Raw genomic sequence first — 72,089 nt, forward strand, 5'->3', positions numbered from 1 at the left:
ATATATATAGAGTGCTCATACAACTCAACAAAAGGAAGACAAAGAACCCAATTAAAAAATGGGCAGAGGAGCTCAATAGACACCTCTCCAAATAGGACATACAAATGGCCAAGAGACATATGAAGAAATGCTCATCATCACTACTCATCAGAGAGATGCGAATTAAAACAACAATGAGGTATCACCTCACACCTGTCAGAATGACCACCATCAACAAATCATCAAACAACAAGTGTTGGCGAGGGTGTGGAGAAAAGGGGACTCTAGTACACTGCTGGTGGGAATACAGATTGCTGCAGCCACTATGGAAAACAATATGGTGTTACCTCAAAAAATTAAAAATTGAACTTCCATTTGACCCAGTGATCCCGCTTCTAGGAATATACCCTAAGAAGCCTGAAACACCAATCAGCAAGAATATATGTACCCCCATGTTCATAGCAGCACTACTTACAATAGCTAAGATCTGGAAACAGCCCAAGTGTCCATCAGTAGACGAATGGATAAAAAAACAGTGGTACATATACACAATGGAGTACTACGCAGCTGTAAGAAAGAAAGATCTCTTATCCTTTGAGATGATATGGAGGGACCTGGAAAGTATTATCCTAAGTGAAACAAGCCAAACAGAAAAAGAAATATCACATGATCTCACTTATATATGGAATATAATGAACATAACAGTCTGAGGAATAGGGTAGACCCAGAAACATGGAATTAGGGTACAGACTGACAACCCTCAGAAGAGGGGGTGGTGGGGGTGGGAAGAGATAAACCACAGAATATATATATATATATATGTATGCATAACCAATGGACATGGACAACAAAGCCGGGGACAGGGCGGGGGTGATGGGGAGGAAGGTGCCAATGGGTTAAAAAAGGAGAAACATCTGTAACAAAAATAAAATTAAAAAAAATAATTAAAAAAAAAAGAAATGAAAAAAGGAAAGGAACGAAAAAGAAAGAGTTAGCCTCAGCAGGGTTATTGCCTACTGCAATGTCCCATTGGATATAATGTTTGTGAAGTTTATTGGATCTTTCTGTGATGTTTTCTGAAGATGGCCACTTGGTATGTTTGTTCTGGGCTTCTTTGGAGGGACCCTGATACAGGCCAATGTCAGATGCTGTCAGGGCCTGGCCTTTGGCGACCTGTTTGAAGCTACAAGTGATCCACAGTTTGTGGCTGCTTCTGCTGGGCTCAGGTGTGCACGGAAAGGACCAAGCTGCAACCCAAGGCGGGCGTTTACCAGCTCCAGGCCTGGGGGCAGGTCATCATAAGACCCAAGGCACCTGGAGATCTGCCTCTGCCTGTTAGACTGAAAGAGCCTCTGCCAGATTTAGAAGGATGGGGCTAGTGGAATTCCTGTGAGGGTGAGGTGCCATTTAGACTTTAAGGGAGGTGGTGGCTGTGGTTCCTATCCTGAGCCACAGGACTGAGTTTGTCCTGGAGTTTGCCCTGACCTCAGCAGTGTGGAACCTGAGTATTCAGGTGGGTGGGGCCTCTGGAGCCCAGAGGTTAGGTTTTCTAGAAGCTGGGCAGGTGGTTCTATCAGATATACTGTGAGGGAGAAGTGCCAGTCAGATTTATGGGGAAATGGGGGGGATTGACTCCACCCCAAAGCCAGTCACTGACACCCCCTGGGTCTGCCTAGACTTGTACACCCTGGCCAATGCAACTGACTCCTCAGCTGTTTCTAAGCTCTGCAGGGTGGGGTGAGAAGGAGTCCAGAAGGTGGGGTAATTTATTTCCCCCAGGCTGATGCTGCTCAGAGCGGAGTTCTTTGCCCAGGAAAGGTAGTGGTTCTAGTATTGGAGAATGGCTAGGTACAGGGATCCTGGCGGCTGTCTCCCCAGTCTCCTCCCCAAAGCCTTAAACCTCAGACTCTCCTCAGGCAACTGCAGTCTGCACCACTCTTCCCCACCGGAGCCCCGGGAGAGAGGCTGCAAACAAAATTTTGTGCATTGGTCCTTTAAGAGGGTGCCTGTGTCTCCAGCAGATACTGTCTCTTTTTGGTAGACAGAAATCCCACTGCTTTTCACAGCCAGGTATTATGTGGGCACCCCTTTCCAGCTCTGGTGTGCTGGGCTGGGCAGCCTAGCCTGGGGTTTAGGCCCCGTGCTTCTCAGTGGGAACCCCTGCAGCTGCAATATCCCTCCAGAACCTTAGCTACCACCAGTGGGAGCGGGGCCAGCACTTTTCATGTTTCTGCCCTTCCTGCTAATCTTGATGTGGCTTCTTCTGTAAAACCTTGTCCTTTGTTATAAGACTCCTCTTCGGCTATTCGGTTGGTTGTTGGGGATAATTGTTCTTTCATTTAGTTGTATTTTCAGTTGCGCCTGTGAGGAGGTGATTGCAGTTTTCACCCACTCAGCTGCCATCTTGAAAAGCCAACTTCGTGAATTGTAGAAATTAAAGAGTTAAAAGATGAAGTTCAGCTTTAAGCTATCAGGAGAAGCATAGAATATTTTCTTTAATCATTATTTTATCTAGGGAAACGTACTGGCATACAGATTTATTTCTGATTTCTCGAAGGAGAAATATATTTTTTCTCTTCAAAAATATGTCTGATATATGTTACTTTGCTTACATTTGCGTAGATCAGATTTTCAATGTGTCTCATCAGAAGAAACATACTCTTCTTCTAGCTTATCCCCTCCACTCTCTCTGTTGATATAGAATATACAGCTGTATGTTGATATAATTCATATATCATACAATTAATACATTTAAAGTAAATAAGTCAATGGTTTTTAGTATATTCACATGGTTGTGCAACCATCACTACAATCAATCTTAGAATATTGTCATCATTCCCAAAAGAAACATTGTACTTATTAGTAGCCACTCCCTATTTTCCTACCTCACCCCTTGGCAACCACAAGTCTATGTACTTTTTGTCCACAGACTTGCCTATTCTGAACATTTTATATAAGTGTAATAATAGATAATGTAGTCCTTTCTGGCTGGTTTATTTCACTTTGCATAATATTTTTAAGGCTCATCCATGCTGTATTGTGTATCAGTACTTCATTTGTTTTTATTGCCAAATGGTACTCCACTGCAAACATATACAATATTTTTTCTACTATGAATACTGTTATTATAAATATTTGTATGTAATTTATTGTATGGCATACATTTTCTTTTCATTTATGTATATACCTAGGAAAGAAATTTCTGGGTCAAGTAGTAACTATATTTAACATTTAGAAGAACTGTGAGACTGTTTCAAAGTATCTGTACAATTTTACATTTCCAGTAGCAGTGTTTGAAGGTTCTAATTTCTCCACATCCTCAACAAATCTTGTTATCCATCTTTTGGATAATAGCTATCCCAGTGTGTATAAAGCGATATTTCATTGTGATTTGAACTTGCATTTCCTGGATGGTTAGTGACAGTAAGCATTTTTCATATGCCATTTGTACATATTCTTGAAAGAAATGTTTATTCAGATATTTTGCCCATTTTAACTGAGTGGTTTGTATATTTATTATTGATCTGTAAGAGTTCTTTTATATGTTCTAGATACAAGCCCTTTATACACAGGAGTGGGCAAAAGTAGGTTTATAATTGTTATCCAAATAAATAATACAATAGTTAATAAATAATAATACAAGAATAAACTCTGTTTCACATATTCACAAATGTAAACCTACTTTTGCCCACCCCTGTATATGATTTGCAAACATTTTCTCCCATTCTGTGGGTTGTCTTTTCATTTTCTTGAAGGTGTCCTTTGAAGCACAAAAGTGGGGTTTTTTTGTTTTGTTTTTTATTTTGATGGAGTCCAATTTATTTTTTTTCTTTTGTTGCTTGTACTTTGATTTTGGTGTGATAGTTAAGAAACCACTGCCCAATCCAAGGTCATGAGAATTTACTCCATGTTTTCTTCCAAGAGTTTAATAGCTGTAGCACTTACATTACCATTTTTAGTTATTTTTTATTTGTGATGTGAGAGAGGCGTCCATCTTCATTCTTTTGAATGTGGATATTCAGCCATCTTAGCTCCATTTGTTGAAAAGACTATTCTTTTCCCATTTAATTGTCTTGGCAGCCATTTTGAAAATAAATTAAATGTAAATACATTCCTGATCTTAGGGGTAAAACATTGCTTTCTCTATTAGGTATAATGTGATACTTTCATGGTTACTTTATCTGGGAAATTTCCTTCTATTTCTAGTTTTTGAATTTTTTTTTTTTTTATCATGAAGGGGTGTCAAATATTGCCAATGCTTTCCTTGTATTTATTGAGATGATCATGTGGTTTTTGTCTTTTATTCTTCTGATAAGCTATATTACATTAGTTGTATTTTGGATGTTAAACTAACCTTGCATTCCTGAGGTATATCCCACATGGACATGGTGTATGTTCCTTTTTATATGTTGCAGAATGTGGTTTGCTAGTATTTTGTTAAGGACTTCCTTTTAGACAATAGTCAATTCAATTCGAGAGCCTTTACATTGGTTTTTTTTTTTTTTTTTATCCTTATCCAAGGATTTTTATTGATTTTAGAGAGAGAGGAAGGGGGCGGAGAGATAGAGAGAGAGAGAGAGAGAGAGAGAGAGAGAGAGAGAGGGAGAAACCTCTGTGTGAGAGAGAAACATTGATTGGTTGCCTCCTGTATGCACTGGTTCCCTCCTATACATACCCGAACTGGGGATTGAACACACAACCTAGGTATGTGCTCTGACCGGGAATCGAACCCGTGACCTTTCGGTGTATGGGACGATGCTCCAACCAACTGAGCCACACTGGCCAGGGCTGCAGGGGTAGTTTTTGAAGCCAGTCTTTGAGGTTTTTTTCTGACTTTTCTTGAGTGTCCCTTTTCCTGGTTCTTCTTTTAGCCTTAGGACTCTAGTTATACTTTTTCTCCCGCTTGGCAGGGTAGCCACACTTGCCACAGGTTGACTTCTAAAGGTGATAGGCCTTTGAGCCACAGTGGCAACAAAATGTCTGCATCTTATTGTGATGCTTTCCAAAGAATGACATTCCCTTTGTCATCTCACTTCTGTGGCCGAGATCCTAGCTTGAAGTTCTCATAGAGTGACCAGATTCTTCTTTATGCATACCACCAGAACCTCCATTGTTGTTGAGGGCAATGTTAGGCTTGAGCTTGCTCAGTCTGTTTCAAATAAAGTCAGTTCCTTTGGGAAGGACTTTGAAAAACTGTTCTTATAGAATACCTCTTTCCACTGGGAAAAATCTCTGTGCCACTACTCTGGTGTTGGGGACTGGCATGATAGCCCTGCCTTATAAGCAGGACACTGGGTAGGGCAGTAGCCTTTGATCTTCCCCATTTGTTTATCCTGTTGTGGAATTTCCACCCAATAAGTGAGCTGGGGCAAGGACTGTTGGGACCCCAGATCCTCAGAATTCTTAACCTGCTATACTTACGATAGAACTTCTGCTCTACAAGTAAGGGATTTAAATGTTTGGTTTTTTTCTTTTTAATAATCTTTACCAGTTATGATTGTTTTGTTGAGGATCAGGTCCATTTTCCATATTGCCATTCCATAAGTACTAGTATAAGAAAAATCTTGGAGTTGATTCTGACTGTATCACTTTCTTCTTTGAGTAATATTGCTTTCTCATTACTCTGTGAACAATTAATTGTCATTCTCTAAATATGAGGATGTGCTATCTGCCTTTCAAGCCTTGTTTTCTATGTACCCCCCCCCCCATGATAATCTAGGCACAGAGAATGATACACCATATCCTGAAAACACTTGTACATTTTAGTATTTATACCTTTAAAATTAATCTTTCTACATTGGTTTTTCTTCCAGCTCTATTAAGAGTTGTCAGTGTTTGAAGGATCCCTTAAATACCACCTTCTCCTTCACGAATCCTTTTGCACTCTCAGGAGGCAAAAGAAGCATTTCCATTATCACCTATGTTAGCAATTTGAAATTCTCCCATATCCTTCATCTCTTTTTAAAAAATTTTTTCCCTTTACTGATTTTAGAGAGAGAGAGAAAGTAAGAGGGAGAGAGAGATAGAAACATTGATGACAGAGAACATTGATTGGCCGCCTCCTGTATGTCCCCCACTGGGGATCAGGCCCACAACCTGGGCATGTGTCCTGACTGGGAATCTAACCAGCAACCTATTGGTCGCTTGGTTGCATGGGTCAATGCTCACCCACTGAGCCACACTGGCCAGACCATAGCCTTTATGTCATTAAACTGTGCTTTAGAGTCATTTTATATATACTTTTAAAATATTTTATTCCATGGGCTTTTTGTAAGCAAGATTTCTACTGTTTATTGCTACACATTTACACAATGCTTGGATACAATTCCTTGAATAGGATCTGAAATTTCCATTGAATCTAAGTGAATAAGTGTTTTGTCTCAAACTACTATGCAGCTTTTGTGTCCCTTAAAGAATTCTAAAACATAAAATATGCAGAATTGATCATGGGGCAATTAAAATTTGCTCTCCATTAATTATTTTACTGGACCATTAAAACACTATATTTAATCTTCTAATTAGGGGATCTAGCAAAATGAACAAAGCTGGCCTTTCAGTCTTCACTATGACTGCAGCAATAGCATGATTTACAGTGTAGATTACATTGATTTACTGCTAAGTTAATGGAGATTTGTGGACTAGTCAACACTGTATGCTCTGCTCACTAGTCATATTAGGTCACAATGTTTCTTCTATTTGCAATGGATTTTACTGAGTTAAGGGAAAAATAAAATCTTGGCCTCCTAGGAACTCTACCAGACCTTATTTACTTTCAGTTTGGTTAAAATTAATATTTATGAAAATGTAAAAATTTCCAAGGAGTGGCTAGCATTAATAAGCACTGATTTGCCTTGATTTGATAATTTAGGATTATGAAATGTGGTTTGAGAAATGTTATGAACATTCATAGTCATTTAGAGATTTTTTACCAGAACTATTTGGGAATGTGAAATTGAAAACAGATGAGATTTGGACCTGATGGTAAGCAGCCTTTATATTTGCCATGAGACAAAATAGGATCAGTTTTCTTCTTCATTACAAAAGATAATGGACACTTTGAATATCATTTTTGCACAATCTTATGAACTTGTTTTCTGATCTGTACCCATTTTGTTTCTGTGGTAAGGCATTATTCATTTCAAATTTATGTTGTACTTTGTGATGGTTCTTTTATAATTTTTTTATATTGTTTGTTTTTATTTTTTCCATCTACTAGAATATATTGACAAAGAATTATGACAGAGAGTGTAAGTATATGTAAGTATATACACACACATACACAGAAACACAAATAAGAGAAAACAAACTAGGAAAACCCCCTAAGGTCTTTCTAATTTTCTTCTAAAATAATTTTTCCTATGTCAACCTAAATGTGTATTTGATAAAATTCATCAAATAAGGTAGAATACTTCTTTAAGATGATATCATATTATGTTTTAAATTTAATGTCTTATGAAAAAATTTTGCACTTATTCCCAGGATTGCCTTTCTAAAATTGGTAATTTTTATTAGTGACATATGAATTTTAAAATGATTAAAACTGTGACTTTATAAATCAGGTGACATTGCTAATAATAACATACTATATAGGGGCAGGCAAAAGTAGGTTTAGAGTACATGACATGCAGAGTTTATTCTTGCATTATTATTATTAATTAATTATTGTATTATTTATTTGTATTACAACTGTTAACCTACTTTTGCCCACCCCTGTATAACTATATGGCAAAAAAAAAAAACAAACATTTGTGGGCTCTGATAAAGCTCTGATTTTAATTTAAAACAATAGTTTATTTAAAAGGATTTCTAAATGTTTTTAGAATAATTGACTGTACTAATGAATTCTGTTGTTTATCTTTGTGTTTGTATTTGTGTGTGTATGATTTTTTTTAAAATAATTGATACAACATTGGTAGAGGTGTTCCTCCTTGAACCCCTAGCATCTAATGTGAGGGAAATTTTGCTTGTTGCCTCTATCACCTCTTCATGTCCTAGATTTATTTGACTGAATTTCCTGGATAGAGCTGCTGTTCTTTTTCTTTTTCACTGTTCCACTTGAAATGTTTAACAGTATAAACTTTGTACTAGTTCAAATAGTCATTAATTCAACTAAAATAAAATTATCATATTGCAAGTCCTCACCACAAGGACAATTTCTTTTGCAATTATGTGTGGTGATGGATGTTAACTAGACTTACTGGGGTGATCATTTTGAAATATATACAAATCATTATGGTGGACATCTGAAACTAATATGTTATATGTCAATTGTAATTCAATTTCAAAAGTATTAACAAACAAACTAACCAAAAACAACTTGAACCCCAGTATTCTCTGTCACCAAGTAAATGTTCTTCTTTTTAAAATGCTTTTTGTATCCCTGGAACTGCTTTTCAAAGCACTGATGTTCCTTACCCTGCACAGGCTTGGGAAACTGCTGGAGACGCTCAGGATGCTGTGAATAGAGGTCGACGAAGTCCAAACATGCTGTTTTATAGTGGTCATGGAGCAGCCAACTGCTGAAGAGGTGCCGGAAGAAAAGATTCCAAATAAACCAACACCTTTCCTGAACTTCCACAGCAAGCTTTCCTCCTTCCTCAGTGCTGAGCATGGACCTAGAGCAGACTGATGTGCACTCAGGTGCCTGCTTACCAAAAGAAGAGGTCAGTGTGCATGTTCATGTGCGGGGATATGGGTATCAAGCATTTAAAGAGGAGTTTCAACAATTTCTTTATTGATCTTTTGCTTAGCAATAAATGGCATTTACAAAAATCTGTGGGTGTACACACACACACACACACACACACACACACAAACACACACATGAGGATGGGGAGAAGAGACAGAGAGAGAAAGAAAAGCATCTGTTTTATTGCCTCTCAAGCCTTTCCAGGAGACCCAAAGAAGACCATGTTTTTCTCAGCCCCATACTCTGTCAGAAGAACGCGGTTTCAGGTTATCTCCTGAGGAATTTAGTTCTTGATCACAAATAATCAACTGATCAATTAATCAAATATTTATTGAATGGCCACTAAATGCAAGGGGTTTATGATATAATTTCTGGGTTGAATAGGAAATTCCCATATTTAAGCTTTCTTTTTCTTATATCTTGCATTCATTATTCAAAACTTAATTATCTTATTATTGCTTATACTTTGAGTTATCTCTATTGGAAATTTTTTAGACTTTTCTTTCCTACCTCTAACCTATCTGCTTCTAATTTTCTTCTTTTTCATTTTCTTTCCAATAATCCGTTCTGCAAAAGCGTTGTCAGGAAGTAAAATAGAATTAAGAATCCTAGAGGTCTATTTCAAAGTTATTATAATTACCATATTACTATTATTTTGAGAGCTCATGCTATGTGTCAAACACTAAAGCATGCTTTAAATATGTTAGTCATATAATCTCAATAAGAAAAAATTATCAAAGCAGAGTTATTGGTATTTTACTATCAGTCACATAAATATTATTTCTCTGGATCTTTATTCATCAATGTAGTAAACAAATAGTTTGTTGTGTTCATTTTGTACCATGCAATGTATAAATTATTGCTAAATTGATTAGCCTCGTGAACGTTTTCTTAATAAGGACAATAAATAAGCAAAAAAATATATAATAGTAGGTAATAAGTGCAGTGGTAGAGATATATATCCTTGGTATCTCATAAGATAAAGACAGGGTTGTCAGGAGAATGTTTTGAAAAAGTTAATATACATTTCTTTTTGAAAGAATAGTTAACAAGGTTGATGTGGACATGGCCATGGGGGGAATATCCCAGGTGAATGGAAAAAATATGAAAAATATCAAAGACATAAAATGTATGATATTTTCAGGATATTCAAAGAAAGTCAATGAAAGGAAGGTTAGAAAGAACAGTAAGTACCAGATATTGAAAGCTGGTTAATAGCAGATTTTCTTTGTCTCCTTCCCCAGCTTTATTGAGTTATAATAGAGAAAAAACATTGTATAAATCTAAGATGTACAATGTGATGATTTTATATACATATATATTGTGAAGTGATCACCACAAAGTTAGTAATGAGTTTCTGAACTCCTAATGCCTTAGTTCAAATCCATTGTTACCTGTTACTTAATCTTTTTGTGACTCAGATTTATACCTGTATAATGGAGATAATTTTAAAACTTTCATTATAAAGTTTTGTTAAGGACTAAATCAATTAATAGCTTCAAAGATTTTACAATATCCTCTATGATGTAACAAATGCTGTATGAGTATTGGTTGCTGTTATGCTCTGCAGAATAAACTGAAGGGACAGGGATATGTTTAGATTTTTATTTTAATAGGATCCCTGTGGAATAATGGACAGTGGGATGCATTACTACCCACAGAGAAACCAGACCAGTGTAGTACATGGCTTAGAAATGTTGAACAGACCAACTAAGATGGTAGATGTGTGTATGGGGAAGAGGGCATGGGTATAGTTTGTGCCTAACTCAGGATTTTTACCATATGGAGAAGGCAAATCTGTTCTGGAAATCTGGCTGTATTATGGTTCTGCTTATAGAAATAGGAAAAAGAGTAGGAACAGGGTTCTCATTTCAACACTGACTTCGGTTGCTTATGGTACATAGTCATAGAAATATCTGGTAAGTAGTTGAAAATGTATGTCTGGAGCTTGAGCTAAATCTAATTCGGACATTTAGATTTGGAAGAGACTCATCATGAAAAAAAATTTGGAAGACATTTTTTGAACTGTAGTTTACAGAAAAATGTAAGAATTGTAAGTTCAATGAATTTTCACAAAATGAAACACCCACCTCATCACTGTATTTTAATATAGCTCAATTGAATACATGAAACATATATTCTAATCTGAGAGTAGTGTTTTAGTATAAGAAACACAGATCATAAACTAAATGAACTTCAAAATAATTAGAGTTATTTACTTGTGTTTATAAAACATTGGCAAAGATATTTGGAGTTTAGAGAAACCCTTACTAAAATGCCATTTTCTTTCCCTTACACTTCCTTTCACCCATAAAATTCCTCAGCTTATCTCTTCTAGACTCTTCATTTGAACCCCAACCCTCTCTGCAATCCTTTACATACTCCGCCAAAATATCTATTTCTTAAGCAATAATATATTTCTCTTAATTGTTTACTTCTCCTAATTTAGTGTTTCACAAAACCGAAAGAATTAGGCTGTGAATGTCCAAACCCTTTCAGAGAATGGATATCAGCAAAACAGTAATAGAGTCACAACCTTTTTTATACAGAGAAAGAAAAGTTTGGGAATACTCACAGAACAATATTTGTTTTCCAATTATATATATATTTAAAAAGCATTGAAAAGGAAGTTCTGGAAAACACCAGAAGAAGATATTACAACAGGATAAAGACAAGCAAGGGAAGGAGTTATAGAAATCAAGGGAAAAGAAATTTCAGAGAAATGGAGGTAGCCATGAGTATAGGAGATTTCTGAGGTAATGTAAGATGATCTCCAAAATGTTTCAGTTGGATTTCATAAACTGGAAGCTTTTGGTGATTTTAGTGATTGCTTCTAGTGGAGAGACTAGAGAAGAAGCTAAATTCCAGTGAGCTGGGAAATGCATGGGGATTAAGAAGTAGAGGTAGAGAATTGAGATAACTTTTCAAAAGAAACTTAGATATGAGGGTTATGAAGGAATTGTAAGATATCTGGTGATGTTAGTGGCAGGGTCAGGAAGGCGCGGGAGAGATGGAGAGTTGCTTGTAAAGGTTTGAGTGGCTTAAATTAATATTGTCTTAAATGCTGAGGGTGAAAGAGCCAAGGGCGGGGGAGATAATGATAGATAAATCAGAAGAAACATGGTGCTTGAAGGAATGAAAACATATCCAAAACACAGATGGAAGGATTGTCACAGTCATGAGGAAGAATACTTCCTTCAGTGGAACAGGAAGAAGTGGGTGTGGCTGCAGACACATCAGGGGAGAGATCAGGAAGGTGAGCCCTGCCTCCAGAGGTTCCTTGCTGAAAAACCATCTGCTTGAAGTCAGGTGTGCTACTTCCATGAGAAGTAACGTAAGGCCACTCACTCTCTGACCCCTTCCCAATCCCTCATCTACCACCTCCAAAGGGAGGAGGATAGCTCATGAATTGGTTAGAATGAATAAGCCTTGCTTACTTTTGGAACTGGATGATGTATTAAATTTTATTTTATCAGAGTGGTTCTTTCTTTTTTACCCAAATGGCAAGAACATTGAGCAAACCAATGACCTACTCTGTTAGATAGGCCCATTTTCTTTTTGTTTTGTTTTCCTTCTGCTTCCTCTTGCCACTCAGCTAGAAAGTAGAAAGTAAAGAGGCTTGAGTTTTGAACACGTGCCGTATCTATCTTCCTGCTTACCCATGCTCCCCTGGTAGCTTCCTCTGGCTAACACCTGTTGTCAGGACCTGGTGAAATTGTCCATTCGTGATAGAGATCTTCTCCAACCTTACATCTGAATCAAGACCAGTGTTATATTTATGTGTCTCATAATAGCCCATTAAAAAAAAATCAAACAATTGTCAATATATGTGATTGTATGTTTGTAGTATCATTGTTGCTTCAGTGTTGCTTTCCCACCAGACTGTAAGCTTTAGAAAGGTAGGTACAACGGATATTTTATTTAAGACAATATTTAGATTTCGGTCACATTTTATGCTTTCAGTAAAAATTGTGTTGAATAAGTTAGAGAAGGATTAAAACAAAGTATGGTCTGCTTTAACATGAAGGTGTTTAAGCCTAACTACTTTAGAAAAAAAGGAAGTATTTTTTATGCGTTCCATTTTAAGTTGACCAGAGCTCACTGCATTGGGAAATGGGACCAGAGATTCAAGTTGATAAAAATTCTTATTTTAACTTTAACTTCCCATTGCTCCTTTTACATCCAGCCATTTAGAGCACCACCTCCACCCCACCGCACCCCCAAGGAAAGATATGGCTGTGGTTCACAGCAGAATTAAGATCATTTTGATTCTTCTTTTTGTAATGTTTCCAACAAGCACTACAGTAACACTGTAGCTTCAAAACCAATTGGGGGAGGGGACAGTTGATCATTAATGATCTGGCTGACATAATGGAAAACACATTCATTAAACTGTAAGAGGACACTGGCAATGTCTGAATGGGGATTTTAAATGACTTTGATAAGTTCCTAGGGTATTTTTTTCCCCTGTTTAATTGGATACTCTCATCATTACCCAATGCCATTTGTTTCCTTTTTGTGCTCACTTGATTTACTGTTTCTTAGTTTAAAAGAATGCAAGCATCTGATTACAGATAGCCTAACCAGCTGAACACCAGACCAAACAGGAAAAGAAATGAGAAACAGATTAAAATTAATTTTTGATGCCTAGCACATCATTAGTCAGCAGGCACATGAGCAAGTGATTACTTTCTTAGTTAACTCAGAAGTGCTAGTCCAAAGAGTTAAGAAAAAAAACCTCTTTCATTTGTTTATTTTCATATTTAAAACTTTCACAGCATGCAAGTGTACCTCAAAAGTGACAAGCAACTTGGTTCAGAGGCATAAACCCTTCTAGAATGAAGCCTAAAGTTACTGTGAATCTTTTAATAGCATTATGTTGTGTTTTTAAAGCCCTTGCCATTTATGAATAGAATAACTCAGAAGGCAAAACAAGTTTTATTTAAATAGAACATAAAAATAAATTCAAACATTCAGAGATTGTTTCTGACCTCCGAGTTTCTGTAGCATAATAGCAGCTTCTTAAATCGTAATATTTTCACACATGCTCTAAAACACATAGACATCAACAAGGAAAAAAGATAAAACCACACAAAACTCATGCCAATAGCATAACTAAGTCAAAGGCTATTACAGATTGAGTTTACATTTACAGTCATGCGTCGCTTAACAGAGGGGATATATTTTGAGAAATGTATTGTTAGGTATATTTGTGGTGCGAACATCATAGAGTGCACTTCTACAAACTAGGTGGTGTAGCCTACTACACACCTAGGTTATATGGTATAGGCCATTGCTCCATGGCTCCCAGCCTTTACAGAATGTGACTATACAAAATCACACAAGATTGCCCTGGCTGGTTTGACTCAGTAGTTAGAGCGTCAGCCCGTGGACCAATGAGACCCAGGTTTGATTCTGTCCAAGGCCATGTACCTTGATTGCAGTTCCTCCCCAGCCCTAGTCAGGTCGTGTGGGAGGCAACCAGTCAATGTGTCTCTCTTGCATTGATGTTTCTCTCTCTCTCTCCCCCTCTCTTTCCCCCTCTCCCCGTCTCCCTCTCTCGCACCCCTCCCTCCTAATATGTCTAAAGATAAATGGAAAAATGTCCTCGGGTGAGGATAAAAAAACAAACAAAATCACACAAGATTAAATCAAACACAAAAGAAAATGATACAATCAAGAGACGCAGTAAGTATGAGACATATGAGGCTGCTGTTGGCGTAACACAGCACAGTGTTTTAGAGCAAACTTTATTTTATAAGTAGAAAGAGTACATTATAAAATAACAATAAAAAGTATAGTATAGTTAATATATAAACCAGTAACATAGTCATTTATTATCATTATCAAATGTTATGTATTAAATACATAATTGTATGTGCTATACTTTTATATGACTGTCAGAGCAGTAGGTTGGTTTATATCAGCATCAACACAAACATGTGAGGAATGCATTGCACTATGATGTTACAATAGTTATGAAGTCACTAGGTGATAGGAATTTTTCAGCTTCATTATAATCTTATGGAACCACCAGTGTATGTATAGTCCACTAAAACACTGTTATGTGGCACATGGCCTGTACTAGGAAAACATCTGAAACCAACTCCTGCTTTGGAGTCCAGGCTGAATGTGAGATTCAGATGAGACTGCTTGAAAATTAAGAGCATACAGCAGGAAAATACTGGTGCCAGAACACAGATAAATTTCTTTTAGAAAAATGAGGTCTTGCTTTGAGTGTGGAAAATATGAATAACAGGTATGAGACAAGATGAGTCTGAACACTGGCTACTGAGTCAAAGGAAGGGACCAAAAAGTGTGGGACCAGAGGTAACAATCATAAGAAGGCACTGGTTCTGGGCAACAGGAAGCAACTTAGAATGGTGTGAGCATCCCCTGTACTTTTGAAAATGAAGAGAGGTAGAAAAAGATGGTGGCAAGCAGGACCGGAGGGAGGGTGAGTGCATGAGAGAGTGAGCTAGTGTGTGAGAGAGTGTGAGTGGACGTGAAGGTGGACGACCAAACTCGTGCAGTGCAGAGACATGGAGCAGAAGGTTCCTGTGCTGTGGATGGGAGCAGCCGGCTGTCACAGTAAGCAGCTCTCCAGGGTGCTTCTCCCTGCACTGCGGGGAGGTCCCACCATTTTGGAAGATCCCGGGTCTTCCCTGGGAGGAGGAAGTGGGAGCGGCTAGGGCCCAGCAACCTGAGCCCACCAGCGCACCTGGCACCATCAGACCAGTGGACACCCTGTGTCAACAGACCAGTGTACAGTAGTGGAGCTATCAAGGTGCCAGTTGTGGAAACCGCAAACAGCCAGGAACCCAGCACCATCCCCCGCAGTAGCAGCCCAATCAGAGTAGAGATATACCCCCAGCAACAGAGGCTGCGGAGCAGAGATCCATCCCAGGCAACAGAAGCACAGATCAGCAGCAGAGAACCATCCCCAAAACTACAACAAAAACTGAGCAGGAGCTGAGCCCCACTGGACAGCAGCACTCCCCAGCCACCAGCAGTGGGACCTGGGGATCCATTGGGGCCTGTGCAACCCAGAAGCCCAAAAGAGTGGTGCGGAACCAGGGATCCAGAGGGACCTGTGTGACCCAGCCGCTCAAGGGGACCCAGCGAAAGTAGTCCTGAGAAGGAAGTTCATAGCACTACAGGCCTACCTCAACCAAGAAAAATTCCTAATTGACTTTCTAACCCTACAACTTAAAGAACTAGAAAGCAAACAAAACGAAAAACCCACAGCTAGTAGGAGGAAGGAAATAGTAAAGGTCAGAGCAGAAATAAATGACATAGAGACCAAAAAAACAATTTAAAAGATCAATGAAACAAAAAGCTGGTTCTTTGAAAAAATAAACAAGATATATGGACCTTTAGCCAGACTCACCAAGAAACAAAAAGAGAGAAACCAAATAAACAAAATCAGAAATGAAAGATGAGAAGTAACAACTGACACCGCAGAAGTACAAAGAAACATTTAAACATACTATGAACAATTATATGCCAACAAATTGGACAATCTAGGAGAAATTACTCATGTCTAGAAACACACAGCCTCCCAAAACTGAACCAGGAAGAGATAGAAAACTTGAACAAACCAATAACAACAAAGGAAATTGAAGATGTAATTAAGAAACTCCCAGCAAACAAAAGCCCAGGCCCAGATGGCTTCATGGGGAAATTTTACTGAACATTCAAAGAAGATCTGATACCCATTCTCCTCAAACTATTCCAAAAAATCCAAGAAGACGAAACATTTCCAAACTCATTTTATGAGGCCAGTATAATCCTAATTCCAAAATCGGATAAAGACACTACAAAGAAAGAAAACTACAAGCCAATATTTCTGATGAACACAGATGCCAAAATCCTTAACAAAATATTAGCAAATCGGATCCAGCAATACATCAAAAAAAATTATTCATCATGACCAAGTGGGTTTCATCCCAGGCGTGCAAGGATGGTACAATATTCACACATTAATGAATGGGATACACCACATAAACAAAAGGAAATATAATAACCATATGATCATATCAATAGATGCTGAAAAAGCATTTGACAAAATCCAGCCCCCATTTCTGATAAAAATGCTCAGCAAGGTGGGAATAGAGGGATCATATCTCAACATAATAAAAGACATATATGAAAAACTTATAGCCAACATCATACTCAATGGGCAAAAACTAAAAGCATTCCCCTTAAGAATGGGAACAAGACACAGATGCCCACTTTCGCTACTTTTATTCAACATAGTACTGGAAGTCTTAGCCACAGCAATTAGACATGAAGAAAAAATAAAGGGAATCCAAATTGGAAAGGAGGAAGTGAAACTGTCATTATTTGCAGATGACATGATATTGTACATAGAAAACCCCAAAGACTTCATTAAAAATCTAGAGTTAATGAATTTGACAAAGTAGCAGGATAAAAAATTAATGTCAAGAAATCGATGGCATTCTTATACACCAATGATGAACTCAGAGAAAGAGAAACTAAAAAAAATTTTCCATTGCAGCAAGAAAAATTAAGATAACTAGGAATAAACTTAACCAAAGAAGTAAAGGATCGCTTCACAGAAAACTACAGGTAGTTGAAAAAAGAAATAGAGGAAGATATAAAAAAGTGGAAGCATATACCTTGTTCATGGATTGGAAGAATTAACATCATTAAAATGTCCATACTACCCAAAGCAATCTATAGATTCAATGCACTGCCCATCAAAATACCAACGACATACTTCACAGGACTAGAATACTTCAAAAGTTCATATGGAACCAAAAAAAAAACCTCAAATAGCCACAGCAATCTTGAAAAAGAAGAACAAAGTTGGAGGAATCACATTACCAGATTTCAGGTTATACTACAAAGCCACTGTAATCAAAACAGCCTGGTACTGGCACAAGAACAGGCATATAAACCAGTGGAACAGAACAGAGAACCCAGAAATGGACCCAAAGCAATATGCTCAATTAATATTTGACAAAGATGGCAAGAGCATACAGTGGAGTAAGACAGCCTCTTTAATAAATGGTGTTGGGAAAATTGGACAGCTACATGCAAAAAATGAAACTAGGCCATCAACTTACACCATACCCAAGAATAAACTAATCATCACTAATCATCAGAGAGATGCAAATTAAAACAACTATGAGGTATCACTTCACACCTGTCAGAATAGCTGCCATCAACAAATCATCAAACAAGTGTTGGCGAGGGTGTGGACAAAAGAGGACTCTAGTACACTGCCGGTGGTAATGCCACTACAGACTGGTGTAGACACTATGGAAAATACTATGGTGTTACTTCAAAAAGTTAAAAATTGAACTGCCATTTGATCCAGTGATCCCACTTCTAGGAATATATCCTAAGAGGCCTGAAACACCAATCAGAGAGAATATATGTGCCCCTATGTTCATAGCAGCACTATTTACAATAGCTAAGATCTGGAAACAACCCAAGTGTCCATCAGTAGATGAGTGGATTAAAAAGCTGTGGTACATCTACACAATGGAATACTATGCAACTGTAAGAAAGAAAAATCTCTTATCATTTGAGATGACAAGGAGGGACCTGGAGAGTATTATGCTAAGTGAAACAAGCCAAGCAGAGAAAGACAAATATCCCATGATCTCACTTATTTGTGGAATATAGTGAAGTAAACAAACTGATGAACAAAATTGACCCAGAGACATAGAGGTAGGGTACAGACTGACAAACCCTAGAAAAGAGGGGTGGTTGGTGGGGGGGAGGGGGAGATAAACCAAAGAACTCATATGCATGTATGCATGACCAATGGACATAGACAACAAAGCTGGGGAATGGGCATGTGGGATGGGGAGGAGGTTGTCAATGGGGGGAAAAGGAGAAACACCTGTAACAACAACAAAATTAATAAAAATAATTAATTAAACAACCAGATAAACATAAAAAAATGAAAGTGAAGAGAAAGAATAACGTAAATGGAAGAGACTAGAGGTCCTACAAAAACAGAATAATGATGCAGAATCAGAATGTACAGCCCTCCCTTAATTCTTTCAATCATTAACGAAAATGGACTTCACTAAAGCAATTATATTCTGACTAGAAAAGCATTAGTAAAAAAAGAAAGAAGAGTTAGACATAATTGTAGGCTTTTGACATGTTGACCTGTCAGTACTGAAGAGTATAAATAGCACTGAGATCTTGTTTTCTAAAAATTATTTCTTGCTAAAAGGAGCCAAGGTTTCTTTGAGATATGATCTAATATTTGAAAGATCAGAGAAAGTATAAAGTTAATCAGAGAGCAAAGAAGTGCTCTAACACAAATGAGGCCTTTTCAGAAGGATTTAAGAGCTTGCTTGAAGGTGGGTCCAATGGATATATTTGGTGCAATACGAGCATTAAAGGGAAGAACAACAATAGTGAATTATAATACATTAAAAATAATAAATATCCATGAGTAAGAAATATTCATAATAATTTTTAAAAGAGAAGATACAAAAATAAGAAAGTATCTTTTAAAAATAGGAATTGAGATAACAAATGATCTTAGTAAATAACTCAAAAAAGAATTTCAGTTAGAAACTCACTGTTTTGTAATGCCTGATATAATATATTCAGGTAAAGATGAATGGCTGAATCCATATGGTAAAAAACTGAACAGATATTCACAGTCCTTCAGATTACTTTTTATTTAGAAATGGAAAATATGCCTTTACAGCAACAATATTAGTGGTCACGCCATAAATCACTAATAATGTTATGACCTGACATTATGAGCCTATTGATGAAATGCAGAGGAAATTGCACATCATCTATGTGCTATTCTTGCCAGAAATATTTTATCTGAATCTAAACATGGGAACACATTTATATGAATCCTGAATATGAAACATACTGAAGAACAACTAGCCTTGACTCTGTAATGGATCCACTGCTTTAAAAGTAGAGGACAGTGATGAACAGAATAGAAGCAGAGGCATGGACACAGGTAACAGACTGACAGCTATCAGAGGGGAGGGGGTTGGGGGACTGGAAGAAAGAAGGTAAAGGGATTAAGCAAACACACACACACACACACACACACACATACACACACACGCCACAAAGACAACAGTGTGGTGACTGTGATAGCCAGAGAGAAAGGGGCTGGGGGTAGATGGAGATGGGCAAAGGGGGGGGGGGGGATGGGGACCAACAGAGACTTTGTTTGGGACGATGAATGCACAATTCAGTGTACAGATTATGTTTTATTGAGTTGTATACATAAAACCTGTATGCTTTTGTGAACCAATGTCACCTCAATAAATTCAGTAAAGAAAGTAGAGGACAGTAGATCAAATCTTCCAGATTATGGGGAAATTAAGCATTTCAGAAGCCAAACTTAATAACATGTATACTTCCTGTATATATGGCAGAGACCCATGAAAACAACAACTATCGGAAATGGTCCAAGCCATCACCTTAAATACTACCTCCAAGCAAAGACAAAAGAAGATGCTGGGTGTGCGAAGTCACTTATGGGAAGTTATCAGGAAGAGTACAGTAAACAGGGCTATGTTTGGCCCTGGCAGGGTAGCTCAGTTCATTAGAATGTTGTCCTGATATGCCAAGGTTGCGGGTTTGATCCCTGCTTAGGGCATATCCGAAGCAACCAATGAAGACATAAATAAATGGAACAAATCTCTCTCTCAGTCTCTCTCTTTCTCTCTCTCCATCTCCATCTCTTTATACCCCCTCTCTCCTCTTTCTCTTGCTCTCTAAAAACAAACAAACAAACAAACAAACATAAAACAAGGCTAAGGTGGTTATACAGATTTAAGTCCCTGTCTTCTCTATTGATAAGAGTTCCTAGAGATTTAGAGTTGTTCTCTTCCTGGTACAGGGTGGGAAACACCCTTACAAAGGGAGACTTACCTTATAAATGTAAATTTATACACCTTTTTGCTCCTAAGCCAAATGACTGGCAGAAAGGCATTTAGCCACCATTTACCAATTATTCTTTTAAAACTGGAATGTTTTCTTTAAAGAAATGAAAATACTGTCTCCAGGGTGAACTACAGTGGCCAGTATGACTATTACTGTTCCAGATCAAAGCCTCATTTCAACATTTTTAGGTCTTTGGAATAGTGGCAGGTCTCCTCCATCTGTTCATGGGGGAAATTAAGCCTTTCAGAAGCCAAACCCTAACCATGTAGAGCTCAGTCCTTCTTCTTTTTTTTCTTAATGTCTTTATTGAATTTTTTTCTTTTAGAGAGAGAGGAAGGGAGAGAGAGAAACACTGATGTGAGAGAGAAACATCAATTGGCTGCCTCCTGCACATCCCCTACTGGGGATTGAGCCTGCAACCCAGCCATGTGCCCTGACCAGGTATCAAACCAGGACGATGACACTCAGTCCATGGAATGACGCTCAATAGACCAAGTCACATGTGCCAGGCAGTCCTTATTTTTGAAAAAGGATAGAAAACAAAATATCACTAGATGTTAACTAGAATGTAAATTAGAAAGCAAGGGTTTTGTAATTGTCACAGCACCCAGAATGCTGCTTTGCCTGGAGTAGGTAGTATATAGATTATTTGTTGAGATATTTCAGAATGTTGTGACACAGGGGTGATGCCAGAGCTGTGAAAAAAGAATTTCAGGGACACGTGGGAGAAATTTAAAAGTGGTTGTAAGATTTATTGGGGTGAGAAGAAATAATACACCCTAGGGGATGTAGAGAGTGGGCAGGCTCTGGTAGCAGCTGCCCCGATGTCCTTGCTAATCCTCCATATATTTTCTTGGTTTCAGGTACAGGCTGCCTTTTATTTTTTTTAAATCCTCACCTGAGGATATTTTTCCATTTATTTTCAGACAGAGTGGGAGGGAGAGATAGAGAAATACCAATGTGAGAGAGACACATCGACTGATTGCCTCCCGCACGACCCTGACCAGCGCCAGGGACCGAACTGCAACTGAGGTACGTGCCCTTGACCAGAATTGAACCCGAGACTCTTTGATCCACGGGCTGAAGCTCTAACTTCTGAGCCAAACTGGCCAAGGCCAGGCTGTCTTTTAAACTATCCAGTCTCCTTCCTGATTCTTCCTGGGGCTGTGTGTGGCATTCTCCCTATCCAGTCCTTTACCTGTATTTTCCAGGGTTTAATGCCCTTATCCTATAAGATCCTTTTCCCAGATTTTCCCAGGCTAGATTCCTCCCCTTTATAGTCACCATTTTGGCTTCTACTGCGCATGCCTCAAAGTTCTGCTTCTTCATCATATTGCACAGCAGAGGAATTTCCCCGTTGCTGATCCTTCCACCCCCGCCCTGTAATCCAGGTAACTGGGCCAGTTGTTCCCCAAGGAGACTGGAAAGCCAATATTTTATTTTCTGCCTTCTTGGGGATTAATGTCCCTTTGGCATAGGATGCTTCTGGCCTCTGGGGGTGTCTGTGAACCTATAGCTTCCAGACTTAATCAGGCTTAGCCAGTTTAGCTCTTTTCTCTTTTTTAAATGTTTAGCTACCTCTGATAAAAAGAGAGGATAAGATAAATATTAAAAACAGAAAAATAAATTCTAGGAGAAATAGGAATAATTCATTGAATAGTAAAGTACTTGAAAAAATGCACATCAGGTAAATATGAGTAAATATTACATCCATAACAAGTGGAATTGATGATATAAAATGAATAAAGAAAAAGATAATGGAAATTACATATATGAATTCATATTTTAAAAGCATTGTAAGAGCAACATATCCATGAAAAATATCCACTAATAATGGAATAGATGAATAGCACATGATACACCTATAATATGGAATTCTGTACTACAATTAAAAAGCAAAATGTAGTGCCGTGTCCTGTTTGACTCAGTGGTTAGAGCATGGGCCTAAAGACCAAAGAGTCACAGGTTTGATTCTGGTCAAGGGCACATACCTCTGTTGCAGTTCGGTCCAGGCCCTGGTCAGGGTCGTGTGGGAGGCAACCAATCAGTGTGTGTCTCTTACATTGATGTTTCTCTCCCCCCTCCCCCTCTCCCTCCTCCTCCCCCTCTCCCTTCCCCTCTCCCTCCCCCCCTCTCTCCCTCCCCCTCCCCCCTCCTACTCTGTCTGAAGATAAATGAAAAAATATCCTTGGGTGAAGATTAAAAAAAATAAATCTATTTGTATTCTGAGAAAAAAGCTGTCGTTATTTAGAGCTTATTAATTGAATAAACAAGTTGCAGAAAAGTACACTGAAAAAATTCCCATGGATGAAAGAGTTTGAGATGGACATGTGTCACAGTGGTAACAATGATTAATTTTGCTAGTGAAAGGGAAAAGTAGGAGAAATGAAAGTAGAATTAGAGATTAAGCTAATCACAGGAAAGACTAATTTATTTTTGTATTTTTTTAATGACCAAAATGTATTCATTCATTTTATTTGTTTAAACCTACATTTTAAACACAAACTTCTTTAAACACAAAGTTTTAAAATTTCATGTATACATTGATTATTAATAATTTGAAAATATTTTTTAAATGTTTCTTTTTCTGGGAAAAATATGGAATAAATTTAGCTCCTAGAGTAGAAAACCTCAGTGGTTAAATTACCATGAAATAAACTGAAAAATGATTCAGTAAATCCATAAAATTACACTGAATATGGTATTTTCTTTAGTGAGCAAGAAATTCATAATGTTCAAAGAACAGAGCACTCTCAATTAATATAAATTATTCCTGGGATTTTGGGGAAAGCTTTAAACTCATTTTACAGAAGGAATATAATTCTCACATCAGCATTTAACTTTCTTAATACAAGAATTAAAATTGGAAACCAAGCTCAAAGTCTAGAAAAATAAGTCCAAACAGGATTTATTCTATTAATTCAGGTAAAAACACAACTAATAAGTTAATCAGCCTTAGTCCATTCTTAAAAGTCAATTTTCAAAATTCATCATGAATTCCAAGTTTTAAGTTGACAATTATTAACACTTTTTTTTAATGATAGAGAATATCTTCTTTAAACATACAAGCAATTTCTCACTTAATGTTATGACATTGGTAGAATTCCTATTTAATTAGAAGCATTAAGAGGGCACTAAATATGAATTTCAATATTATACAATGCTAACTAGGGCAATTTTATTTATTTATTTATTTTTTTATCCTCACCCGAGGACATTTTTCCATTTTTTGATCAGATAGAGGTGGGGGGGAGAGAGAGGAAGAGAGAGAGAGAGAGAGACATCGACGTGAAGGGACACATCGAGTGGCTGCCACCCGCACGACCAACCAGGGCCGGGAACAAACTGCAGCCGAGGTACGTGCCCTTAGCGGGAACCGAACCCGGGTCTCTCTGTACCACAGGCCGACGCTCCAACCGCTGAGCCAAACCGGCCAGGGCTAACTAGGGCAATTTTATATGAAAATCAATATGTATACATTTCAGAAGGACTAAAGACTTAAATGAATACATATTAAAAAATTAAAAATAATATCTGATTATATGAGGAATTACCTTTTATGTATATGAAAAATGTACTATGTAATGAAAAAATGACAGATTTACCATTGTACTGTATTACTTGTAATCATCAACAAAATCATGAACTTAGAAAGGCGGGTAACAAACAATGCAACATATGACTAAGCTCTATGACAAGGTACACATATATTTTGAGTACATATATAATATGTAAAACATATATATTTAAAATTGATATGATCTCATACAAAACAAGAAAAAAAATCTATCACACTAAAGATGGCAAGTATAACCAGACAATTAATGAATTCCAGTGGTGATATAACAAATTAATTTTAATTTATTTGATTACTAGTGAATCCAAATGAAAGCATTGAACATTTTACCTGTCATTTGACAAAGGGCTGTTTCATTTCCCTCCCTCTCTCCTTCGTTTCCTCCCTTCCTTCCTTCCTTCCTTCCTTCCTTCCTTCCTTCCTTTTGTTTTGACAAAAATAATTTCCCCCTTTGCTTGATAGTTGTTTATAATGATGGAAAACAATGTTAGTAATGATATATTCTTGATAACTCTGGCAAATTATTGGAGAGAATATAAATTACAACTTTTTGATGTTTTGGCATTATGTATCAATAGCCTTAAAATGGTTTATAGCTTTTGATCTAGTAAGTCTCACATCTATAAATTTCTTTTAAGTAAACATAGATATTGTCACAAAGATTTTTTTTAGAGTTACCAAAGATGATAAAAATATATTAACATTTTTTCCTGTTAAATGGTTTTCTAATTTCTAATGTATTACATTCATTAACCATATACTAAAGTACTGAGCTTTTATTCAAAATCATGTTTTTAAATGGAATATTTTATTTACTTTTTTAACATTTGGAAAATTGACCCATTTTAATTTTTTAAAAACAAAAACCACAACACACTATTTTTGCCATCTACAATTCAGTTATAGCCAAACAGTCTAAGACCAAACAGAGTTCCCTGCCCAGAAGCAGGGAATTAAAATGAGCCACACAAAGGTGAATGCTGAAGATCCAGGTTCCAGCTGAAGGTCACCAGTCTTCCATTCAAACACATTCCAGCGCTGTTCGTGTCAGTCTGTTAAAGTGTTTTATAGGAAGTTCTTTAAAATTTCACCCCAGACACCAGGTGTCTTCAATGAGACACAGCTTCATGACATTTTTTTCCCCCATCCAACTGAAAGGAATACAAAGTAATTTTTATTTGTCTTTTTTTTTTTTTTTTTTGGTAGTGTAGAGATGTAAAACTATCAGCCAGATTGATTCCTTTAGTAATCAATGAAGGAGGGAGAGGTGAGAAGAGACCTGGGCTGTGCTGGCTGCTGGATTCCACTTGTCTTTCTGAGGGTGTGACTTCAGAAGTGTTAAGTCACACTCATGCCACTACAATGATTAGTACTAGTAATCTTTTTTTAGATGATAGAAAGGAAAATACCCAATGGACCTGAAAATGGTCAAAAGATTTTTACTGCAGGTTAACTTTCCGTCCTCCCAAAAAGTAGTACAAAATGAACATAAATTGGGATGGTAACTCCGTTGGACATTCCAAATCACCCCGTGGCTTGCTCCCCCTAGAAGTAAGAGAAAAAGGCATTAAGTTTTATTAGTAATGTTATAGTAGTAACCAGCGTTAATGGCAGCTTATTTGAGGTCCATCAATCAAAGCATGGCTGTCATTCTCTGCCCACATCTGAACACTTTCAGTTACCATGGAAACTACAAAGGAAGGAAAAATATATTCATTCTGAGATTTGTTTACTGGGATTTTTAAGCACGCTGTCTTCTGTAGAGCCCCCAAATAGTGATAATGTGCTAGGGGCTACTGTGTTTCCCAGCATGAGCTCCCATTCTCTGAGGGTCCTGAGAAGGATAGTGGATTGGTCCTGGAGCCTTCATGAAAGGAGGAGGTGGTCCCATTGGGTGGAACATATGTGGCCCAAAACCTGGGGCTGGGGTGGGGGGATGTTCACCACAGCTGGAGGGCCACTGTGGAGTAGGCTGAAGTAGTTGGTAGAGGCTCCTGCTGCTGCTACAGGAGGAGGAAGAGCTCCTGGCAGGTCTGGAACGAGCTCTAGCTTGATGCTAGAGTCTGTGGCTCCGTCCTTCTCTTTTTCCTTTCCTCGAGCTGCTTGGGACTGTCCCCATTTCATGTTGAGTCTACGGCCATTGACAGTCAGCTTATTAAAGGACTTCTCCACTGCCACTTTTGCAGCCTGCTTCGTGGCAAACTGGATGAAAGCACACTGCTGTCCCTGTACAATGGTGATCGTCTGGATCTCTCCAAACTGGTAGAAATGATTTTTTAGGTCTGTCTCAGCAATGGTATCGCCCAAACCACCAACAGACAGTGTGGTGATAGTCTTGACTTTTGGCGGGTCCAAATGAGGCATTGTTGAAGCCTGCTTTAGAAGCTTGTCTGCCACAGGGTCACTGATTCCATATCGATCTTTAATGTTCTGATCAGCAAGGGGGTCATCTGGATCTGTAGGCTTCTCATGCCTTTATGGACACTCCTCTCCTCTCTTACATTTTCCTTTCACCCAGAAGGAGCAGATGTGGAATGATTTCTTTTGTGGTAGGGTGTGGTCCAGACTGGTTTGAGCAGCATGTCACTGGCGGATGTGGCTTTCCCCAGCATGCCAACTGGCCGTGTTCCATCGGAGCTGGAAATCTCCCTCTCCATATTCTGTGTGTAGTATTCTTTGTTGACATCTGACTTTGGCATATCATCCTTAAAAGACAGCCCTGCATCATGAACCTGGATGGACAGGCCATACTCTAGATCCAAGAGGCAGATCTGACAGACATTCTTTAATTTACTACAGGTTTGGCACACTTCAGTCTTCTTGAAATGCGTGCGGACCCCCGGGTACCAGTGCTACACTGTAAATGGCCTGGCATAGATTTTGCATTCCTTCCCGTAGTTTTCTTTGGTCATTTGGATGTATGGGTTTTCTCCAAGACATGTCTGGCACTGAATGGGGAAGTCCACTTCCTCCCAGTTCTGCCTGTTGTAGGTGTTGGAACCCAGAGAAGTCGTCATCTTGAGAGCATCCAGAGGCAGTGGCAGCTTCTGAGTTCTTAAATAGAATATTTTAATTTTAAAAAATGTATTTAATTCTTTTTGAGTTAGACACACTTTTTCAAGTGGGCTCTTGGCACTCTCTTCTTCTAGAACTGTTCTATTTTCCTGGATTGTGTCACATCATACATTCATGATTATATTTTTACCTGTCTTTTAAAAGTCTTCATTATTTTTGCTATCATTTTTTATAGGCAGTACCTTGTACTTCTTTGACTGCAATTAGCATCTTTGTTCTAATTTTAGAAGCTTACCTGGTATTCCATGATAGCTAAACATTGCCACGTGTGTGTGTGTGTGTGTATACACTCTGACATCTCAGATCTCAGAGATCCCAGCTGAATTGTCATCTGTACCTCTACCATGACAAACCTGTTATATTATTTTCTCTTATCAGTGAACCCTCCCATCAGCCATTCAGCCACCTAAAGCAGAAATTTGAATTATTCAGATTTAAATATGAATAATTCTTTAAATTATTCAAGTAACCACCAACTTTGTGCTTTTTTGATTTTTTTCTTTAGTGATTTTTTTTTTTTTTTAGAGAGAGAGGAATAGAGAGAGAGAGAGATAGAAACATCGATGAGAGAAAACATCAATTGGCCACCTCCTGCATGACCCTCACTGGGAATCAGGCCACAACCTGGGCATGTGCCCTGACAGGAAATCGAACTGGCGACCTATTGATGCATGGGTCAGTTCTCAACCACTGAGCCATACCGGCCAGGCAACTTTGTGCTTTTTTTTTTATCCTCACCTGAGGACATTTTCCCATTTTTTGTTCAGATAGAGCGGGAGAGAGAGAGCGGAAGAGAGAGAGAGAGAAACATGGACATGCAAGGGACACATCGAGTGGCTGCCACCTGCACAACCCAACCAGGGCCAGGGACAAACTGCAACAGAGGTACATGCCCTTAGTGGGAACCGAACCCAGGTCTCTCTGGACCGCAGGCCGATGCTCTAACCGCTGAGCCAAACCGGCCAGGGCAACTTTGTGTTTTTTTAATACTGTACTACATCCACATCTCAGCAATATTTCAGTACCTTATACATTTTTCATGCTATTAATACTATAACTCCATAAGTGAGAAAGTCTAACTTTTGTACAATCTATTCTGTACACACCTGCCAGTATGACCATTCTAAAAAGTGAATAATTTTATTCCTGTCTCTAAAATTACATTGTGTATCACTTTAGAAGATCTAGTTCAACTCTTCACTGTGACGCGCAGGGCCTCTTATTACCTCTTCGGCCTCATCTTTTTATGTTTTGCTAATGTAATCAGACCTCTTCCTGTTCTCCACAGTGTGATGATTATTTCCAGTGTACTGCCTATTGTTCCTTGAATTTTCATTGCATCTCTACTATTGCATTCACTGTTCATTTTACTTAGGATAAAATGAATAATCACATTTCATTGGTTAATTACTACTAGTTGTACAATATACAGCTCTCAGATATTACTTAACTTTGGGGAGGTTTGACTTAGTGTAGATTGCTCCTCCTAGATCATTCCATTATACCTGTATCTGAATCTCTATCAGAGCATCTATTACATAGAGAGTCACCATGTGTTTATTCAACTACTTTCTTTAAAATTCAATATATTTCATAGTGATAAGAGCTGAACTTCACCCTGGCCGGTTTGGCTCAGCAGTAGAACGTCGGCCCACAGACCAATGAGTCGCAGGTTCGATTCAGGCCAAGGGCATGTACCTCAGTTGCAGTTCAGTCCCCGGCCCTGGTCGGGGTCATGTGGGAGGCAACCAGTTGATGTATCTCTCTCACATCAATGTTTCTTTCTCTTTCCCTCTCTCTGCCTCCCACTGTATCTGAAGATAAATAGAAAAAATGTCCTCAGGTGAGGATTAACAAAAAAAAAAGGAGCTGAACTTCTTAGCTATAACCCTAGAACCCAGCATTAGGCCTGGCACGTTCTGGGTAAATATGCAGATGTTCCTCGATTTCCAGATTTGACATACGGTTTCTATGGAATGCATATCGCTTTTGCACCATTCATTGTAAAGCCAAAAACATTGTAAGTTGAACTGTTGTAAGTCAGGGACAGTCTGTATATGTGTTCAATGCATGGAATAATGAATTGGAAAAGACTTGGCAGATGTTATAACTTCACAGGCAAGAAATACTACACAAATATGTTAACTAAGGAGAGAGGTCTAGGCAGAAATAGATCAAATCCAAGATGCTAGGTAACAATATCGTAATACATTTTCTTTGGAGAGTAAAGGGTGAAAAATAAGTCTGGGATGCTGACATTGGCCAAAAAATCTAAAACAGAGCCAAGAACTTTCTCTGAGGGTGAGGGAGTATAATATATATGCCAGTGACTGTTCTGCTCTTTAGAAATGTTGTAGTAATTAAAAAAAAAAAAAGATAATTTAGAGTTTCTTTTTTGAGGTAGGAGTGGGGAAGAAAACAAGCACAAGCTAAATAAGAAATGTTTTAGATAGCCACAAGTGCTATGAAAGAAAAAAAAACAACACACTGCCAGAATAGAGATATGTTGAGGCACAGTGGAAAGCTGTGTTGTGACTAGTGATGTCAGAATGGATAACCCAGAGCCCAGAGTTGGCTGATAATTAATGTCTATACTATGTGGATGGTGGGTGAGAGAAAAAGGAATTTATACATTTTTGCAGTGATGTGAGAGATGCTGGTTTGATGACTGAAAATGGAGAGTTTCAAATATAACACAAAGGGGAGTCTCTTATTATTTCATACTGAAAAAGCCTGAGTTTGGATGGGAAAGAATGTTCAATTCTCGAGTGAAGTCACAGAAGAGAATTATAGCTCAGATTTCCATTTCAATTTCTCACACCAGGAAACTTCTCATAAAAGGGGCTACACATTCACCTTTCATATAATGAAAAGGTGTAAAATGTTCAGTTAATTATTGTAAAGGAGATACTAAAGGTGACGATACCGAATATCTCAAAATATGTTGATAACAGGTAACATTGCTCAACAGAAATATCACATTTCTTTGTGAAATTTCTTGTACATACCATGTTTTAATGTTTATGTTGTTAGGGGCTCAAGTTTATTTGTGCTTACAGAAGAATCTTTACATTGGATTCTTCATGGAAGATTGAGGGTGCAACTTATTTTAGTGGTTAGCCAAAAAGGATACCATTTATATTGCTATCACGACATAACTGCTTTTGAAAATAATTTATTAGATAAGGTTTATTTTTTTGGAAATAGGCCATAATAAATATTTTTTAAAAACTATAAAGGAGTGGGAGGGAAGATGGTGGCAGGCAGGATCGGAGGGAGGGTGAGTGTGTGAGAGAGTGAGCTAGTGTGTGAGAGAGGGTAAGTGCACGTGAAGTTGGACGACCAAACCTGAGCAGTGCAGAGACACAGAGCAGAAGGTTCCTGTGCTGTGGACGGGAGCAGCCGGCTACCACAATAAGAGACTCTTCAGGGCGCTTCTCCCTGCACTGTGGGGAGGTCCTATGATTTTGGAAGATCCTGGGTCTTCCCTGAGAGGAGGCAGTGGGAGTGGTTGGGGCCCAGCAACCTGAGCCCACCAGTGCACCTGGCACCATCGGACTGACAAGTCTCAGAGGAGGGGCGGTTGGGGGGGAGATAAACCACAGAACTTATATGCATGTATGCATGACCAATGGACGTAGGCAACAAAGCTGGGGAAGGGGAGGAGGGGATGGGGAGGAGGGTGTCAATGGGGGAAAAAGGAGAAACATCTGTAACAAAAACAAATTAATAAAAAAAAATAAAAAAAAAACTAGAAAGAAAATACAGAGAAAATCCTTAAGATGAAACTATTTATGTTCACAATCACAAAGTATATTTGATGCTTTGGATTTAAAGTGATGGATTATAATATAAAAAACAGGGATTAGGTGGAGTTTGGTAAATTCAGGTTTAAATCTTCCCAACTTCGGATATTTAGCAGGGCAGATATAGAGGAATGTGGTTTGGGAGATCAATATAATACAACAGTTGTTTTGGGATAAAAATAAGTGGCTACATAGTTTGAAAGGTGAGGTACTAAAATGGGTTTATGATATAAGCAGCATACACTGATAGAATGGAAAGGCTTGATATGAAGCAAAGTTAAATTGATAAGATAATGGTGGTTGTTCAAATAGGAAGAATACTGTCCTCTTGGAACCTCAATAGCAAGAATCACATAAGGCTTCCATTCTAGGGAAAAATGGTGCTCATAGGTTAAGAATTGCATTTTCTGCAGGACCAAGAATATAATAAGGTCATAGTAGGCCTAGAACCAGGACATCGAGCCATTTACTTGTCTAGGACTCATAATCTTTTTCTGGGCACAGGATGGATCCTAGATGATTAGTTTTCTGTTGCTGCATTAGAAATTAGCACAAGAATCGTGGCTTAGAACATTCCTTTGTGAGCTCACAGTTAATTTGGAATACTGGCATGGAGTGACTGGGTCCTCTGTTCAAGAACTTAAAGGCCTGAAATCAGCATTAAAACCCTTGTCAGATAATTCTAGCATCTAATTCATCTTGGGGTTAGCATGATTTGTCATTTCTCTTTTAAGTTGTCATGCATCTGGTTCTTGGTATAAATGTGAGATACACACACACACACACACACACACACACACACATATGTTTCTATTTTGGCTATTATATTAGGATACTTTGATTCTTATTTAAAGTTTTATTTTTTTAAATTTATTTTAGCAGACATTCACTGTTTAGGTTTGGCACACAGTTCCTCCTCTACTTTTGTGGACTATGGTTCCATGACAACCTAGTTTTCAGAACATTTGTGGTATTATTTTAGTCTGTTTTATCTAGGTTTTGCAGGTTGGTTTTACCACCGATCCCTGCTCATGCTTCTTAAGGGTACAGACGAAGCTTCCAGGACAGGGAACCTGGTGTTTCTAGGTGGGGGAAAGGAATCACAGGTCCACTTGGATTAAGAGCACTTCCGGGGCCAGGCACTTGGTGCTTACCAGGTTGAGAGCTTTTGTGGTGGGATCCCTGTTGCTGGTACCAGCAAGTTGCCTCGTGTCTCTGGGTAGGGGAGAGGAGTCTCAGGCCTAGCTAAGAAGAGCTGGGAAAGTATTGTGGTAGGATCACTTTCACTGATACCCTTGGCCACTGGTGTGTCTGGGTGGGGAAAAAGGGTCTCATGGTCAGTGGGGAAGGAGAGCACTTTTTTCTGGTCACTTATTGTCAGCAAGGCTTCTAATTATTCCTCCTTTGCAGCTTCTACAGGGTCACCTGATATTTTCAGTGGGACTCACATTTGGTCTTGTAGAGGAAGAGCCTATTTGAGCTATTTCCTGTTACTAATTGGAAATTAGGAAGTGCTGGGCCTGAGTCACCTTTTCCTGTTGAAAGAAGGTCATAAGATGGCCTGCCATGAAATTGCTCATCAGTTCCAAGGGTCCCTAGCCAATTCACCTTCTTCGTTCTTTAGACCTTTCAGAGATCTTTGGTTGTTTTAGGTTATTTCTAGGATATATACTTGTACTTATAGAGGGAGAGCAAGGAGAAAGGAGTATAAACTACCTTATCTGAACTGGAAGTCCTCTCTGTGCCTTTTAAGGATTCCCCTAATGAAATCAGGCCCAGTCTAGATAATCTAATCAACTATGCCATATATCATAACCTAATAATGTGAATTACATTCCGTCACATTCACAGGTTTCATACTCAAGGGGAGGGGCTACTACAAGTGTCATTAGGGGTCATTTTGGAATTCTGTCTACCACAGAAGGCGTATATGAATGTACTGAAGCATTACTTGGGCAGTTATTATCCTTTGGAAGGTCAAAACCTCTTAAGATACTGAGAAAGCCAACTACTGTTATCATTATTCTACTTACTTTAAATGAAGTAGATCTGTTACCAGACTATTCATACAACTTTCATAATTTAATGTGAAGTTTTATGGGATTGATCTAAGTCTATATTTCTGGCCATGCAAATATCTTCTGTGTGAAAAATATGGTAGCTCAAAGATGTATTAAAAGACTTCACCGCCACTCCCCATTTATATTTTATAGTTCTTTGCAATTACTGTGGCTGCCAGCAATTCACATAGGAACTAAAGGTCAGTGATGACTTTAACTTACAATTTTTAGAGCAGGTTTATACTTAACACTGTCCACATTTATATAGGTTGCATATTGCACAAAATTTATGACTATTATGATTATTACTTTAGTCCAATGTAATGTATCCTCACTAAACCAAGATTGAAAATTTTAAGCAAAATTCGCTGGACTGGCCAATATCTGCCCCCCCCCCGCTGAAAGGAGTTGAGTTTCTAGGCTGCATTAGGAGACAAGGCCTTCATTATGTTTAGATTGGAAAAGACGCATAATCTAAAATTTGATTTTAGATAGTGATAATTTTGGGTGATATTTTTATTGGGGACAATTAGAACTGAATTAATAGACATGTTTTTAACTCGGGTTTTACTTTTAAGGCTTTCAGATTGCAACTGAGGAGGCTCCAAGCAGCAACTAGGTGCTTTGGATCATTCACACAAAAATGAAGAGGCATATATAAACCATAAAACCCTTTATAAGAAATAAGAATTTATTTAGTAATGATTATATTAACTAAACTTATATATAAAAAGATATTGAAACTTGAATATATTCATGAAGCAAAAATTAAACATCTGTACTGCCCCTTTTCTTTAGTTTACAGTCACAGCAAACCAAAGTATGACATGTTTAAGAGAATTAAGATCTAAGTGTTTGTCATCTTATCACTTCTGAAGATAAGATATACTTTTTTGCTCTTTGGTCATACAAGATCTGAGTATTTAAGAGGGTTTTAAAAGAGCTGAGTTCAAGAGCAGAAAATGGCGAACAAGAGGAAGAGGCAAGAAAGCATGGACAGACTGGGATTGAAGAGAGTTGAGAATGCTGGTTGTGGTAGATGGTCTCTGATTTGCTTTTCAAATACACTCACCACCCTTCTCTACCTATGATTCCAGGAGGCTGACTTTTATTTTTATTGTGTTTTTTTTTTTAATTTTTATTTTTTATTTATTTTTAGTAAGTTGCCTCTTCATTAAATGCTATTCCATCATCTTTTCCAAGTGCATCATTAATTTTCAGCCAGGACTCTGACTGATACAGTTGGTAGTGGGGAATGGGGAAACTTCAAGTTAGTATTAGAGTGTGATAAAGTACTGGAGAGAGAGATAGGAAGAGAAGGTTTTCAAAGTTTTATACACCATTCTATGAATGTAACATGACTTCTTTATGTGAGTGACTCTAATAAATTCTTAAATTGCTTAATTATTATGGCTGGGTTCCTGTTTCTTTGCATGCACATCCAAGATAGGACGTGGCTATGAGATATATGTCTAGGATTTACATGACTAGATAATACTATCAGGATCTATCTGGATTGATTATATGTTATTAAGACATTTCTTTTATGGAATAAGGATCATTCCAACCCAGTGTACCTGTTTAATTTTTTTTGAAATTCAGTGACTTGTTATAGTGTGAAATTCATATGTAATGTCAGATAGGAAAATATTGTTTGACTTTTTAATATTCCTTTTTATTCTCAAACACAAAGTGGGGAAAGCACAATAATTCCATCAAGAACCAATGATTTAGTTCATATTGTTACATTTACATTCATAATTAGATTCAGATTATTTAAGCATCATTCTAAAAGTGGATATGAGACAGATGGCTGTTGTTTGTCCATCACTATAACAGTTTATATGGCTGAGAATTCAGATCTCAATGAAAATTTTCTCTCTCAGCAGAATCTACTACTTTCCTGTGACAAATAGGACAGGTAGAGTTGTCAGACAGCAATCGATCAATGCAGTGGACATAATATTCTTGGGAGCAAGGTGGGATGCAAAGCTTGTTACCTTCTAGGTACTCTAATGCAAATGATACAGAATTTTTCTTTTAATTTATTTTATTGTTGAGAGTATTAGAGATGTCCCTCATTTTTCCCCCTTTGCCCTCATCCACCCATCTCTCACCCCACCCTAGGTCTTCACCTGTCTCTTGTCTGTTTCCATGGGCTGTGCATATATGCATATAGGTTCTTTGATTAATTTCTTGCCACCCTCCCTCCCACTTTTTTAAACTGAGTTTAGCCTTTTTCTAATGATTCAAATGCAATTCTGAAAATATTGCCATTCCATAACTCAATTTAAAAAATAGTTATCTGAGTTCTATGGGTTTTTTAAAAACTATTTATTTTTATTACAGATGTTTCTCCTTTTCCCCCCATTGACTCCCTCCTCCTGTCCCCCACCCCACCCCCAGCATTGTTGTCTATGTCCATTGGTTATGCTTATATGCATAAGTTCTTTTGTTTATCTCTTCCCTTCCTCCACCCCCTTCTCTGAGGTTTGTCAGTCTGAACCCTACTTCCATGTCTCTGTGTCTATTTTGTTCGTCACCTTATTTTGTTCATTATATTCCACAAATAAATTTTTAATTGGATTGTTTGTCTTCCTATTGTTGAGTTGTATGGGTTCTTTATATATTTTGGGGATTAATCCCTTATCAGATGTTTCATTGGCGAATAGTTCTCCCATACAGTGGGTTCCCTTTGCATTTTTTCCACTGATTTTTAGAGAGAGTGGAAGGGAGGGAGACACAGCGAGAGAGAGAAACATTGATGTGAGAGAGACACATGGATTGGTTGCCTCCCACATGACCCCGACCAGAGCCAGGAATCAAATGTGCAACCCAGGTATGTGTCCTTTACTGGGGATCAAACCTGTGTCCCTTTGGTCCATGGGCCGATGCTCTAACCACTGAGCCAAACAAGCCAGGGCTCCCTTTGCATTTTGATGATGGTTTCTTTTGCTGTGCAGAAGCTTTTTAGTTTGATGTAGTCCCATTGTTTATTTTTTTCTTTCTTTCTCTTGCCCTAGGTGATTTATTGGCCAAAATTCTACTGTGTAAGATGTCTAAGATTTTACTGCCTATGTTTTCTTTTAGGATTTATATGGTTTTACAACTTACGTTTAAGTATTTTATCCATTTTGAGTTCATTCTTATATATGGTGTAAGGTAGTGGGCTAGTTTAATTTTTTTTTTTTGCATGTACCTCTCCAATTTTCCCAGCACCATTTATTGAAGAAACTGTCTATATTCCACTGTATGCACTTGCCTGCTTCATCAAATATTAATTGAATATAATGTCTTGGGTTGATTTCTGGGTTCTTTATTATGTTCCATTGTTCTATATGCCTGTTCTTGTGCCAGTACCAGGCTGGTTTGATTAAAATGGCTTTGTAGTATAGTTTGACATCTAGTATTGTGATCCATCCAACCTTGTTCTTTTCTCAAGATTGTGATGGCTATTCGGGGTCTTTTTTGGTTCCATATACATTTTTGGAATATTTGTTCTAGTTCTGTGAAATATACTGTTGATATTATAATAGGAATTGTGTTGAATCTATAGATTGCTTTTGGTAGTATGGACATTTTAATGATATTAATTCTTCCAATCCATGAACATGGCATGTTCTTCCACTTGTTTATATCTTCCTCTATTTCTTTTTTCAGTGTCCTGTTTTTTTTCCAAGTACAGGTCTTTTATCTCTTTGGTTAAGTTTATTCCAAGGTATGCAAATGATACAGACTTTTAATGTATCATTTTCCACAAAAGATCTTACAGCCATGTTGTCAATCTATGCTTTGCTGAGTCCTGTAGGATGGTTATGATTATAATTTAAGAGAAAAAAACTGATCAAGGGAGGCCCAAGAGTCACTTTCATCAAATATTACTGGGGTCATAGATTTACTGTCTCTTCTGGTTTCTGATTATGAGCGGTGATAATATTCTTTTATCACTGCCTTCAGAGAACAGTACGCTAATTTCTGAATTTTCATCACTGGAGCTGGAATTGGACATTGAACTGGAACTGGAACTTGACATGTAACTGGAGTTTGAACTAAAAGTCAATGTGGAATGTGAATAGGAAACACAGCTAGAATTTGAATTGGAACCAAGACTCCTCCTACCATGAAAACTACCTCTCCCATTGGGCGACTGCCCTTTTCATGTTTTGACTTGCTGCTGAGAAACTGCTCTAAATCACTGTCACTCTACATAAAGTTACTTGAGTCACTAAAATCTATCATTGTCTGCCTTAAAGTGCTTTGAATTGCACCAGATGTTGTATCATTTAAACGAGTATTTAAAATTCTATGAATGGGAATTCTGATGGTACTGACATAGGCTCTCATATCTTCATGTTCATAATGTGAAAACATGCTTAATTCTCCCTGTTCACTTTCTTAAGTGACTGTTATTTGGTGTCTCAGATGTTATCTGATTTCTAGCAGTCATGCTGTTTCTCTCAGAATATTCTACAGGATGAATTATTCCTATATCAGAATCAAAGGATATGATTGGATTTATCTGTCTCAGTCCACAAGGTTTACCATCACTGGTTGTGTCTGGAGAAGGCTCTCCCTGAACAGCATTCCTTGGTCCAAAAGTTGCAAAAAGACCCCTATTTTGCAGTTCAAGTCCAGTTATTTGCTGTCTGAATGTATCTTGGTGCCGAGTTCTAAAAAATTCTCTCAGTCTCATTTACCAAAGGCTGCTCAAAAGTCAGAAATGATACACTGTGATGGAGTCTTTGCAAAAGTTTACCAAGTAAAAATGGAGGTGACCCACTTTGAGTTCTTGCTCTGGTTCTACTATGGTCTGGGCTTCTGCTTCTTGCTAATTGCTGACCTCTGTTAGGTGGGACTTCCATTAATGCTCCAATTGTACTTGGTTCTGATCTAGATGGTCTTGATACAGATTGTGGATTTTCCATATGACTTTGACTTTTTTTTTATCCTCGCCTGAGGACATTTTTTTTTCCGATATTTTGTTCAGATAGAGTGGGAGGGAGGGAGAGAGAGAGAGAGAAACATCGGTGTGAAAGGGACACATCGAATGGTTGCCACCCACACGACCCAACCGGGGCCGGGGACAAACTGCCACTGAGGTACGTGCCCTTAGCGGGAACCGAACCCGGGTCTCTCTGGACCACAGGCCAACACTCTAACAACTGAGCAAAACCGGCCAGGGCTGACTGTTTTCTATATTTTCTTCCCTGGGAAGTCTTGTGGATGGTACATATTCATTCTCTGCATATGGATTCTCATTGTTAAGTTTAAAATTTATTTCTGAACTGAATCTGAAATCATTGTGTGGGTTAACCTGGCTCACTTCTCTCTAAGGTTGCACACTTGTCACATTTTCAGTTTATTTGAAAGAGATACACCAGTCTATTAAAGAGTCACTGCTAGACATATCATCTGAAGAGTCTTCTTCATCTGTTAACAAAAAAGGGGGAGATTCAGAAAGGAACTACCAAGATCAGAGCCATCAAAAAATAGCATTCTGAAACTTTGTTTCAAAAATAAACAAAAAGTAGTAACAAATATTCAGATGTAAACAGATTTCACATTTATAGAGTTAAGATTTTGTAAACTACACTATAAATTGACAAGCAAAGGCAGGAACGGCTCTGTTCCATATGAAAAGAGGGAGATAATCCTAGAAAAATTTAGAAAAAAAAAATTTTTTAAAGGAAGTCCATTTTCAATATTTCATCATATACACAGCCTTGTGTACCACTGTGGGAAGAATGTCAAGAGACAACATTTTATTTTCACTTCACTGTGTAATTCTAATTAGACTGCAACATTACTTTTGGGCTTTTGACTTAAATGCTTTTGATGATATATAAAGTTGTTTTAAAATATAAGACTATTATAGCCATTACCCAATTATAAAAAAGGTTTATAGCTTTAAAAGTATTTGAATACTTCTTAATGTTACCAAGATTTTGAACTGACATGAAATTGAAGGTTAGATCAAATAAATGGACCGAACCTAGCATAGTATATATAAGACCATATTCAAGAACCAAACTATTTTAGTATCCTCTTCATCACTTAGTAAAAGTCTATTTCAAACTGGGAGAGAAGCACCAGACCTGAGGTTTGAGCAGGTTTCTCAGCCTTAGCACTATTGACATTTTGGCATTGTACAATTTTGTTTTGGGGAGCTATCCTGTGCATTGTGGGAAGTTTGGCAGCATTCCTAGCCTCTGCCCACTGGATGCCAGTAACACCCACCCCCTACATGTGACAACCAAAAATATATTTAGACATTGTCAAATGCCCCCAGTGAGAACTACTTGATTAGGATGTGAAATATTTATTTTTGCTGGTTGGGAAGTCACATATCTATGTAGAAAAAAATAATTCAGGAAGTAGAAGGAGCTTTTTTTCCTTTTTATTGAATTTATTGGAGTGACACTGGTTAACAAAATTATACAGGTTTCAGGAGCACAATTCTAAATCACATCATCTGTTCACTGTATTGTGTGTTCACCACCCCAAGTCAAGTCTCTATCACCATTTATCATCCCTATACCCTCCTCTACCTCCCCCTGGTAGTCACTATACTGTTGTCTGTGTCCATCAGTTTTTTCTCTCTCATTTTTTCCCCCTTTTTGCTCAATCCCTCCACACACATCATTTAGCCACATCTCCTTGACAGCTGTCAGTCTGCTCTCTATCTACAATCTGTCTCTATTTTGCTTGTTAGTTCACTAGATTACATATATGCATGAAATTATATGGTACTTATATTTCTCTGACTGGCTTATTTCACTTAGCATAATGTTCTTCAGGTCCATCCATGCTGTTGCAAAGGGTAAGATTTCCTTCTTTTTTTAAGGCCAAGTAGTATTCCATTGAGTAAATGTACCACCACTTCTTTATCTATTCATCTACTGATGGACATTTGGGCTGCTTCCAAATCTTCGCTATTGTAAATAACACTACAATGAACATAGGGGTGCATATATTCTTTCAAATTAGTGTTTTGGATTTCTTAGGAATTCCCAGAAGTGGAATGGCTGGATCATAAGACAATTTTATTTTTAATTTTTTGAAGTAACTCCATGCTGCTTTCCAATGGCTGCACCAGTCTGCATTCCTATTAACAGTACATAAGTGTAACCTTTCTCCACATCCTCGCGTGCACTTGTTTGTTGATTTTTTGACAACAGCCATTCTGACAGGTATAAGGTGATATTTCACTGTGCTTTTAATTTACATTTCTCTGATGATTAGTCGCATTGAGCATCATTTCATGTTTATTGGCCATCTGTATGTCCTCTTTGGAGAAGTGTCTATTCAGGTCCTTTGCCCATTCTTTACTGGATTGTTTTTTTTTGTTTTTTTTTTTCTTGGTGTTCAGTTTTATGACTCTTTATAAATTTTAGATATTAACCCCTTATCTGATGTATCGGTGAATAAGTTCTCCCATTTAGTGAGCTGTCTTTTCATTTATGGTATCCTTTGCTGTGGAAAAACTTTTTAGTTTGATGTGTAGTTCCATTTGTTTATTTTTTCTTTTATTTCCCTTGCCTGAGGAGATATATCAGAAAAAATATTGCTATGAGAAACGTCTGAGATTTTACTACCTGTGTTTTCTTAGGATTTTTATGGTTTCAAGTGTAACATTTAAATCTTTAATCCATTTTGAGTTTATTCTTGTGTGCAGTGTAAAAAAGTGGTGTAGTTTCATTTTTTTGCATGTATGTGTCCAATATTCCCAACACCATGTACTGAATAGACAATCTTTACCCCATTGTATGCTCTTGCCTCCTTTGTTAATTATTAATTGGCCATAAAGGAGTGAATTTATTTCTGGGATCTCTATTCTGTTCCATTGATTTATATGTCTATTTTTATGCCAGGACCTTGCTGTTTTGATTACTATTGCCTTATAGTATAGCTCAGTATCAGGTAGCATGATTCCTCCAACTTTGTTCTTCTTTCTCAAGATTGATGTGGCTCTCCTGGGTCTTTTTTTATTTCATATAAATTTTTAGACTGTTTATTCTAGTTCTGTGAAATATGCCATTAGTGTCTTGATAGGAATTGTATTAAATCTATATATTGTTTTGAGTAGTATGGACATTTTAATAATGTTAATTCTTCCTATCCATGAACACAGTATATGCTTTCACTTATTTGTATCTTCTTCAGTTTTTTTTTTTTCGGTACCTTATAATTTTCTGAATACAGGTCTTTTATATCCTTGGTTAAATTTATTCCTAGGTATTTTATTCTTTTTGAAATAGTTGTGAATGGGAGTGTTTCCTTAGTTTTCCTTTCTGATAGCTCATTATTGGTGTATAAAAATGCATCTGATTTCTGGATATTTATTTTGTATCCTGCTACTGTACTGAATTCATTTATCTGTTCTTGTAGTAACCAGATAGCTCAGTTGGCTCAAGTGTTGGCATCCTGTTACATCAAGAAGGAACTTTCAATTGAGGTGGAAAACCAAGTGAAATATGTATAGGGTATTTCAGACTCTTTCCCAATTAAAAAACTCAAATGTGAATCAGGAAAAATATGTACCTCGACATTCTCACCAAAAAGACAAGTAAGTGCCAGCTCTTTTTTTTTTTTTTTTATGAGAAATTTGGTTACTTAGCACCAAATTAATTTGTGCCACTCTGTGTCATCTCTAGCTGACAATTACTGTCATGAAGTTCCTTATTCATCCCATCTTATTTCCCTCACAAGCAAAATATACCTGTAGTTTTCCAGTGGGCTTTTTGTTGTTAATCCTTACCCAACGATATATTTTCCATTCATTCTTAGTGAGAGTGGAAGAGAGGGAGGAAGGTCCCGGGGGGGGGAGGGGAGAGAGAGATTAATGTGAGAGAGACACATCAATTGGTTGCATCCTGCATGTGACCCAACTGGGGCAGGGGATCAAACCTGCAACCCAGGTAATTGCCCTTGACCAGGAATTGAACTCACAAGACTTCAGTGTGTAGGTCAACGCTTTAACCACTGAACCACACTGGCCAGGACTCCAGGGTGCTTTCTTTAATTAGTTGAAGTATTCTCTGTGAATCTTTTCTGTACTTTAACCTGGGTTGCCTATCAAATTGTTATCCATCATAACCTTGTGATCTTCATTCAGGCTATTTACAAAATGATAGATATCCTCTTCCCGAACCTATCTGTCCATCTGACTTCTGCTCTGGGTCTGCAGATTCATCTCCTTCATCTCCAGAATCTGAGTTTTCCATCTTGATGAACAGATGGAAAATTGTTTGACTTTTACAAAATGGTGTTGAGATATAAACAAATACTTTGTGCCTCAGTGTTGGGATACGACTCAGTCAAATCCACCTCTGCTTATGTTTCTTTTGCCTCTCCTGCCACCATAGTTCTGCAGCTTCTGCTGAGTCAACTTTCATACTGGTCTTTATATCAAGCATGCTAGTCATTGTTGCCTAGGCAACCAAGATCTTCCCCGTGGTTACCAAATAGGGACCACATTCAGGTTAGGTTTCAATTAATTGCAAACTAGCAAATGTTAATGAGGGCTTATTGTATACCAAGCACAGCCCTTCATCACCTTTAATCTGCTAGTCTATTCTTAGGCTTTTAGAAGACCTTTTGAGGCTCTGATATAGTCTAGTTATTTGTATGTTAAATTACAGAAACCAATTGCGGCTAGTTACAGTATACATGACTGCCTTCTTCAATATACCATGCCAAAGTCATCCTAGTTAAATGCAAAAATTCTCATTTTCAGGTGCCCAGGAACCTCTGTCTTTTTTCTCATAATTCCATAAACTATAGACACTCTCTAAGAAAGCTCACAATTTTTGGTAATTCACCTGGACCATAGCTGAGTCTGTTTAAAGAGTTTACTCTTTGAACTCTTAATGGCTTCATCTTGTATTGTACAAGCTCTGAAAGTTCTGTTTTAAAAAATAAATAAATAAAATACATTATTTCACTTAGGATAACACTTTCAGAAAAAGACAAATACCACATGATCTCACTTATATACGGAATATAATGAACATAACAGTCTGAGGAATACAGTATACCCAGAAACATGGGAGTAGGGCACAGACTGACATCCCTCAGAAGAGGGGGTGGGGAGTGGGAAGAGATAAACCACAGAACTTATATGCATGTATGCATAACCAATGGACATAGACAACAAAGGCGGGGACGGGGCGGGGGGGGGATAGGGAGGAGGGTGTCAATGGGGTAAAAAAGGAGAAACATCTGTAGCAAAAAATAAATAAATAAATAAGAAAAAAAATACATTAGTTACAAATTAGTCAGCTTTTCTCTCACCCAGAGAATCCCTTAAGGAATTCTCCACAAATGTATCCAGTTTTATTTTTTTCCTTTCTCATAAGTATTATTAATTAAACAAAACTAGCCAGAACATCACAGGCACTTTTTAAACAGATCCACAACAGTTATTTTGCCTACCATAATGAGTGCTGACTTTGCTGATCTTATTCCATGCATGTTAGTCCAGCCAGGATGACTTGGTAAAAATAATGCTCATTTACAATATCATCTGAAGGGAAGCCTCTGAGAGTTTCTGCACTCATTAATATTAACACTTGCTTGGAAATCCTTCATTTAGGTGGTTTATGTAAAGACAAGATTTGGCTGCTAAATTTGAGGCATTATTCCATTTGATTTATTTAATAATTAATTCATTGAACATAAACTGAGTCAGTTACTGCCCTAGCCACTAGAGATCTGTTAACTGCTGCAGCAGTCTGTACTTCCAAGTAATTCACACTTCAGGTGAGGGAAACATCACATAGAACCTATCAAAATACAATATATTATATGTTGTAATAGATTTATATATGTAGTATTTTGTAAGTGTGAGAACTGTGTGATGATTATTTCATGGGAGTTGGGAAATGTTTCACAGAGTACTACATTAATATCTGAATCTTTAATTATTATTATGGGTTTCTACAGATGGAGAGTGACAGTTGGATGTTTGTTGGTGAAGGGACTATATGTTTTGTTATTTGTTTATTTATTTTATTCCTCACCCAAGGATATTTTCCACCTATTATCAGATAGAGTGGGAGGGAGAGAGGGAGAGAGACAGAGAGAAACATCGATGTGATAGAGCCACATCAACGGGTTGCCTCCCCCATGACCCCACCAGGGCCAGGGACGAACCGCAACCGAGGTATGTGCCTTTGACCGAATCAAACCCACGATTCATTGGTCCTCGGGCTGATGCACTAACCACTGAGCAAAACCAGTCAAGGCAGTTTTGAGATATGCCCAATTGACATATCTCAAATTGCTGGTTGTGGTAATTGTTTTTAGTATGGGCATGTGACTAAACATGCATTTAAGAGATACATTTGAGATGCTAGCTGAAACTACTGAAAATAAGAAATTATTTTTCACTGTGGTTGCTGAACTGGTAGAATGTAAACCTAAAGATGCTTGTGGCTATCTTGTGTACATGAAAAAGAAGAAAATGAACATAACTGTACAGAGGTAAACAAAGATGGAGAAAGAGCCAGATACATGAGAAAAAATTAGAAAAATATGTGAAGCTATTTGTGCCATATAATTTTTTAGATCTATAAACCAGTGTATTTCACTTAAGAAATTGTTTTTCCTTTATTGATTTTAGAGAGAAAGAAAGTTAGAGGGAGAGAGAGATAGAAACATCGATGAGAGAGAACATCGAATGGCCGCTTCCTGCATGTCCCGTACTGGGGATCAGGCCCACAACCTGGGCATGTGCCTCGACCGGAATCAAACTGGAGACTTCTTGGTGCATGGGTCAATGCTCAACCACTGAGCCACACCAGCCAGACTATTTCATTGTGAAGGATTTCTGTCATTTATGATTACAAGGAACCTAATAATTGCAACAGGCGAGTGATATGATCAGTAATCTAATCAGATGTCAAAAACTAGTTTTTAATAAATTTTTCATGTAAGACTCACTGGATATTGTCCATTCTATAAAATTAACATGTTTGTATATCTTAAGTTTAATTTGGTTTAGTCTTTTATGAAAAACTAAGAAAACATTTTTTTTCTGTCATTTATTTGTTTAATAAGTATTAGGCACTGAAATTGTGTATAATTAAGTTGAAAGAAATGAAGAATCATTTTCATTTGATTATAAATAAAATGTGGTTATGGCATATAATGTTAACTTAGCTAGATAAATTTTCTCTATTGTATTTTATTTTTTAAAGATTTCTCTTTATTGATTTTAGAGAGAGAGGAAGGGAGAAGGAGAGAGAGATAGAAACATCGATAAGAGAGAACATCAATTGGCCGCCTCCTGCATGCCCCCCACTGGGGATCAGGCCCACAACCTGGGTATGTGCCCTGACCAGGAATTGAACCGGTGACCTCTTGGTGCATGGGTCAATGCTTAACCACTGAGCTACACTGGCCGGGCTATTTTTTTTTTTTTATTAATTAATTTTTTTATTACAGATGTCTTTTCTTTTCCCCCCCATTGTTACCCTCCTCCTATCCACCCCTGCCTTTACCACACTGCTGTCTGTGTCCATTGGTTATGCATATATGCATATAAATTCTTAGGTTTATCTCTTCCCACCCCCGCTCACCCTGCTTCCCGCTCACATGCTTCCATGTCTCTGGTTCTATTTTGTTCATCAGCTTATTTTGTTCATTATATTCCACAAGTAAGTGTGATATATGATTGATATGATATGATATATGATATGATATACTTGTCTTTCTCTGACTGGTTATTTCACTTAGCATAATACTTTCTAGGTCCCTCTATGATGTCTCAAAGGATAAGACATCTTTCTTTCTTACACTGCATCATATTCCATTGTGTATATGTAGCATGGCTTTTTTATCCATTCATCTACTGATGGACACTTGGGCTGTTTCCAAATCTTAGCTATTGTAAATAGTGCTGCTACGAACATGGGGGTACATATATTCTTTCTGATTGGTGTTTCAGGCTTCTTAGGGTATATTCCTAGAAGTGGGATCACTGGATCAAATGGAAATTCAATTTGTACTTTTTTTGAGGTAACACCATATTGTTTTCCATAGTGGCTGCACCAGTCTGCATTCCCACCAGCAGTGTACTAGAGTCCCCTTTTCTCCACACCCTCACCAGCACTTGTTGTTTGATGATTTGTTGATGGCGGCCATTCTGACAGGTGTGAGGTGATACCTCATTGTTGTTTTAATTTGCATCTCTCTGATGATTTGTGACATTGAGTATTTAAAAAAAAATTTTTAATCCTCACCTGAGGATATTTTTTGCATTTATCTTCAGACAGAGTGGGAGGGAGGGAGGGGGGAGAGGGAGAGAGGGAGGGAGAGGGAGAGAGAGAGAGAGAGAGAGAGAGAGAGAGAGAGAGAGAGAGAAAGAGAAAGAAACATCAACGTGAGAGAGACACATGGACGGGTTGCCTCCCACAGGACCCTGACCAGGGCTGGGATGAACTGCAACAGAGGTACTTGCCCTTGACTAGAATTGAACCCTTGACTCTTTGGTCCACGGGCTGACACTCTAACCACTGAGCCAAACTGGCCAGGGCAAGCATTTTTTCATGCTTTCTTGGTCATCTGTATGTTCTCTTTGGAGAAGTTTCTTATTCAGGGGTCTGAATTGGCTCTGGTAATGGGCCAATGTGAGTTGCTGTCCTGACCTGGCCCTGGCCCTCCTGGCTAAAGCCCTGCGAGGCGGGATCCCAAGTAGTTTGGTGGGCAGGGTTTCCCTTTCCAAGAGTCTGGGTCCGAATCTCCAGCTCTTTCAGGCCCTACTGATTTCCACCCCAGAGCTATTCCATGGGGTGCAGCTCTGGGCTTCCGCCCCGGCTCCCACCCAGCCAGATGTCCTACTCCCAGCACCACTAGGCCCTGCTTCTGGAGTACGGATTTCTAGCCCAGTGCTGTTCCTTGGGTGGGGGAAGGGATGCCTCCTCTTTGCTTGAGTGGGGAGGAATGCGCCTCTTTCCCTGGCACTCTGGCTTGCCCCAGTCAAAATTCTTTTAGCAAATACCCGGACCCTCAGATTCACTGCTTTATTTTCTGCTCAGACCCTCCTCAGGTGTGCCGTTCTGCTTTGTGGGTTCCCTAGCTCCCACAACCAGGGAACTTTCCAGGCTGGCAGTGTAACCACGCACTGGCTTTTAGCCTAGGATAGTGCTGAGTTCCCCTGGTGGGCTGAATCACCACTGATGCTACATGGGCTCCCCTTCCCTTCTCTGTTGCTCTCATTTGGGGTCTCTGTGGGGGGCTGAGTCCCCGCTTTTCCAGGGGGCAGGAGCTGCGCCACCCTCTCTGTCTTCCCAGCCGCACTGTGCAGCTGTGCAAGTTCGCTCACCCACTTTGCGTCTTCTCCTGTCCCTTCTCCGTGCTCCCCATTTGCAGTGTTTCTAGTCAGCTATTTTCAGGTGGTTTTCCAAGTTGAATGTTCTGCAGTTTAGCCTCAAGTCCGGTCCTGTGCTTGGAGCAGGTAGACAGAACTTCGTTAGGCATCTGCCATCTTGTCTCACCTCCAAATTTTCTATTTCTCTGTACCATGAGGTCCTTTCAAAATATCTCTATTTTTGTATGGGTTACATATATTTATTAGTCAGTGTATTCTGATACCTTAACTCAATAACTCATTTAATTCTCAGATGAAGAGGACATATTGTGAAGTAAAGTACCACTGAACATTTGATAAACAAAATGGTTTGGTGGGTAGTAAAATGTCTTTCATTGATACCTTAATAAAGAGAGAGGTAATGTGACCAATTATCTCCCTGGTGAGATTTTTAGGATGTCTGTTTAGCAAAGTCTTCATGAGTGTGAGTAGGTGTGTGTGCACAAGAGCATATTTGTGTGGGGTGTTTAAAAAGTTTAAAAAGATGCTTGGTTAGCTAAGTAACCATTGGCTTAAGAGTAGTTTCTGGATACTACTGAAAGGTCAATTTCACTTAATTTTGAAATTTCCTGTGCAATGTGAATGTAGGTACTTCATCTCAAACATCTAATTCCTCTAACATTATAGTTATTGTCTACTTTAAAGGCTTGTTTTTAATATTTTTCCCAAACATCATTTCAATTCAATGTATTTGAAGACAATGTATTGAGGGGATGCAATATACAGGAAAGATGATTGGATTGAGAATTTAGAGACCCAGGTTTAATTAAGTCCAATCATTAATCCATTGTTTGCCCAATCATTTAATCTCTCTAGACTCCAATTTTTTTCTTCATTGATTTTAGAGAGAGAGGAGGGGAGAGGGAGAGATAGATAGAAACATCGATTGGCTGCCTCCTGCATGCACCCCGCTGGGGATAGGGCCCACAACCTGGGCATGCACCCTGACCCGGAATCAAACCAGTGACCTCTTGGTGCATGGGTCGATGCTCAACCACTGAGCCACACCTGCCGGACCAATTTGAACTTCTTAATTCCTTCACCTTTGTCACCCAGCCCACCCAACGCTCCTCCTCTCTGGCACAGGGATATAAAGTACAGCATAGGGAATAGAGTCAATAATATCACAATAACTATATATGGTGCCAGGTGGGTATTTGAAATATTGGGGGGACCACTTTATGAACTATATGATTGTGTAACTACTGTTACACCTGAAACTAATACAAAATAATATTGAATGTAAACTGTAATGGAAAAATAAAGTCAACCAAAAAGAAATTGAAAATAACGCCTGAACCGGAGTGGTGGATTGGCAATCAGAAGTAAAGAGGAAAGTTTGAGTGGGGCTCGAGTTAGTACCAGCAATGTTTAACTAAAAGAGAAGCCAAGTAATCAGAGCAGGTCCAAATGCCAAAGTCAGGCTAGGGATAACTGTCTCCCAGAACATTAATTCAAAGCCAATAAGTTGAAATGGAGTATTGAGCCATAGAAGGCAGTTCAAAAAGATTCAGAGCAGAGACACTGTAAGGTCATGATAAGTGTGGGGATCAGAGCTGTGAGGTAGTAGCAAATGTATGTGACTTTGATTTTAGCTTGCTAAGTTAAAATATTTATACCTTGGATCTGTGAAGATTGTTAGTACTCAGTTGTCTTAACATTTTTATTTATGAACTATTTGAGACAGATGACTTTAATATCTTTTGTTTCCAAATTTTATTAATGAGAATATAATCACAACAAATTAAACATTTTTGAAACACCAGCAAAAATGTTCTAATTAAATTTCAGAAAGTGGTTATAGTGTAGTATATCCATAAGCAAAGAGATACCGCATGTTATTGGTATTTAACAAAGTTACAAAACATTTGTTTCTTAACATTTTATATATGTAAGTTTATAGATGATGATCAGCTTTACCACTTTGGGGGTAAGAAGGAAAAAATAAAGGTGTATTTATCATCTGCTAGATGTGCTAACTGTATGCTCTGTTATATATATGCCAGGCTAGGATGACAGAAAGTACAGTTGTCAGACTTTTCATAACCTGGATAGCCATTTGTTTTTGCACAGCGTATCACCCTTACATAGGAGCAGTCGGGGTAAAACATGAAACATCCAAGCATTTTGCACTGTGAAACACCACCTTAACAGCCGGCATTACTCAATTGCTACACAACTATGTCTAGTACACAAAAATACATGAGGTTAGAACTGTCTGATAAATAATCCTTAAAAGAATACATTCTTTTCATCTGAAATGTGTTTACAGAAATGCAGGTCCAGATTACCATTTTAGATCCAAAGGTAAATAGCACATGTCAATTCATTTACAGCAATTTTAGTAGGTCTTTATTTTTACAAGAATGATAGCAATGGTGAGTTAATCACTAGCAAGTTTTGACTACCGAACAAAAGGCTGCTCACATGTTCTTAAATCTGGTGGCTACAAATTAGATGAACTATCTGTTTCCTTTCAAACAAAGACTGTGTAACGATAAATGAAATTTTTACCTCAAATGTCCCAAGCAATCGTAACTTGAAATTGTCCACCTCACTAACTTAGAAGATATTTTAATAACAGCAACCAAATACCACATGAAATCAAGTTCACCACTTGAAGCATATTTAAAATAATAAAAACGTAGACATGCTAAAGAATAACCTTTCCAACAGCTAGTAGCTTTTTCCAAGGAATGGGTTCTCCTCCTCCCCTCTCCCCAGTCCTCAGTCAGGTTACTTGCTAATAACTTATTATCCTACCAGCTTCCGCTCCTTCGTCTTCAGGAGACTTGGAGGGGTTCTTGGGCGGTGACGCGGACTCTTCCTCTGCTGGAAGGCTTCTGGATCCCAACCCGGATGCTGCCGCCGAGGAAGATCCGGACATCGAGAGGCTGGACTCGAAACAGGTGGTGGACGTGTACTCAAAGGCTGCGGGAGTTGTATCAGGAGAGCGAGCTGGAGACTTCTCGAGGCCGGAGTGAGCCGCGCCCTGGGGCTGGAGCGCGCTTGGCCCCACCGGGCTGAGGCTCCACCCTTCGTACCTGCGGGCGAGACTTTCCTCGTGGCCGCCGCTCTGGAGGTTGGCGAGGCGGTCGTAGCGCGCCATGTGCACGCGCAGGACGCGGCCATCCACCATGATCTGGTCTAGGGCATCAATGGCATCCTCGGCATGGCACCTGCTCAGGAAACGAACGAAGGCAAAGCCGCGAGGCTTCTGAGTGAAGCGGTCTCGTGGGATGTACACGTCGCCGATCTCCCCGAACTTCTGGAAGATACTCAGCAGGCTGTTGGCTGTGGTGGCGTCGTTCAGGTTGTCCACCTTCACGGACGTCATGCCCGACACATTGTAAGGTGGGCGCCGGTAATTCATGGCCTTTGAAAGTTGGGCTTGGGCCCGCGCAAACCGAGCACCGAGACCTTGGCAGTCCGGAAAAGTGTCAAGTGTGGCGCCAACGGCTGTAACGGCTTTCTGTTTCCTCCTCTTCGCGCCAGTGCTTTCCACGCAGGCGCGTTGGAAACTGAGCGCTCTACACAGCCCCGCCCAGCCCCGGGGCTGGGACCACAGGAAAAATAGCTGCATGCAGTTTTTTTTAATGAATGTTCGTGACCTATCATCTTGTGACTTTTCCAGTTTATAGCTAAACACCCAGAAATTCCCGGTTGTGATTATGATTAAAAATATATACATATAGAGACGATTATATAACTTGAACTACGTTGCAATACTGATTCATATAGACTAGAAACATTTGTCCAGTTGGAGAAAAAAACAAAACACCAAAACAAATCATGAACAGATAAAGTAATCAATAATACTAAAAGGCAAAGAGAGATTGACAGCCACCACCAAGGCTTGAATTGTAATCAGAAACTCAATATGGGTCCCCTTTTCTGCTTGAAAGAAATAATTAACTGAAGTCAAAGATGTCATGATCTGTGATTCCAGGTTATATAACTGAATATAATACACATTGTTAGAATTTACTGCTTCCTCATTAACTGACCCAATATACTATCTAATGAAGTAAGTTCACTTGATGTAACTTTCATTTTAAAAATTGTTTTTCTAAAAAAATTGTTTTCAGAATTAGTAATCATATTTCATGAAATTGTTGACATCTTTTATGATGAATTATGTCCATTGCACTCCAGTAAATGAGCTTGACAATGATAGGGAATAGAAAACAATATTTTATTAAGTATTGCTCACCTTCAGTGAACATTTTGTGTTCTTTGCAAGACACAAAGTTTTCTGCACATAATTAACATGTGCTCTGGTTATCCACTGTTACAAAACAACCTACATCAAAACTTAGTGGCCGAGGCTAATGATTTATCATTCTTTTATCTCACAATTCTAAGCCACAGGAATTAAGATGGGACAGTAGGGCTTGCTTCTTCTCCATTATATAAAATGAATTAGCGAGGTGACAGATGGCTCCTCTGGAACTGCTGGGTGTCAGATTCCTATTCTTAACTCCCTTTTCCAGAGCTTCTTGATGTTGTTAGCCTGGCAGATATCTAGTCTAGTTATATTTCTTACATAGCTTCTCAGGTTTATAGGAGACCACAGTAGAAGCACTAGTCCTCTTCAAGTCTAGGCCCAGGCCAGTATATAGTATCAGTTCTGCATCACTTCTAGGATCATCCATTGTTCAAAGTAACCATAGGCCAGATCAGGTTCAAAGGGAAGGAAAAAAGAATCTTTCCATGAAAGAAGTGTAAAGAATTTGCAACCATCTTTAATTTTTTTTCTTTTTTGGTATGTGCCCTTAGCGGCAACCGAACCCGGGACTCTCTGGTCCGCAGGCCAATGCTCCAACCGCTGAGCCAAACTGGCCAGGGCTGCAACCACCTTTAATCTACCATAGTCATCCACCTCCTTCCAAGAGCACCAAGATCTGATCCTCTTATGGCAATGTATGAACATCTAGGACCTTATCAGTTTAATTAGGTCTAGGTACAAAACACATGCTTCAGGTACAGTTCCTCAAGTTTTATTCCTCTCATTCAGAAGTCCTGTGCATAAAGACAGGATATCTGCCCTCCTCACTTCTCACATACAATATTGAGATAATTATAGGATACACTTAAGTGAAAATTCTATTCAAGAGGAGGAATAGTTCACAGTAATTCTAAAATTCAGCTGGGCACATGCTTCCAGGTCCTTGGTTAGGGCTCAGACTCATCCCATGACTCACCAATTGCTCTTCTATTATCTTAGTTCAGCCTTCTGAGTCATCTTACCGTGTTTAAAATAACGATCCATGTGTGTAGCTGATTACCTTTCTTCAAGTGCTTCCTGTGTGCAAAGGTTGAGAGTACAGAGCCTTCTAATTCTAAATTGTTTTTGTCCCTTTTAGTAATTAAATTCATGGTGCTTCCAATAGCACAAATTCTCTCTGTCAGGTTGCTTATGATTCTTATTGGGTGTTCACTTCATTAAACAAAAGACACACCCATACTTTCTTTGACAAGTTCTACCTTGGGCCACTTTGTACAGGTGAAGTAGGTTGTGTAGCAAAGAGAGTTAGTGAAGAATGGTCTGAAATCTTTCTGAGATCTTCTTAAAAGAGGATCACAAACTTGTTTACTTGTTAACCCTGAGGCTGCATTTTACTGTCCAGGTTTTGTTCTTTGCTCTGAGGCCATTGTTTATCTTTAAATTTGTTTAAACAATAAAGGAAACCTCATTTAAAATGGAGTCAGGAAGCCCTGAATGAGGTGCTCTCATGCACTGCCACCCAGACCCCAAACAGTAGGACAAACAGCAAGAGGAAATAATTTCTCCTTGCCCAGCAAAACACCTAGTTGTCACCTGAACCTCTTTAGCGGGTTGCCTTCAGGTTTGGGCTCCTGGTTACAGCCCAGCCAATGAGAAACTGCCACACTCAGCCAATGAGTAGCCATTACCACCCTGAATTTTTCCAAAACAGTCCCTGCTAACTTCCTCTTTTTCCCCTATACAAGCAAACCCTTTGGCCCTGGCCAGTTTGGCTCAGCGGTTAGAGTGTCGGCCAGCAGACCAGAGTCCAAGGTTTGGTTCCTGCTAAGGGCACGTACCTCAGTTGCAGTTTGTCTCTGGCCCGGGTTAGGATCATGTGGGTGGCAACCACTCGATGTGTCTCTCTTACCTCAATATTTCTCTCTCTCTCTTTCTCCCTCTCTCCCTCCCACTCTATCTGAAGATAAATGCAAAAATGCCCTTGGGTGAGGATTAAAAAAAAGGAACCCCTTTGCTCCTTTCCTGTGTTCATTGGACTGGTCTGTGGTTCACCATAGTTGGCTTGTCCCAAGTTGCCATTCAGTTGCCAATCCCAAATAAACCCATTTTTCTGGTAAAACAACTGGCCCTTTTACTTTTTTTTTTATCCTCACCCAAGGACATTTTTTCATTTTTTGTTCAGATAGAATGGGAGGGAGAGAGAGAGAAACATCGACGTGAAAGGGGCACATCGAGTGGCTGCCACCCGCACGACCAACCAGAGCCAGGGACAAACTGCAACCGAGGCACGCGCCCTTAGCGGGAACCAAACTCGGGTCTCTCTGGACCACAGGCCGACGCTCTAACTGCTGAGCCAAACCGGCCAGGGCTGGCCCTTTTACTTTTTAAGGTCAACAATATTTTCTTGACTAGAAAGGCTGTACTGGGCACTCTATTATTTTGTCTACATTCTGTTCTAAAACTGAACAACTCCTTTTTAAATTAATTTCTATCTTCTCATGTTATCAAAGGCACTTAAAGAAATCAATGACATTATTTTTTCTAGACATTTTCTTAGCCAGATGTATGAGTTGATTAGGTACGCTTGCTATTTTTGTTTTAATTTTTTTTTTTTTTTTGATTTTTAGAGAGAAATGTAGGAAGAAGGAGAGAGAGATAGAAACATCAATGAGAGAGAACATCGATTGACCACCTCCTGCATGCCCCCCAGTGGGGATTGGGCCCACAACCCGGGCATATGCCCTGACTGGGAATCGAACCAGAGACCTCTTGGTGCATGGGTCGACACTCAACCACTGAACCACACTGGTCGGGCTATACTTGCTATTTTCTGCAGCACTCCAAATGATTGTTTTGCTCATCATTTTGTAGTAGAAAACTTAGGTTGCTGTTTATCTATGTACTTCTTCATTTTCTTTTAGTTCTTTCAGATTTTAACAATTATGTCATGGCCTACTAAGGGACACAAAAATAGGCATTTTTTAGTTTTTTAAACTAATTACTTTCTCAATAAAAATAATTTTAGTTCTTAATTACATGAGTTGCTTTTTTTCCAATTTTTATTAATTTATTTTTGTTATAGATGTTTCTCTCTTTCCCCCCCTAGATACCCTCCTCCCCATCCTGCCCCCACCCCCAGCATTGTTGTCTATGTCTATTGGTTATGCATACATGCATATAAGTTCTTTGGTTCATCTCATCTATCACATGAGTTGTTTTAAGAGAAATCATCCCAAGGTAAAGGTGAATTGATGGATAGTTTGTCCCAATTAACAAAAATAACAGTATACATGGCAGAAGTGTTAGAAATTATATGGGCTTTTATCCATTCAAAGAACTCTATGCCTTTGTATTATAAATTAGTTTCATGAGAACAAGTTATATATTCATCATGACAATTGGGTTTGATTTATATCAGAGAGGAAAGAACCTTGACTCAACTTTTGGGGACTCAACCTGGCTCCCTTCTGACAGTTGCCAGTCTGTTCCATGTACCCATACCTCTTTTCTATTTTGTCAGTTTAATTTGTTCATTAGATTCCACAAATAAGTGAGATCATGTGGTATTTGTCTTTCTTTGCCTTCTCAGTCCTTTTCGAATCCTGATTCTGTTCTGGTTTGTACTTTGTAAGTTAATCCTCATGTTGAAATGAATTTAGGCCTGGCCTTACTGACTCCTATTGGTGAGTGAGATGAATTTTCTCATTTATCAGGGTCAACTCCTTGGCCACTGTTGATTTTGGTCTTGTGTGCCTTAATTTTGAACTGCAATATATGACTTACTCTGTCATCATCTCTTAAGAGCTTTACTGGAAGGAAATGTAAATCTCATCAACTAAGGTGGAAAAATAGGTTGGATTTAATGTTCCTTATGTTGTCCTAATTCTCTTTTCATGAGAAACTAGATATAAAGCAAAAACTTGAGTCATAATTTAGTTCATAGTTTGGTCAACATAGTATGGAGCTGACATCTGCATTCTTGGGCCTAATTCAACAATCAGCAGTGTGATTATGGGAGAGGTACTCTACTCCCCTATATCTCAGATGCTGCATCAATAAAATATGAGAATTGAACTGCTTTATGTTTAATATTACATTCAGCTTCTAATATTCTTAATCAGGAAGTGAACTGAAGTTTACTGAAGGCTTTTACTGTAGTCAATACTCTACAGTATGAACAATAAAAAAAAAAAGAGGTGACATTGCATTATAAAATAATTTTATTTCCAATGTTGGTGTTTATCTGAAAGAGGTAATAAATTGACTTGGTTCTGCTAACCTGAGAGCATGAACAAATCTTTGGAAACTACATTTCAGTCCAGGGATAGGAAATATCACAAGTTCGATGACTTCTATTGCTCAGTATGTTTTATTCATTTATTTTTTAAATCAGGTAAAAGCACAGTGTTTTAACAGGAGTCAACGACTTTCTATCTGGTTCATTGCAGTGACTGTGATGATCACAGCGTTTTGAGGTTGACAGATGACCTCATTATAAATGATGGTGTAAATATCCATCAAGAGTTCAGGAATGATGAAACAAAACTATTTGTGCCACTTGGAATCAAAAGATAGTGAAAGCAGATTAAATAGAATGATAAGGAATAATGCCAACAAGAAAGGGAAGGGAATGAAGAATGAGAGATGAGAGATCCTAAAGAAAGTAGTTGGATTCTTCCTTTTTAAAATAACTTGATATGAAAGAAAAAAATCCCCAGCCCATTATATTGAACTGTTTTCTCCCCATTTTCCTTAGAACTATTAAGGTTATATTAACAAATTAAAAAAACATTCTTTTTCAGTATGCATTTCTCATTGAAAGAATCTTATTTGGTCATTATTTTATGCATTTCAGAAACAAGTTTAAATCCACAGCCAGACATGGCCATTTGAAACTGGCCCTAATAAATTGTCTTAGAATTTAGTCTAGAGGGTGATTTTAAACTCAATTTTGCTTTCTTCAGCTTCTCATTTCCATTAAGAAACTTCCTAAGTGCTATGGGGCATGTCTCCCTAGAATCTATTCATTCTTTACAAAATTTCAATTTATTTCTTTAACTTGGGGAGCTTATTATTAGAACCAAGCTCTCCCATGGGGAGGGGGAATAGCACATTAGGTATAATGAAAGGGCTAAGATCAGTAACCCTTTCTTATTATATGAGGTTGATAATTCTCAAACCCCAGTGAGCTTTCTTCAATTCCTCCCTGAATGGATGAATGACAAATTAAGCAACATTGGAGGATCTTGCAGTCTCTTTTCCTAAGGAAGCTGTAGAACAATTTCAGTATTCAAGGGAAATGAGACTAGGAGGGAGAGGGATTGGTGAGGAATGATGAAGAGGAGAAAAGACAATGAGGGAATCTTAATTATGCAATATTATATATATATATTTTAAATTGAGTTTATTTTGTATACCAAGACAGGTAGTCAACTGCAACTCTAAGTCCTTGGAAAGCAAAGGCTCCTCTTTATCATAGTTTCTGTAGATAATAACTCATAGAGTGTTATATAAATAACTCCCTAATATTTTATGATGAATAATGAGGCATGCTAGTCACATATTCTCAAACGTTCCATATTTCTAACTATATTTTAAAATAGTATGAATGATGTAAAGGTATTGCTCTGATTTTTAAAATAATATTTTGGCCCTTATATGATGTTTGAGCTACCAATAGTTTATGGCACTTGGATTACTAAATTTAATAGTATGTCATTGAGCTCTATAAGAGGACAGGCCCTCTAGACCTTTGTAACATTGTTTCTCAAACTTAAATGTATTTAAAGATCACCCAGGGCACTTGCTTTTTATTATTATTTTGTATTTTTTAATCCTCACCTGAGAATATGTTTTTAGAGAGAGGAAGGCAGAGAGAGAGAAAAACATCCATCGATTGCCTCCAATTCGTACCCTGACCAAGGACTGAAACCACAACCTAGATATATACCCTGGCCAGGAATCGAACCCACAATTTTTGGTGTATGGGACAACGTTCCAAAGAACTGAGCCACCTGGACAGGTTGGTTTTTATATTTTAAAAAAATTATTACCCTGGCTGGTTTGATTCAGTGGTTAGAGTGTCAGCCCATGGACTGAAAGGTCTCAGGTTTGATTCCCAGTCAAGAGCACGTACCTGGGTTGCAGGTTCCCTCCCTGGTCCCAGTCATGGTCGTGCGGGAGACATCCAATGTGTCTCTCTCACATCGATGTTTCTCTCTCTCTCTCTCTCTGTTCCCTCTCCTCCCTTCTACTCTCTCTAAAAAAATAAATAATGGAAAAAATATCCTCACGTGAGGATTAACAACAATAAAAAGTTGTTAAAATTTCTTTTCCTGTGTTAAGAACTTTCAAGATTTAGTCTCTTAACAACATTCAAACACATAATAGAATATTTTAAACTATAGTCACAATGCCATATATTACATCCCAATGACTTATTTATTTTATTAAAGCTTGTACTTTAGTTATAAAATGTACACCTTTGTATACCTTTACTATTTCACCCCACCCCCCACTCCAGAACCATCAATCTGTTCTCTCATGTATACTTGAGCTTGGGCTTTTTTTTTTTTTTTTTTTTTTTTGAGAGAGAGAGTGTTAGTTTAAAATTTCACATGTAAGTGAGATCATATGGTATTTGTCTTTCTCTGTCTGTCTTATTTCACTTAGCATAACACCCCCAAGCTTTATCCATGTTGTCGCAGATGGCAAGGTTTCATTCTTTTTTATGCCCAAATAAAATTCCATTGTATATATTACAGACACACCTTGGAGATATTGTGGATTCAATTCCAGACCACTGAAATAAAACAAATATAGCAATAAAGCAAGTCACAATTTTTTGGTTTCCCAGTGCATATAAAAATTTAAGATTACACTACAGTCTATTAAGAGTGCAATTGTATGTGTCTAAAAAAACAATATACATACCTAAATTAAAAAATACTTTATTGCTAAAAAATGCTAACTACCTTCTTAGCCTTCAGCCAGTTGTAATCTTTTTGCTGATAGAGGGTCTTACCTTTAATTTGTTTAAAAAAAAAAAACAACAACCCACAATATCTGTGAGGCAAAATAAAGTGAAGCTCAATAAAACAATATATGCTTGCATACCACAATTTCTTTATCCATTCATCCATTGATGGACACTTAGGCTGTTTCCCTATATTGGCTATTGTAGATAATGCTACAATTAACACGGGGGTGCATATATTTATATGCATTAGTGTTTTTGTTTTCTTTGGACAAATATACTAAAATGGAATTGCTGGATCATATGATAGTTCTATTTTTAATTTTTTGAGGCACTTCCATACTATTTTCCATAGTGGCTGCACCAATTTACATTCCCACCAGTAGTGCAAAAGGGTCCTCATTTCTCCACAATCTCACCAACACTTGTTTGTTGATAGGCATTCTGACAAGTGTAAGGTGATATCCCATTATGGTTTTGATTTGCAGTACCCTGGTGATTAATGACGTTGAGCACCTTCTCGTGTACCTGTTGGCCATTTGTTGGTCTTCTTTGGAAAAATGTCTATTCAGTTATTCTGCCCATTTTTAAATTTGATGTTTTTTAAATTTGATGTTTTTGGGGTTTTTTGCTATTGAGTTGTGTCAGGGCACTTGTTGAAATGCAGATTCTGATTGAGTAGTTTTGAGTGGGGCTAGATATCCTGTATTTCTTAGATGTTCCCAGGTGAGATTAATAGGGTTGTACCTATAAACATACTTAGAATAATAAAAGGTTATTGCTTAAGATATGGAGTCAGGTAGATCAGGATTTGAATCAAGGCTTATCTATTTATTGACACTTTATTTTCACAAATTTAATTTCAATTTCTATGTTTCAGCATCCTAATCTGTAAAATTGAAATAAAAGTTCTTCTGTGATGGCAATTTTGAGGCTATTAAGTAAAATATTGTTAAATATTGTAGGCACTAAATGAAAAACTTAGAACATATATGCATGCATGTATATATCCTTATTATTGTGATTAGTATGTGGTAAGTTCTTTTTAAATGGTAGTTTCTTTTATTTTTAGGTAAAGTATCTGCTTATATTTAACATAGCTTTCTGTCTACATCTTAGGATGCCAGATAGTATGAAGAGTTAATTTTTTTCTTTTGACAGGATTTCAGACCTTATAATGTATTCATTTTTATCCTGTTATCTAAAGCAAAGAAGATAGAAGTACTAGAAAGGGATAGAAATTCCTCATAAAATGGATGAATGCCCTTGAAGCAATCAGCTCTCAGAAAATGGTCTGCTTTCATCCTATCAAATGACATTAAGCTTGTCAGATTAAAACAAGTGCAGGGATATAGCGAAAATGGAAAAATACTGATGCCAAGAAGGTACAATTGGGCTTTATTATTATTATTATTTTTTAAAAGGAGAACACTACAAAAACATGGAGGCTGAATTGTTAATGAAATTACTGCTTTTAGCAATGTGCCCTGGCAACCACAATGTTTTCTGTTTGGTTTTTCTTCTTTTTATTTTACCTTTTCAAATCTCATAGCTCCCTCCGGTGTTTATAGAGGGACTAGACTTTTTATCAGGCTGTGCTGTATCTCATCAGGACCACAGACTGCACCTGGGGAACTCATTCTATGTGTTTCCCAGTCATCAGGTTGGAATCCAAATATTTTATAGTCTGTGACAAGTGGCAGGAAAACACCGGGAAAGCATTTTCAGGAATATAGTGCCAGTATTTATTCAAAATAAAGTGTGTATCTATTCGTTTCTTTCTGTTTCTTTTTAAATCTGTTTTCAGTTATGAAACTACTTGTCAGTAACATGAATTTTTATTTACCTATTTGGAAGCTGTTCGCATAGAGTCTGCAGTCCATCCCTAAAATGAATTCAGCACACGTTTTTCAAGTGGTTATGTACAGTTTATTATGCAAAATGCCACGGTGATGGGAGTCAAAGGCCTAGTTCCTCTCTCTAATGGTCATAATCCTGGATGGGTAGGCAGGCCTTGGAAAGAGCATGTTACCTTAACACTGGTTTTGATTCTGCTTTTATTTATTTATTTATTTTTTGGTAAGTGCCCCTAGCGGGAACCGAACCCAGGACTCTCTGGTCCGCAGGCCGACGCCCCAACCACTGAGCCAAACCGGCCGGGGCTTGATTCTGCTTTTAACTACCCATGTAATCTCTGGGAAAGATGTTTATCTTCAGGCAGAGGATTTCAGTTGCCCCACTTAAGTAATCAGGGGACTAGACTGGGCAAATATTCCCCAAATTTGAGTGGTTGTGAACTCACCTGGATCATTGTTAAAAGTACAGATCCCCAGATCCTGAAGATTCTGATTATGTAGAGTGGAGATGGCATCCAGGACTCTATCTTTTCAATGAGCCCCTTTCCTAGTGATTCTTTTCATCAAGCAAGTGTCAGAGAGGGAGAAATTTCCCCATACCACTCTTGAGTTCTTGTGGCCTGACTAATAATAAAATTGATATAAGACAGATTAACAGGAGAAAAACCAAATTAATACATGCACATGGGAGCTCATGAATGAGGGGCAGAGAAATTATTGAAGCAGGAAACTTTTTCTGCTTTTTAGACAAAGAAATTTGTGAGGATTTAACAGGACAAAGAAACTTGGGTTTGAGTGCTCATTAGTGAGGAATCTAAGCAAAATTTGGTAGTAAATAAGTAAAAAAAAAAAAAAGAAAGAAATGACAAGTTTGTTTACATATACTGCCTAACCCTGAGTTCCCTAACTTTGGTGATATGGCTATATCTCTTGTTAGCTTCTAGACTCAGGGAGGGTACCTTTCACATGGGAGATTTATCTCCTGCTTTCAGGGGGAACAGAGAAAGAGGCAGAGGTCAGAATGTTCTTCTTGCACTGGCAGTTTCATAAGTAACATTAATTCAAAAGACCATTGTGGGAGACTTTGGAGTGGTTTGCCTTGGGCTCTGACACAAGCTACGGATATATGGAGACATGCATTTCCTAAGTTTACTGTCTAGAAGATTCTATGAGTTTATGATTTCAAAAATAACTATCATTTAATGTAATGTATAGAATAGTATCAAATGAAATATAAGCAAATGCTATTGGAATTTATTAAAGAAGGGACTAATTCTATCTTGAATGATCAGGGAAGGGTATAAACTTTAAAATGTAGATATGACTTGAATACATAGAAAATGAAGAGAGTGTAGCAGGTGTGGATACAGAATGAGAAAGACAAAGATTAATAAAAGAAAATGTAATTTAAGTTTGTCAATACATCCTCTGTTTCTTTGGAGCATGTGGATTATTTAATGAACTAGTGAGAGATAAAGCTGAAAAGGTGGATTAGTTTATATCAAGAAGAAGCTTGAATTGTGGTTAAAACATTATATATATATATATATATATATATATATATATATATATATGACCCAGGTTCAGTTCCTGCTGACCCAGGTTCAGTTCCCGCTAAGGGCATGTACCTTGCAGTTTGTCCCCGGCCCTGGTTGGGTTGTGCTGGTGGCAGCCACTCAATGTGTCCCTTTCACATCAATGTTTCTTTTTTTTTTTTTTTTTTTTATCCTCACCCGAGGATATTTCTCCATTTTTTGTACAGATAGAGTGGGAGGGAGAGAGAGAGAGAGAGAAACATCGATGTGAAGGGACACATCGAGTGGCTGCCAGCCGCACGACCAACCAGGGCCGGGGACAAACTGCAACCGAAGTATGTGCCCTTAGCGGGAACCGAACCCGGGTCTCTCCGGACCGCAGGCTGACGCTCTAACCGCTGAGCCAAACTGTCCAGGGCTCACATCAGTGTTTCTCTCTCTCCCTCCCTCCCTCCCTCCCTCCCTCCCACTCTATCTGAACAAAAAAATGGAAACATGTCCTCAGGTGAGGATAAAAAAATAAATAAATAAACAAAAGACTGCCAAATAATCCCAAAATGTAGCACTTTCTCCTTCCTTTCTGATTTGGTAAATAATATTTATGTCTTAAGTGTAGTAGAAATTCAATTCTGGTCAAGGGCATATACCTCGGTTGCTACTTGTCCCAGCCCTGGTTGGGGTCATGTGGGAGGGAGGCAACCAGTCGACGTGTCTGTCTCACTTCTCTGTTTCTCTCTCTCTCCCCCTCCCTCCCTCCCACTCTATCTGAAGATAAATGGAAAAATATCCCAGATGAGGATTAAAAAAAAAAAAAGAACTATATACAAGTCCAATATGGGTTCAGAATAAAAGTTTCTTCTACTAGGCTGGTCCTTGGAGGCACAGAGTAAGACCTCAGTATACATGAAAATAATACATTTATGATCCTCTTTAGTATAATTTATAGGGGGACCTCCACATCTATACCTAGTGTGAGTATACCAACAGTGAGAAGAATAATGACATTTGTGGGACCGGAAAAATAATTTTACCTCCACCCTTCTAGATTCTTGGCTGAGACACCCCTATAATAAAAGATAGATTTACAGGAGAAAAATACTTTATTAATATGTATACCTCCTGCATATATGAAAGGGGCCCATGAAAACTGAGTGACTCCCCAAAGGGCCCAAGCCAGCACCTAAAATACCATCTTTAGCTAAAAACAAAAGAAACTGTTAGAGGAGGCAGTTGTAGGAGGTTATGAGAAAAAGCACCATAAACAAGGGTAAGATTGTTATGCAGATTTAAGTGATTGCCTTCTCCATTGATAAATTTCTAGAGATTGAGTCATCTTCCTCTTCCTAGTGTGGAGACCGGGGTGGGCAGATACCCTTACAAATGGAGATTTCCCTTATACATGTAAATATACCTAACAAATGAGTGACTTCTAGGTTTTCAGAACTTTTCCTTCCTCTGTTATTTCTTTAAAAATAACCAACTTGCCCTGGCCGGTTTGGCTCAGCGGTTAGAGCATCGGCCTGCGTCCAGAGAGACCTGGGTTCGGTTCCCGCTAAGGGCACGTTCCTCGGTTGCAGTTTGTCCCCGGCCCTGGTTGGTCGTGCAGGTGGCAGCCACTCGATGTGTCGCTTTCACGTCGATGTTTCTCTCTCTCTCTCTGTTCCTCTCTCTCCCTCCCATTCTACCTGAACAAAAAATGGAAAAATGTCCTCAGGTGAGGATAAAAACAAAAAATAACCAACTTGTCCTGCTGGTGTGGCTCAGTGGTTGAGCATCAAGCCATGCACCAAGAGGTCACCAGTTCGGTTCCTGATCAGGGCACATGTCCAGGTTGTGGGCTCGATCCCCAGGGGGGGCATGTAGGAGGTGGCCAATCCATGTTCCCTCTCATCAATGTCTTTATTTCTCTCCCTCCCTCTCCCTTCCTCTCTCTCTAAAATCAATAAAGAAAAAAAAAATAACCAACTCAACATAATCTTTATGCCAAAGAAGCATATTTTGATGTTGCAAATTCTGCTCTCCTTCACATTTATGTAACTGCTTATTTGTGATGGTATCAGCAATGTCTAAGTAAGTGCTTGCTTTATTTTAATGGATCAATAAATATAAATGAGTTAGGGAAAGGAGGATATATATATATATGGTGAATTAAGATACTAAATTCCACATCCTCACAATAGAAGTTAGTGAAGACTCAGGCATGTATAATAATGTCAACATAAGAAACATTCAAACCTACAGAGAATTTTTGTGAGTTTATTTCAGCCAAACTGTGGACAGTTGATGGTGTAAGGTATCTCACCGAGGAAGAAAGAGAAATGGAGCCGCAAAAGCAGGCAAGAAAGTTTTATTGAAGCTCCCAGGCGAGGTTCACTGGTCCACGCTGCGGGGGCCAGGGAAGTAGGCTGCTACTTGCAGCCCTGGGAAGATTTATAGGGACGTTAGGGACCTGGGTGGGGTGATGAGGTGTGGCGTCAGGTGACTGGCTAGCTGCTGGGGAGATTCGGGTGTGGTGTATGTTGATTGGCTGGGAAGGGTGGTAGGACCTGACCAAGAGTGTTGCTTCAGCCGCATCCAGGTGAGGTGGAGCATCCCAAGTTAGGTTTCGATTTCTCCTCTGGCTATCGATGTCCCCAGACGTGCGACCTTACAGATGGGAAGCAAAATCTCAATGGATTGAAATAATGCTTCAGAGAATGGCACTTTTACACCTTATTTTATACATTACAATAAAAAGAGATGTAAATGGGTTACATGAAATCCATTGGTGATAGATTAGGGAGGGGGGGAGAAAGCAAAGTCAGGGAAACTTCTGGGATTGGATAAAAAAATAAAATGATAGACACATCTTTTACATAGGTGGGTACAGGATAGTTAACAGTTAACAATGAACATTATAACAATAACAATGAGAGGATTTATGGTCTCTGCCCTGGTGCATAGGTTGTGCCCTGGGGCTTTGGAACAAGGGGTGTTACCCTGACATTCCAAAGGTATGCTATGATAGGTGCAAAGAGACAATGGACAGGCTTAGTTGAGGTAAAGATTTACTTTTGTTAGGGAAGATTCTAGCCTAGGTGAGGACTACCTGTCATAACCTGTTTTTAGTTTAAAAGTTTTAAATTGCAGACCATCCTTTGTGGTTATTTTAGGTTTCTGAGTTTGCAAGGCTGCCACGCAGGCCTTCCCTGAGCTTGCCAGGGTAGCATGTGGCACTTTTTAGTTCATAGTTATACAGTTTCTTTTATAATCCAGCATATGTCCTACTGCTTTTGATTTTCTTCCATGTATTATGTAGTGATCTTGCTCCTACATTGTCTGTTCTGGAATTGCAGCTTCCTTGTTTAAGGACGTTAATAACAAAAAGTCTTCAGTCTTTTTTAATTGCTTAAAATTCAGACATTAGCCCTGGCCAGTTTGGCTCAGCGGTTAGAGCATCGGCCTGCGGTACAGAGAGACCCAGGTTCAGTTCCCGCTAAGGGCACGTACCTCGGTTGCAGTTTGTCCCCGGCCCTGGTTGGTCTTGCGGGTGGCAGCCACTCGATGTGTCCCTTCACATCGATGTTTCTCTCTCTCTCTCTTCTTCTCTCTCCCCCCCGCTCTATCTGAACAAAAAATGGAAAAATGTCTTCGGGTGAGGATAAAAAAAAAAAAATTCAGACATTAGCCTAGCTGGTGTGACTCACTGGTTGAGCATTGACTCATGAACCAAAAGGTTGCCGGTTCGATTCCCGGTCAGAGCACATGCCCAGGTTGTGGGCCAAATCCCCAGTGGGGTTCATGCAAGAGGCGGTCAGTTGACGTTCTCTCTCATTGATGTTTCTCTCTCTTCCTCTCCCTTCCTCTCTCTCTAAAATCAATTTAAAAAAAAACTCAGACATTAAGCAGAAATATTGCTGAGGTTATAGTTCTCCATTTGACCTGGGCCCCGAGGCTAAGGTGACTAGATTCTGTAAGGTAGCCAGGCGCCGCAGGTGGGAGGTGAGAAGAAACTGAAGAGCCAAACAGCCGAATAAGCAGAAATCAGGCTTTATTGGGTACACTCCGGGCGGGGTCACAGACTCCGGGGGTCGAGTCCGAGAAGCCGCGCCCGATGCTGGGGTTTGTGATTTTTACATCTGTGCCTATGGCAGCGGGAACTTGTTGTTGGGGTTAGGTCCTGAGGGGCTACGCATGGGGGGCCCCTGGAATGTGAGTCTATTGTCCTGGAGCAAACAGTTCCTGGACTAGGACAGGAGAATGGGACAGGAGTTGATCTATGAGTTCGGGGCAAACAGTTGCTGAAACAGGGTGGGAGTCTAGGTTGGGTAAGCGAGGTGATGGCTGAGCAGTTTGCCTGGCGCCAGTTCCCAGGCTCTCGGACAGATTCCATTTTTATCATCAATGGACCTTCCTTGATATTTTTCCAATAATAGGTTAATTACCTCTAGAAGTAAAGGAATTTTGACTAAGATTATAGTTGCCCCACGTGTTGGGAGGCATTTGCAGGTAGGTACTTGTGAGCCCGGCAAATAATGCTAATTTTGACTTCTGTAATCGCTGTCACACCCACTATTGTACCAGTCCCCTGGGGGGGGGGGGGCTGGGGCTTCTGTCTTTAAAATTGGAGGAGCAAGAAGAATCTGGTGCTGAGGATCTGGGAAAGCTGTATCCCGCTGTAATGAAGTTAATGAAGTGCTCCTTTGCAATTCGGTTGTGCGTCTCTGGTTATTTCACTGACACGTTACAACACATTGACCTCTCCTGTTCATTTTAGCTTTCTGAGCCTGTTCTAATTGATACCTCTCTGTTCTGTCCCTTTCTTAATCATTAACTTTTTCTTTCCTGAAATCATGGAAAGGATCTTATAAAACTATTTCTTGAACATAACAATTTCATTTTTGAATTGGAACTGAAAATGCATCCCATTCCCCTTTAAGCAGAGATATAAATTCTATGTAGCACTATTAAATACACCAGCTAGTAATAGTAGTTTAGTTTAGGTGTTGTGGCAGGAATTCGGTTGGTGGGAAGAGATAGACTGCACGCGCTCGGAGGATTAGAAGACTGTTTAATGCGCACCGGTGCTCTCCCAGCAGTCACCTCCAGAGGCTGAGCCCCGCACCTGGGTTCCAGCGCTTTTTATACATGATAAACTTCTGGGTATTTAGGGACTTTCCAGTTCCACTGTAGTTCAGGTGGTTGACTGATGAAAGGGGCAAGCGGGATTGCAAAAGCCAGGGGCGGGGGTCTCTGCACTTCGAGCTAAGGGGGTTATCTGCACCCAGCTTGCTTTCTCATAGGGATGTTGTAAATGTAACCATTTTACTTACAAATCCATGTGGGCTATTCTAGTAAAAATAACACCCCAAAACACAACCCTTATTTATATTTCTGTTACCACCAACCCAGTTTTTTGTATATGTGAGATGTGGTACCCTTACTTCTTCAACATGATGAGTGGTACTGAACCTCAAACATCATAGTTAATATTACACTCAAATATCATGTTTCTCATATTAACAGCCCCCCCTCCCATCCCTCCCACCAGTCCCTTCTGAGAACTTGTTAAAAGCTGTATGGTTTCTGGACAAATTTTGTTCTTCAGTAGGATGAAGTCGCTTAAACACAGGCTATCTAGTGTATACTCAGCACCACCTAGTGGCAACAGTATATATCTGAAATAATGTTTGTGTTCTTTTGGGATGGCTGTCAGGAAGGCAGGAAGAAGGAAAAAAGTGAGCTGTTGAAATCCATCTGGTGTTAATTGAGGCTAAAATTGTCACAGAGTACCTGAAAACAAGCTCTCAAAGTTTACATTAAATTCTGTCAGTGAGTTAGGACTTTAGCAAAGAGAGATGGGCAAGAAAGATGGTAAAATAAGGAAGAAGGTTAAAAAAAAAAGGTAAAATGCATGTGGAAGGCCTTAAGTGAGGTAAAAGCAGAAAATAGGAGAAAAAGAAGATAGAAGATAAAACAAATTTAATGGATCCAGTGTCACGAGTGGCAGTATAAAGGTATAGAGAAAAGAAAAAAACTACATTTCTTGATAACTTTCCTTTTTCTTTTTTCTTTTTGTTCCCAAATCTTTATTGTTGGATGTAAAATGTATTACAGATGTTCCACATTTTTCCCCCATTGACCCCCTCCTGCCCACTCCCGCCCCCCTCCCACCTTTTCCCACACTATTGTCTGTGTCCATTGGTTATGCATATAAGTTCTTTGGTTTATTTCTTCCCACCCCCCCAACCCCTTTCCCTTTGAGGTTTGTCAGTCTAGCAATAAATTTGTACTTCTTAATCCCTTCACCTTTTCACCCATTCCCCCAACCCCCCTCCCAACTGGCAACCAACAAAATGTTCTCTGTATCTATGAGAATGTTTCTGTTCTTCTGTTCATTTTGTTTGTAGATTCCATTGTTGATAGATATGTATTCATTGCCATTTTGTTTGTTCATACATTTTATCTTTTTCTTCAAAAAGACCCTTCATCATTTCATATAATAACGGTTTGGTAGTGATGAACTCCTTTAACTTTTTCTTGTCTGGGAAAGTTTTTATATGTCCATCGATTCTAAATGACAGCTTTGCAGGATAGAGTAATTTTGGTTGTAGGTTCTTGCTTTTCATCACTCTGAATATTTCTTGCCACTCCCTTCTGGCCTGCAAAGTTTCTTTTGAGAAATCAGCTGACAGCCTAATGGGAACTCCCTTGTAGGTAACTAGCTGCCTTTCTCTTGCTGCTTTTAAGATTCTCTCTTTGTCTTGAACCTTTTGCATTTTGATGATGATGTGTCTTGGTGTGGGCCTCTTGGGGTTCCTCTTGTTTGGGACTCTCTGTGCTTCCTGGACTTGTATGTCTGTTTCCTTCACCAAGTTAGGAAAGTTTTCTGCCATTATTGTTTCAAACAGGTTTTCGATTTCTTGTTCTCTCTCTTCTCCTTCGGGCACCCCCAAGATGTGAATGTTGGCACGCTTGAAGTTGTCCCAGAGGCTCCTTACACTATCCTCATTTTTTTGGATTCTTTTTTCTTTTTGCTGTTCTGATTGGGGATTTTCTGCTCCCTTATATTCCAAATCGATGGTTTGCTCCTTGGATTTACATACTCTATTATTGAAGCTGTGTAAATTATTCTTTATTTCAGTTAATGCCTCCTTTAATTCTAACTGTGTATCCATGATTTCTAACTGGTCCTTTTTTATGCTCTTGAGGCCCTCCCTAAGTTCACTGAGGTTCTCACTAAGTTCATTGAGCATCCTTATAAGCAGTATTTTGAACTCAGTATCTGTTAGGTTGCTTATCTCCATTTCGCTTAGTTCTTTTATTGGGGTTTTGTTCTGTTCTTTCATTTGGGACCTGTTTCTTTGTCTCCTCATTTTGGCTGCCTCCCTGTGTTTGTTTCAGTGTATTACTTAATGAGAGGTATGGGGCTCGCTGAGACCAGATGCTGCTCGTTTGAAAGAATTTAGGAAAAACCTGAAGCAGGATCCAAGACAGGCCAATCCTATAGTTAAGCAACTGGCAACAGCTTGGGTGGGCTTGAAAGTTGGGTGGGGCGGGGCCTCAGGGAGTCAGCAGGGCGGGGCTACCAGTGTGAGCCAGGTTGCTGGAGTCCCAGATATGGCTTCTGTCTGCCGCCCCCGGGAAGGGCTCACCAAAGGAACAAAGGCCTCTGACAGCACGTTTGTCCCGGAGAAAACCCCTTCTCCAGCCCTCGCTCCAGTGCCAAACAGCTCAGTTCTTCCCTGTATGTCTCTGGCGCCCCTCGAGCTGCCTCCCTTCCGAGCTCAGAGGGAGAGAGTCCGATAAGTCCGTGCGCGGGCCCTTTAAGGAGCTGCCTGGGGCTCCAGCCAGGTCAGCTTCCCTCAGCCTCAGTTCCCGCTGGTTTTTCCAGCCAGAAGTGATGGGGATTCTCTTCCTGGCACTGGAACCCTGAGCGGGGCACCTGGTGTAGGACGGGGACCCCTCAGTCCTCAGGAAGGACCTTCCCAGCTGCGGGAGCCTCCTGATTTTTATCCACCACACGTGGGTGTGGGACCAGCCTGTCTCGCCGCCACCGCCACCCCTCACGCCGCCGTGCCGCCCGTCCTACCAGTCTGGATGTAGCTGCTTTTTTTTTCTTAGTTCCGTAGTTGTACGACTTCCATTCAGCTTGATTTCAGGCGGTTTTGAATGATGGTTGTTCTGTAGTTTAGTTGTCACTTTGATGTGGTTGTGGGAGGACGCGACACCGCGTTTACCTACCCGCCATCTTGACCGGAAGTCCGATAACTTTCCTTTTTCAAATACCTTAAGCTTAATAAGCCTCACAGGTACCTAATGGGGTATGGATCATTATCCTTACTAAAAGACAAATGAAGAAACAAGTAGGAATTAGGCAAGATGCTTAAGATGCCTTACTCAGTTTGATCTCTTTCTAAAATTCAAGTCATTATTTAACCTGTACCAGAAAATCACTAAAAGAAAGCCTATTTACTGTACTAAAACATTGATTCTCAAACTCAGCTGTACATTGAAATCACTTGGGAAGTTCTAAAATACACTAATGCCTGAGTCTCACTGGAAGACATTTTAATTTAATTGGTCTGGGGAATATAGACTGATAATCTTGTTTTGTTAATCCTCACTGAAGGATACTTTTCCATTGATTTTTAGAGTGGAGGGGGGAGGGGAGAGAGAGAGAGAAACATCAATGTGAGAGAGACACATTAATTGGTTGCCTCCCAGACAGGCCCCAACTGGGGCCAGGGATCAAACCTGCAACCCAGGAACATGCCCTTGATCAAGAACTGAACCTGAGACCTTTCAGTCCAAGGGCTGATGCTCTAACCCTTGAGCCAAACCAGCCAGGTTGATAATCTGGATTTTTAAAGCTTCCTGGGTGATTCCCACGTGTACCAGACTTTAAGGATAATTCTACAGAAGACTTTTATTTTCTTGCATTTATATAGTTCAGTAGGTTCCTAAGAACACATGTTATCAACACTAGATCTTTTAATTTAATATTTCAAAGGCAAGTCATTTAATAGCTTTATAAAATAAGAGGTTCTGCTCTTGCTCATTCATGTCAGGAAGTTTGTACTTTTGTGAATTAACAAGAATTAATAGGGTTGACAATTCTCTCTCCTGTTCTTATATCCAGAGGCCACTCCTGTTCCGAGTTTTCTGGCAAAGTGATCTTTATTCCTATCATCACAAGGGGCAGATGACACCATCTATTTCTCTTAGGACTATTTTAACTTTCAGTGACGTGGCATATAGCCACAGGTGCCACCCTAATAGCAGTTTTTGCCTCTTCAAGTGCCCAGGCCATTAGTCTCTCTATGAGAGTACAATTGCCCTCTTCTTTGGAAATGTAAGGTGGAAAATAGTTTTTCCAACCATTCCCTATACAGAGCTATTTTGTATCAAATCTGTTTTGTCCTCAGAAGAGTTCTTAATTGTGAGAATAAAGAGTGGGATTATTTAGAAATTGTGGCCTACTTTCAGAGTACCATCCTCTGATGAGTTACTTAATGTCAAACGTGTGTGTGCTGTTTTCAGGACCAAATGTGGTCAAGCTGTTTGTCAAGTATACATCTGTGTCTACTTATATTTGGCTTTTGGTCTTTTAAACAGGCTGATAAATGTCCTAGGCCTCAGCAGTGTGTGTAACATACATGCAAGACTTCCAGTGCTGTGCTTTCCCTTAGGATTGCCGCTTCTGCTCTGCTATCTGCTGTGAAATCCCATTGAGAGTGTTACATAGAACAAAATAATTATATATATAAAAAAAATCTTTTTCAAAATGTTAAGATCCGGAATCAAGGAGTTTCCGTATAGCTGCAAATTATGTGAGCAGATGTGTTCCTAAAAATCATCTTATCAAAGTAACAATGAAAATGTTACAGAGCAATATTTAGAGTATACTGTACTTTTAATAGTATCTTCTGCAGTTTTTATAATGCTATGGTCAAGCAGTAAGTAAAGATAAATCCCATTACAAAATCCCATTTTCTAATAATCACTATTCCGAAAACAATGTTTGTTTTTATTTGAAGTACGT

At 38.8% G+C, this 72,089-nt stretch overlaps 1 protein-coding gene and 2 pseudogenes across 1 annotated transcript; all 3 read right to left on the reverse strand.

The window, feature by feature from the left end:
• Positions 1–25,944: 25,944 nt before the first annotated feature.
• LOC118636609 lies at positions 25,945–27,175 on the reverse strand (annotated as a pseudogene).
• A 10,127-nt stretch (positions 27,176–37,302) lies between these two features.
• On the reverse strand, positions 37,303–38,024 carry LOC118635491 (annotated as a pseudogene).
• A 434-nt stretch (positions 38,025–38,458) lies between these two features.
• Positions 38,459–50,843, reverse strand: LOC118635492 (serine/arginine-rich splicing factor 2-like). The gene is made up of 2 exons (XM_036270152.1): positions 50,234–50,843; positions 38,459–38,529 (listed from the first exon to the last, which is right to left on the reverse strand). The coding sequence occupies exons 1-2, from the start codon at positions 50,841–50,843 to the stop codon at positions 38,459–38,461; spliced, it is 681 nt and encodes a 226-aa protein (XP_036126045.1).
• Positions 50,844–72,089: the final 21,246 nt, after the last annotated feature.

This window comes from Molossus molossus, unplaced genomic scaffold (genome assembly GCF_014108415.1).
Source record: "Molossus molossus isolate mMolMol1 unplaced genomic scaffold, mMolMol1.p scaffold_m16_p_2, whole genome shotgun sequence".
Taxonomy (NCBI): Eukaryota; Metazoa; Chordata; class Mammalia; order Chiroptera; family Molossidae; genus Molossus; species Molossus molossus.

Coding starts and splice junctions, on each gene's coding strand:
- LOC118635492 (XM_036270152.1), bottom strand. CDS start 50,843: ATGAATTACCGGCGCCCACCTTACAATGTGTCGGGCATGACGTCCGTG. Junction 38,530..50,233: donor AGACGAAGGAGCGGAAGCTG/GTAGGATAATAA, acceptor TTTTGTTAACAG/ATGAAGAAGACTCTTCAGAT.